Here is a 72,089-nt window from a genome sequence, read left to right as displayed (position 1 = left end):
GCCCTCGTCAATCAACCCCAGGCCAGGAACGTCCCCTCTTGGCCACGTCCATGTGTCCAGTGCCAGCGCATGTGCCATGCTGTGTGACCACTCTGGGTCCACACCAGCCATGCACACCATGCCTGCGCAACTGCGACACATGCGCCTGTGAAACCGCGAGAGTCGGCTCTGATACCATTTTGTAACATCCCGCCTCTCCCAGGCCGGGCCCGCTTATATTTGGCAGCTTTTATAGGCCATAGAAACTATGACACCCATCTCAAAATTGCTCCAGGCTAAGCACGCTTAACCTCAGAGTTCTTTCGAGAACGGCTTCTGGAAAAGAAGTTGTAACTTGTTGATATGAGTATTCTATTAATCCTATCAAGCCCTAGGCCGGGATGTCACATCTTGCATCTATCCAATACCATAGTATTATGAGTTTGTTTGCATATTAAGCCAGACTATACAGTTGGTTATATTTGTTACTATTATATTTAAATTTATAGACTCATGTCGACTATATTTTCTTTTAGAAACCACACTATAGATTACACATATTAAAAGGAAGTGATGATCTATGATATGTTTTCATTAATTTATATGTAAGCATGTAACAACTTGCATATTGAACCAACTAAAAAGAGGACTAACTTGATGGCACAAATAAACCACATTTACTAATAATAGTAGTTCTTTAGGATTTTCTTAAAAAAGGCCACTAAACATTCAATTAAACAAGACAAACCATTTTACTTTTAATTTACGCTTAATTTGTTAGACACATTTTCCAAACAAACTAAATAAATACTTTTGAAACATGGCATGTGTTCATGCGTATCATACATAATTGTTTATACCGATGAATTAAATATTATATATTTTGAAGCTAACAAATAGCTTGGAAAAATTATCTAAGCAATGCCGATGAAGAAAAATTACGGAGTAACAGTACTTTTGAAACATGGCAGGTGTCATCCGGTTGATATTCCGCCTATATAAGTTTTTCAAACACAATCTAAAATACATGCCCGTGCAATGCGCGGGCTACCTTCCTAGTTAAATAAAAATAACTAGGACCAACATGTTAGTGACATCAACCTCTCTTATTCCTCCTCTACCCCTGCTCTCTCCCCCATCTCACCCTCAGCTTTGTTTCCGACCACCGCCATTGGCGCGAGGCAGTGGTCTCATCTGGTGTATCTCTCATCAACCTCAGATGTGGGAAGTAGCAGTCGTCCTTGGTGGCGGCTGCAGTTTTGTTTGGTGCCATCAGGGATGACCACCTCAAGGCAGCATCCAGGTAACTTGTGGTCAAGGTGGAGTTGCAGATGAGTCAGAGAAAAGGAAGCGTTGCGTAATGACTCCGCCAAGAGAATGGCACAGAGCACAAATGGATCAAGTGACGAAGGTGCATAGCGGGTAGATCGATCTTACCCGGTGCCATCGCATCTCGATCTGCTTAGCTGGCCTCTCAATCGCCATGCTCATCTCATCGACCATCGACACAGCCATCGATGAGGACACAACTAGCTCGGATATAACCATGACTACCTTATGTATTAATCAAATAAAGGTGCATATGTTCTACATTAGATTTACTTATTATATATTTGAACAACATTGCTACACAATGATTTTTGTGTGTTTTTGTTTACAGAGGTACTTGCTTGGGCGAAGGAAAAGAGACCGAGCATAACTAATGCATGGATGATTAAAGACGTTGATTGGGTACCAAATCAAGACCTTCTACAAGTCTACTTCTACCTCAACATGTCACTTTTGGCCCATAGAAGACAAGAGATCAAGTTGTACACGTTTTGGATTCGGATTCAGGCCTCCTGATAGCATCAACTTCAAACAGACCTAGCCGCTGTTCTAGAAGGAATTTCAGGGCCCATGAGTACTTGTTGGAAAGCTTATGGAGTCTACTTTCAGATGGATTTGGTTCCACATTAAAATTCCTTCTAAGTTGCCGGGAAACTGCAAAACAAGCCACGTATCTCATCCAGTCCGAATCTGATTTGTGTTTTGGGCCTTGTAATTGTGTCGTGGGCTTAGCTCAAGGGGGTGTACGCCCTAGGGCAACCCTAGGACGTCCTTAATCATATTTATTCAGTAGCCATCACCATTTAGAGTCGCTTTTGCTTAGATTATTCTGTCAAGAACAGTTTCGCCGCTAGATCGGTTTGTGGAACCCCAAATTCGAGTGCTTAATCATTCATATGCAATTTGGTTGCAATCTATCTTGTTCTTGCTTGTGTTCTTCGATTCGCATGCAGGGATTAGCCTTCTCGGTGAGGTTAACCGGGTTTCGACATGGTTGATAACTAGAGGAGACGTGGTGCTGCGATTGTGGGGCTCAGTAGCGTGTTCGTTCAGAAGCCGGATCGAGTTGTGTCACGACTCCGCCCAACTCAACTGTTTATCAATACCTATCGAAAGATCGGGACCTTAACTCCTCATCAGCCATCGTCGTCCCATGACGACCACCTCTGTCATCGTGCTGCCCTCCTTCCCCCTGCTTAGTTGTCAGACCACCAGAACATGCTTCCTGGAAGTGGAACTCTTGCACAGCGAGGCAGGTGGCCCTGGAGATTGATGTGGAGGTAGTGAAGCTTGCCATGGCGCTGCTGTGGATGAGATTGGGATGGACGGTAGGGTGCACTTGTGTGGATGATATAGATACCGAGTACCCATACAACCTATATATTTCATTAGGAGGTAGACTAGATCCATGTATTATGTATATATATAGAGTAAAACATGGTCATCATGTTGTCTTAATTAGCTAGGTATAGATAAATAGATAGATAGATATAGATGTGTTGGGGATTTAGGGCCTAATCAAAGCATGGATGAGCTTCGCTCATAAAGATCTGATCCCTCGTTTAGTGTTGAGCTCATATTTATGACCTTAAGCCAACAGCTCCTATCCCTGTCAAGTCCTACGTTTTCTTTTACAGCCCTATATACCAAGAAGGAATAAATCATCAGCTATATATTGTGACACAGTTGGACATATCAGAGTTTTTACATATTATGTGGAGAGTTTAAATAAATACCATATCGTGTGTGGTTCCTACAAGTTCCTCCTTTTCTCTCTTCCAGTGTGATCCCACTCTCTGCACCTCCTTTCCTATCCTACCTACCAACAAGTCAGACCGTGGTGCTCCTGAATCATTGCGAGCGACCTGGTTCTTACCCACCAAGCCACCGGAGACGGATCTGACATGTGGGCCCTAGAATCAGCCAGCCCACATATCAGCATTTAATTTGACAATTTGACGCTTTCCGAAAACTAATTTCGCAAATGAACCGCAGCCAAAACTTATTTAAAAATGACCCTTTTGTTCAACGTCAAGTATGGTATTGAACTTAGATATACCGGCATCAAATAGCACGGCGTTGAATGCACGTTGGCACGCCGACTTAGCCTCCCATCTGCGGTGGTACAGCATTCAGCACCAGTTGACGTGGCGCTGAGGTGTCTAAGTTCAGCGCTATACAATTTTGGCGCTGAACAAAAGGGTCATTTTTAAAAAAAGTTTTGGCCATGATTCATTTGCGAGATTAGTTTGCGGAAAGGGTTAAATTGTCAAATTAAATGCACGTATCAGTACCTCATGTAAGAGAACAGTACTACATCTTAAGCCACTACAATTCTTATCAGGATTTGCTTAGGAAATATAAATTGTAATGAGAGCCACAAATAAATAGAAGCAAGATTTACTGTGCAAGTTACAATGGATTTGATGTGGAAAAGGTGATCCATACGATTTGGCATACCTCTAGTGAAGTAACGATCTTTAACACCAGTTGAAAACCCTCCTTTAGTAATGGTTATTTCAATCGGTTTAATACTGACTAAAAATGTTTTCAGTGACTTGGATTTTTAGAACTAGTAATATACTAAAGCATCTTTAGTATCGGTTTTTAATCTAACTGACATATTTGTGATTTTGGGTACCACGACGAAAGATCAGTTCTCCAGTAGCGTAGACAAAAGAAAGATGTGGGGAGCTAATGGAAATTGGTTTTCAAAATTTCATGCATGTCACTAGATATTGTATAGTCTTATCATTTGTCGTCACTATGTTGTCATTTTACCAAAGCTAACTGTAGGATCGAACAACAAGAACTAAGTCAACCAGAGGCGGGGTGAATGGTTGTAATATCCAAAAACCAAAACTTTTAGCGGAATTAAAAGTTACCCTCGAATCAATGAAACGTGGTATGATCGGAGAAGTTGCGCCTAGAAGCCGCCGGTCTGACCGCCGAAATCTGCTGTCGTCGCCTGTAGTTGCCGCCGGTCTGATCGGTGCGACGCCGTCGGTCTGATCGCCGGTGTCCCACCGGTTGAACCGCCGAACCCGAGCAAACACAAATCGAAAAACTCTCAAAGTAGACGATAACTTTATTACTTCTCTATGTGTGTTACAATGTGCAACAACAGCACTCCTCACAAAAATCTCGACTAAACTCGAAACCCTAACTATTCTCTCGACTCAATGCTCTATAATGCTCTATACCGGGAGGCCACACCCTCCCTCTCTATTTATACATAAGATAGGCAGCCTAAAGCTACGAACAAAACTCATACACGAAGTCCTAATATCTCTAGGAAACCTTCCCGTACAAGAAACCAACTTTACAAACTCCAATTGTACCAAATTTGGACTTCTTACAAATTCAACTCTGCATCCCATACGTACACAATATCTCCATCATATGCCATATGGAATCTTCTCCAACCACGCACATCAATCTTTAGCCTAAGTGTCCCGCATGATATCTGACCGTTCGGACGTCACCTTATCTCCAAGTTGACTCCCGATCCATCACCGGCAATACTCTCCCGCGGCGTCAAGATTACCTACACATGAATTAACCAAAAAACTATATTCCAAGGACAAGCTATCTCCAACTTGACTCATTGTTAGAAAAAAAAACAGTATTACATACGTATAGTATCCATATAGAAGTCATAAACACAAATTACCCACAGATATCCAACGAAACAACCCGAAACCAAAACCAACAAAAAGTCGGCCGGTCAGACTACGGGCTAGCCGGTCTAACCGCTCGCACACCTTCGGTTTGACCGGCAGCACTTGCCAGGTCTAACCGGTTCCTATAATACAACAGTCTCTGTTCATCACCTGCAAATCCAATCATCTCCAAAACCACTTCACCAATAATCTCCAAATATCAAAACCAATAATCTCATATGTCAATTGTTCATCACAAAAATTCCTATGGAATGCCTCTTCCCATGCAAGTTTTGGAGGAAATTTAGCATGAGGTTCTACCTCATGTTAAGAATCCTTTGAGTCTTTATCTGTCCTCAAATTCCTGTGTTTTTCCTACAGCTCAATCAAACGGTCATTCCTATATTTTTCCTGTGTTTTGTAATCCTCTATTTTACACTTGTATTCCTATGAGAATCCTATGTTTTTTCTATTCCTCCGTTTTTTCATTCCTGTTATTCAAAGGGGGCCTAAAATTCAAACACACTTTATTCTACACTAACATGTGTCCCAACCTTAATCAAACTTCACCCTACATAAAACTGTGACCTGCCATAATAGACTTCTTGCTGTAAATTAGACAGATAGCCAACTTTTGTCTCTTCGTTTCCAATTCTTGTACAACCGCGCATGACTAGTTTATATGTTCCTTATTTCTGTAAATTCTTTGCATACTTCAACTGTTACTCTGTTAGCAATTATTGCATTCCGATCGTGCTATAGTGGTCGAACTGTTTTTATAGTTGACTTACTAGAAGGAAAAGAAAATCTAAGAGAACTACACCACTATCCTAATAGTCCCACCTATTTTCACTGTCTGACAGTGCTAGTTTACAAATAGGCATGCCTGGGGCATCTTAAAATCTATGCAGGTTGCTTCCAAAAGAAAACTGTAACAACTGTTAGAGCAAGCAATCCAAGCATTTTCTACAATGTTAATGCTTGGTGCCCTTTGATTTCATCCTGTTGGTTGGCTAAGCCCACTTGAAGGTCGGTGAGTTCGTGATATACCGCATTCTTAAGTGGGCTACGGTAAGGATTTATCAGAAAACGCTGAATTATCATAACAGGAGAATGGAATCATGCGGTTGGTCTAGCTAGGTCACTTCAAGTTATTTTGGCAACAACCAATTTCCAACTAAAAGCAGCACCTTGGATCTACGGCTAGAACAAAATTCTAACCTTTGTCCAATAGATGCTCGAAACAACATGGATATACCTGTTGGGTGCTCTACATTTTCGGCTGCAAGTGTTAAAAGGGGACAACATTCTTCCCCACTAAAATCTTGGGAGATGTCAATTTTTTGAAGCTAATCATAGGGTCATGGTGGACTCTGGAGGGACTGTCTCATCATGGGTCATGATCATCAATTCATCATACTTGGTGGGTTTCTTGTGCATTTTTTGTTTTTGTTTTCCCATTTTAGATATAAATAAAAGAACTGCAGGAGCTCCTTCTTTTTCATTTATCGCTGCAACCGAGTATCCTGTTATTAATGCTTAACTTAGGAATATTGAATACTTTGGAGTCAGCCAAACACTTGGTTTATTAGACCCATGGAAGAAGATTCTCTGACTTGTTTTCCTCTAACTTTGAGTCACCATTATATAGGCCCGTTGAACCCATATGTCAATGACCCACATAGAGGACAGTATATTAGAGGATCTCAATCCGACCTAGAATCCTGTGTACACATGATGGAGCAAAGTGGTAGAGCCTGTTGTTGCTTTTGTGGTCAACTGCAAGGTGCGCGTAATGCGATGTAGAGGTGCAGAATAAAGGCATAGCAGGGTACAGCCAGCCTACGGTGCGTATGCTTTTGTGGTCAACTTGCTTATGCCTCCCTGAATCGTCTCACTGCACTATCGTTGCTATTAGCCCGTGTTGCTACACATCTTTTTCTACTTGTGCTGTTTATTACATAGTCGAATGAGATACTTGCTATCTTAAACAGCCTTGTATATATTGCTATTGGTGCCTCCTTCGTTGGTCTACCACATGCTTTGTGCTATGTGTGTCTGTGGCAGCTCTCACTCTGTGTCTGAGTTTTATACACATCAATACATGCATTGTTTGATAATCCTTCTATTTCAGATTATAAGTTGTTTTGACTTTGGTCAAAGTTAAATTACTTTAAAATTAACCAAGTTTATAGAAAAAAAGAGTAATATTTTAAATTCAAGATAAATATATTAGGAAAATATATTCAATTATCAATTTAATGAAGCTAACTTCGTGTTGTAAATAATACTATATTTATCTACAAACGTAGTCAAACTTCAAGTAGTTTGACTTTGACAAAGCCAAAACAACTTATAATCTGAAATGGAAGGAGTATATATGATGCATATGCATCTTTCGGGGAAAAAGAAAATAACCCTTGAACGCGTGGCTAAACTTGATTGTGTCAGTGAAAACGAATCCTTTTCCTTGTTTCTTAGGGGGTATTTAGATCCAGGGGTGTAAAGTTTTGGCGTGTCACATCGGGTATTATATAGGGTGTCGTATATGGTGTTTGAGCACTAATAAAAAAACTAATTACAGAATCAGCCAGTAAACCGCGAGATGAATTTATTAAGCCTAAGTAATCTGTCATTAGCATATTACTGTAACACCACATTGTCAAATCATGGAGCAATTAGGCTTACAATATTAATCTCTCAAATTAGTCGCAATCTATGTAATTAGTTATTTTTGTAGTCTATATTTAATACTTCTTGTGGGTGTTCAAACATTCGATGTGAGAGGGTGTAAAATTTTTGTATGGGAACTAAGCAGGGCCTTATTTAAGAAATGTGCCAAACACATTTGATTTCTGCATGACATACGCATGGTTAACAAATAACAATAATGCCATATGTATGTGGCTCTGAGAGTCTGAGATCCACCACCATGTCATGAGACGATCTCAACAAGAAAAAGAAAACAGAGAGAGAGGGGGATGTCATGGGACATGAAAGACATAGCATGCACGAGAAGAATCTCAAGATTTGGTGGCATATATCATGATTGGCAATTGATCCACGATGGCACAACACAATCACTAAGCTAGTAAGTCGTGTCAAATCATTGTAGAGCCAAGAGTTGACTCCCTGCAGGAGCAAGATCAGCAAACAGCAATTCCTCCTTGCATGCTCCATGTACAATTCAAGTGGAGGCTCTAGCTACACGAACGTCCATACATGAAATCCAATATCGTATATAATGGCAGCTATGGAGAGATCCTCAAGAGTCATATGTAGGGTATACATTTACAAGGAGGCCGGTAGCTTGAACCTAGAAAGTATGTATCACAGCTGGGGTAGCAATGGCAGTGGCAGTGGCAGTGGCAGTAGCACCTCCTCGTCTTCCTCATCTCGTCCATTCAATAGTGTCAGGATGGATGGTGCCGTCTTACCAGTCTCGTCTCGTCAACCGCCGCCGTCCAGCGACCACTCACCGACGGAGGAGGAGCTTCCGAGGGTGACGGCGGCGGTGGGAAGGTACAGTGCGGAGGAGCGGCAGGAGCGCATTGAGAAGTACCGGAGCAAGCGAAACCACCGCAACTTCGAAAGGAAGATCACCGTACGTGGATTACATATTCAGTTTCCTTATAAGAATATAATACACAATCTCGCATAAAAGCCCACTTGCTAATTAATTTATCTTTTACACACTTATTTATGTTTGTATTGTGTTTCGCAACAAAAGTTAGATACAAAAGTATATAACAACAATCGTGATTTAGAGTTTGTATCGTGTATCGGTAAAAAAAATGTAATTTTTTGAATCATGTATTGGGTGTGTGGAGTATATATATTTTTGTTATTTTTTATGCCAAATTGGTTGGATAGAGTCTGTGTGATTTTCTTAACAAATTTTGCCAAAAAAATTATCTATCCACGGTAGAATTCCGATAATTCCAATTATCTTGTTTACCACTACCCTCCAATACTTTTTTGCTACCGATAATGAAAACCCTAAGAGGGTCTCAAAACCCACAAGCCCATATTGTCTGCATTGCTATTTTCTTTTTTTTAAGTACCTCTCTATCTAACTACTACACACATATACTAATATTGGATATTATTGGATTGCATATGCATGCAGTATGCTTGCCGGAAGACGCTCGCCGACAGCCGGCCTAGGGTGAAGGGCCGTTTCGCCCGCAACTCCACCACCGGCGATGCTGCCGACGGCAGTCAATCGACGGGATTAGCAGAAGTAGTGTCCTCACCGCTGGCAACGACCAATGCAATGTGCAATGACGACGACGACGGTGGCAGCGGTGACTTACCCGAGTGGTGGCCAGCAATGAAGGAGGCGCTGGCGAGGCAGGAGGACGATGACGAGGACCTACTCGCCGCCTACCTCGGTGTCTCCTCCATCAACCTCTACTCTCCGCGCGGTCATTCATCATGAGATGAGATTATTAATTGCGTCATCGCAAGCCCGACACACTCATTACATACATGGGTGTTATACTTACTACAGCTTTCTTGTTTCACTCTATGGCTTTTACGACAAGTTACTTAGATTATGTTTTGCCTAATTTCAACAAGGTGAAAGTTTGATTAGCCTATTTAACATGGTCTGTCCAAACCATTTTTATCTAGCATTGCGATCGAAAAACAATTAAAATTCAGAATAATAAATACTTCATCCGTCTCAAAATATAAGAGATTTTAGAGGGATATAACATATGTCCTAGTACTATGACTCTGGATAGGTTTTCTGTATAGATTCGTAGTACGTGCTAGGATCTGTCACATCCCTCTAAAATCCTCTATATTATGGGATGAAGGGAATAACTACTCCAAAATATTTCAGGACGGAGATGCTTCAAATCATGCATTCAAAGTAAGGTAAAATATCAAAAGCATCATCCCACACATTTCTTCACCACACTACCTCCTACCTTATTCTGTAGAGCTTACCTTGCTTTCTCTTTCCCCGGTCATTATCTCCTCTCTCTCCCCTATATCATCCATGACAGTGGCGGCCTTTCATCGGTCAAACTTGACTTTCCTCAATGGCAGCATGGCACGATGGCAATGGACTGCAGGCCGTTGGTGGCAATGAACAGCGCCTAGTGCCAAGCCCAACAATGACTGGCCACTAGAGAGGACGAAGTAGATATGGATTTTTTCTAAAACTAGGAAGGTGGCCCGCGCATGCGCGCACTTATATTATTAAAAGGTAAGATTTTTATTGTTTGTTCAAAAATTTTGTCTCATAAATTAAGGGAAAACTAAAGTTCAGATACTGTTATTTTGCAATATTAAACTAAAGTTCGGATACTATTATTTTGCAATATTTTTTTAATAATTTAAGGGTTCTATTTTTTTAAGGTATCTTAAAAATCCATTCACAAACTTTTGAGTAGAAGATGGATTAAGTACTTACGACTTTTGAATCATGTTTTCTTTCTCGAGTAAATAATAAATTATTGCTTGTAGTATGGTTACAAATGAAAAATACGGGAGCAAGATACTCAAAATTCTTATGATTAAATCATCTCATGAAGACGCATGACATAATAAGAAAGGGAGGGAAGCATATACATGGAGAAAAAAATAAAGGGAAAAATGAAAATGTGGAGGGGAAGAGTAGGTACCCACGTACGTAGGTGCGTACCGAAGGTGAGAGGTGGGACCTCGTAGTATTTAGTTTGTTCTAAGATCAATTTAATCTAATGGTTTTGTTAACAACCAAATTTGGTAATATCGGCATCCGAAAAGAAGATTAGATCGAAGTGAAGTCAAAGGCGGAGATCGAATTCGAGAACAGAGCAGGAATCGGCTGGAGTCCAGATCGGCTACGATTAGGATTGGCTGGGTCTGAGTCGGACTAGGTAAGCCGATGCAGCCGATTCCGACAATACAACTTGGTGTATGACATCGGGTTGAATTAAGGTGCTTCAAGATGATTGCCGCACATGGATAGAGTCCTGAGAAGGCAATTGTATCTATTAATTAGGATATTTTATGTAATTTCCTTAGAGATATGCTTGGACAAAAGTCTGCCGCAAAGACTTATGGTATCTTAGAGTTTGTTAGAGATAATAGTCGTGTCCGGTATGGATATATCTTGTAATTCTTGGGTATAAATAGACCCGAGCCCTATGTAATTTGGAATCTACACACGTTCAATACAATCTCAGCGAATCGCCACCTTTTTGCTTTAGTTTTATTTCGACGAGTTCTTGCTTTCGGGTTGAGCTGCATCGGTTTCGATCTTCAACAAGAGGTAAAACTTGTTATGATGGATTGTGTTCTCGGGATTAGTGCTTCCATCTTTACGACACTCTAATCTTGTCTATGTAATTCATCGAGTTATCATATATCTTACATAATCTTCGACAATATCATCATCTAACCTACAATCGGCTAACATCTATCGATAGAAGGCAGCCGATTAGGTTAAATAGCGATGTTGACCCAGATTATATAAGATATCTACCACTTTATGAAACATTCAGCTGCTTGATTGTCTAGATATTGTTCTTCTTTTCATACTTAATGCTGCATCAGTTGAGTTTGATCTATTAAGTGGTGCTTAGAATTTCAATCTCTAGCTTGCCTTCTGGTTGCCGATTAGAGTAGTATCGGAGTTTTAGCCAATCTTATCTGATTTAACCATATTCGTTCTATATGCTTCATTGACATGTTAAATCCGCCCTTTACGTCAAGATCTTATTGCATTTAAGTATATTAGGCTTTTGTTTGATATATTATACTTGTTTTGATATCTTGATATAGAGTAGTATCGGAGTATTAGCCGATACATGCTAGATTTATCTGATCGGCTATGCTATAAACATATATAATGCTGTTATTAATATATATTTCGATCTAAGTGATTTATACTGTCTCAGCATGGCGACCGATCTATCCCAGTCACTTGATTTAAATATATATCGATATAAGAACTATACATTGTTAATATCTACAGCCAATCGAATAGATTTAGTTCTTTATTGTCTATTTACAACCACCGATAGATTCACATATGACATCGGCTCAAAGATAAATGATATGTCATCGGCACCTAGCCGATCGGCTATCATTTATAGATTTAATCGCGGTCTCTTTGTTTCTATTTCTTGTTGATTGCAGGATCAAATCAACTGGCACACTAACACACCCGAAGGCGAGCTTTGGACCTGCACTAGAGTTAAGCAGATCTCCCAGGCCTCGTGTTTTCTGTCAACACGCTTTTGGCACGCCCAGTGGGACCGATAAGAAGTCAGCAAGCAATTCTTCCTCATGGCCGAGAAACCACCGCTGTCGCCATCCTCGGCTAGTCCAGGCACCGTTAAGGAAAAGATCCAGAAGTTGGGATTGACTGACGTCAATGAAGGAAACGTCGTGCCCATCGATCCGAAAAAATTCACACCTGAGCAGAAGAAAGATTTTGAAGCAATGTTGCAGCAAGCACGGGTTCAGTTCTTGAACTCATTCATGCAGACCCGCAAGGGGACACTTGTTTAGAAGTACAAAATAAAAGTGGTTGCTGATGATCCTGGGACCAGTTCTTCTAAGGATGGAGATGGGAAACAAGCTCCAGACGGCTCGGCTCAACCGAGTGACAAAGGTGCTACCGATGGTTCTCTAGGAAATCAAGGTGACAATTCTCAAGGAGTCCATGCAGTTCAAGGTGACGGAGTGCATGGAGTTCAAGGTGATAGTGCTCAGGGGTAGCAAGGAGGAAATCTTAATCAGAATAGTGATCCGGCACAAGATTTTTTCAATAATTTCCAAGACCGGGTTGACTACGCTGTGCATCATGCTTTGATCAATCAGTCTGGGGTGTTAGTCAATACCTTATCAAACATGATGAAGTCAATAGCCGATGGTTCAATAGCTGAGCATCAGGCTGCAGGCCCAGTTTATTTGCAAGGAGGTGTCTTTCCAAATTATCGGTCTTTGATCACTGATGTTCAGCCATCTATTCAGGCGGTTCCCTCCATTGCACCATCAGCTCAGCCGACGGCGCCGGCATCGACTCCCTTGCCTGCTCCGTCAGCGATGGCACCAGGCCAGCTGGTGAACCCTCGGTTGTTAATGAGAGAGCAGCCATAGCATAGCGGGCAGGTTGCGAATCGGCTGACCCAAGATCAGGTTGCTGCCACGTTTATGCAACCTCAACCTGCTGTCGATCCAATACAACAGCAACCGATTCAACAGACACTCCCAGTTCAACAGGTTGTACAACCAATCCAGCAACAGGTTATGCAACCAGTTCAGCAAACACCACCAAGGCAGCAGCCTATGCAGCCGATTCAGTAGACGCCGTTAAGACAGCAAATCGATCAGCCGATTCAGCACCAAGGTTCAATAAGCGCATTGGCCGGGTTTGCAACGCCTGGTGGTCAGCCTGTACAACAATTTTTAAATCAAGTTGTCTCAGAACACTTGGTTCACCACGTACAGCCGGATGGCACAGTAATGCCTCAAGTTGTTCCTTAGCACTTAGCACATAATATCTAGCCGAACCTTCATAATTACTAAGAGGGCAACTTGAATTATCAATATCAGCCTCCTTCCCCGCAAGCCCAATATCAGCCAGGGGGACTGGCTCAACCCCAGTTTGCGTCTCAATATGGTCAGTTTGAGCCCATGCAACAACAGTCACAGGGAGCAGCTCAGCAACGACCGTGGGCCGATGTGATTGCTGACATAATAAGGGAACAGTTTGGGCTTAAACCAAAAGAGACTGGAAGCTTGTATCGGCAGCCTTACCCTGAGTGGTTTGAGAGAGTTCCTCTTCCCAATCGGTTCAAAGTTCCAGACTTCTCCAAATTTTCAGGACAAGATGGTGTGTCAACTTATGAGCACATTAGCCAATTTTTATCTCAGTGTGGTGAAGCATGGGCTGTAGACACTTTGAAGGTTTGGTTATTCCGGTTATCTTTGTCTGGATCGGCTTTTACTTGGTTTTCCTCTTTACCGTATGGGTCGATCAATAGTTGGGCTGATTTGGAGAAGCAATTCCACAGTGGGGTTCATGAGATGAAATTATCTGACTTGACGGCGATTAAGCAGCGGCATGATGAACCTGTGCACTAGTATATTCAGAGATTCAGGGAGATGAGGAGCAAATGCTTCAGCTTGAGTTTAACTGATGCCCAGTTAGCCGATCTGGCCTTTCAGGGTATGATTGCTCCGATTAGGGAGAAATTCTCGTTTGAAGACTTTGATAACTTGTCACATCTGATACAGAAGGTAACCTTTGCATGAGCATAGGTCTGCGGAAGTTAGGAAAAGCTCTAAGAAGGTTAATCATGTTTGTCCTTACATGTATGGGTCGGATGACGATGAGGACAATTCTGAAATAGCTACAGCCGAATGGGTGAGGAGTAAAAAGGTCATACCATGCCAATGGGTAAAGAGTTCTGGAAAAGAAGAGAAGTATGATTTTGATATTACTAAAGTTGACAAGATCTTTGATCTGCTACTCCGAGAGAAGCAAATTCAACTCCCTCCTGGTCATACAATTCCATCGGCTGAGGAATTAGGCAAAAAGAGGTATTGCAAATGGCATAATTCTGGATCCCACTCTACTAACGATTGCAAGGTTTTTAGACAGCAGATTCAGGTGGCCATTGAGGGAGGCAAGATTAGGTTTGATGATTCCAAAACGCCAATGAAGGTCAATGGTAACCATTTTCCTGTTAATATGGTGCATACAGCTGGCCAAACCGCCGATAGGGTCCGTGCAAGGGGTTTTCAGGTGAATTTAGCTAAGGTTATTAACAAATATCAGAGGAAGTATGACAAGCAGCAGGAGAAGCATCATGAAGAATACGATGATGGTTTTGATTCTCATTGGGGTTGTGAGTTCTTTAGATTCTGTTGGAATGAAGGTATGAGGCTGCCATCTATTGAAAACTGCCCTGGGTGCAGTGACATCATCGAGAGCTCAAGCCGATCATATAATAAGGGCAATCGGCTATGGCAGACAAGAGTTTCTGTTCATCAAAGATTGGGTCCAGTGAATCAAGATCATGGCCAAGAAGACAATGTAATCAGAAAGAATCAATGGTGTCCTTCTGGTATTTTCACGAAGAATCAGAAGAGAAGGGTTCAAAGATTGAGGAACAGAGAGCGCCTTCAGGAGGTCGAACAAGAAATTAATCATCGGCTGAAGAAAGCAAAGCTGAGGCAGGAGTGGCGTGTTAAGAATCAGGTTCCTGTAGCCGATGATGTTGAAGCCGATGAGGCAAAGAGGTTGGCAAAGGGGAAGAGTGTTGTGACGGCACCGGTTAACATGGTCTTTACCTTGCCAGCCGAATTCGGGATCGATCAAGCCGATATCGACGAGGTGGAAGAGGAATCAGCTAAGTTGGTTCTATCACCAGGACAGGCAGTGTTCGAGAAACCTGAGGGGACAGAGAATCGGCATCTTAAACCATTGTATATAAACGGCTATGTCAATGGGAAGTCGATGTCTAAAATGATGGTTGATGGTGGGGCCGCGGTAAATTTGATGCCTTTTGCTACGTTCAAGAAGTTGGGTAGAAATGCCGAGGATCTCATCAAGACAAATATGGTGCTCAAAGACTTTGGTGGTAATCCTTCGGAAACCAAAGGTGTTCTAAATGTGGAGCTGACAGTCGGCAGTAAGACTATTCCTACCACGTTTTTTTGTCATCGATGGGAAGGGTTCTTACAGCTTGTTGCTTGGAAGGGATTGGATTCACGCCAATTGTTGCATTCCTTCAACTATGCATCAATGTTTGATTCAGTGGCAAGGCGACAAGATAGAGATCGTGCCAGCCGACAGGTCAGTTAATGTTGCCAGTGCCGATTTAGCTCTTTGGGAGATGGATGGCCTTGATTGTTTATCTGGAAAAGTTTGGGATGGAGATTTTCTAAAAGTGTCCGATTCTGATATACAGCCAATTGAAGATGGAGAACCCAAGCTATTATTTTGAGGGCGTCGTGGAGGGTTCAAATGTCTACACTTAGGACACGGTAGATGATCTCGATGACAAGCAAGGTCAAGGTTTCATGTCGGCTGATGATTTGGAAGAAATAGATATAGGTCCAGGCGATCGGCCAAGGCCGACATTTATTAGTAAGAACTTATCTCCAGAATTTAGAAACAAGCTGATAGAGCTCTTGAAAGAGTTTAGAGATTGATTCGCTTGGGAGTATTACGAGATGCCAGGACTCAGCCGATCGATTGTAGAACATCGGCTACCTATCAAACCAGGGGTTAGGCCACACCAGCAACCTCCGAGGAGTTGTAAAGCCGATATGCTTGAACCTGTCAAAGCCAAAATTAAACGATTGTATGATGCTAGTTTTATTCGTCCTTGCCGATACGCTGAATGGGTTTCTAGTATAGGTCAGGGTGTGTATTGATTTCCGTGATCTGAATAAAGCCACACCGAAGGATGAATACCCAATGCCAGTAGCCGATCAGCTGGTTGATGCTACGTCAGGGAACAAAATTTTGAGTTTTATGGATGGAAACGCAGGATATAATCAAATCTTTATGGCTGAAGAAGATATCCATAAGACAGCTTTTAGATGCCCTGGTGCAATCGGCTTGAAGAGTGCTGGAGCTACATATCAAAGAGCCATGAATTACATATATCATGATCTAATCGGCTGGTTGGTTGAAGTCTACATCGATGATGTGGTTGTTAAGTCTAAGGAAATAGAGGACCATATAGCCGATTTGAGGAAGGTTTTCGAGAGAACCAGAGAAAAATATGGCCTGAAGATGAATCCGACAAAATGTGCTTTTGGTGTATCGGCTGGTCAGCTTTTGGGATTTCTTGTTCAAGAGAGGGGGATTGAGGTGACTCAAAAGAGTGTTAATGCGATCAAGAAGATTCAGCCCCCGGAAAACAAGACCGAATTGCAGGAGATGATCGGCAAGATTAATTTTGTTCGAAGGTTTATTTCTAATTTGTCTGGAAAGTTAGAACCTTTTACACCATTGTTGAGATTGAAGGCCGATCAGCAATTTACTTGGGGGCAGAGCAACAAAAAGCTTTAGATAATATCAAAGAATATCTTAGCTCTCCTCCTGTTTTGATTCCTCCACAGAAAGGGATACCTTTTAGATTGTATCTGTCGGCCGGTGAGAAGTCAATTGGCTCAGTCTTGATTCAGGAGTTGGATGGAAAAGAACGAGTTGTATTTTATCTCAGTCGTCGGCTCTTGGATGCTGAAACTAGATATTCCCCTATGGAGAAGTTATGCTTGTGTCTGTATTTTTCGTGTACAAGGTTGAGGCATTATCTACTATCCAACGAGTGTACTGTTATATGCAAGGCCGACGTTGTCAAATACATGTTATCGGCTCCAATATTGAAAGGAAGGGTTGGAAAGTGGATATTTTCCTTAACCGAGTTTGATCTTCGATATGAGTCGCCGAAGGCGATTAAGGGACAAGCTATAGCCGATTTTACTGTGGAACATCGTGATGATTCAATCGGCTCGGTTGAAATAGTGCCATGGACTTTATTCTTTGATGGATCGGTGTGTACTCATGGTTGTGGTATCGGCCTAGTTATAATTTCCCCTAGGGGGGCATATTTCGAGTTGGCTTATACTATTAAACCGTATGCAACTAATAATCAAGCTGAGTATGAGGCAGTGCTCAAAGGGTTGCAATTACTCAAGGAAGTTGAAGCCGATGCTATTGAAATCATGGGGGATTCTGTGCTGGTAATCAGTCAATTGGCAGGAGAATATGAATGTAAGAATGATACGTTAATGGTTTATAATGAGAAATGCCAAGAATTGATGAATGAATTTCGGCTGGTTACTTTGAAGCATGTGTCTCGAGAACAAAATATTGAAGCTAATGATTTGGCCCAAGGGGCATCGGGGTATAAGTTGATGATCAAAGATGTTAAGGTTGAAATTGCAGCAATGACAGCCGATGATTGGAGGTATGATGTGCATCAATATTTGCATAATCCATCTCAATCGGCTTCTAGGAAATTGAGATATAAGGCATTAAAGTATACACTGTGGGATGATGAGCTTTATTATCAGACGATTGTTGGAGTGTTACTTAAGTGTTTGAATGCCGATCAGGCTAAAGTTGCAATCGGCGAAGTTCATGAAGGAATTTGTGGCACTCATCAATCGGCTCATAAGATGAAGTGGTTACTTCGGCGTGCAGGGTATTTTTGGCCGACAATGCTGGAGGATTATTTCAGATATTATAAGGGGTGTCAAGATTGTCAGAAGTTTGGGGCAATTCAGCGAGCGCCGGCGTCGGCTATGAATTCTATTATTAAGCCATGGCCATTCAGAGGTTGGGGAATTGATATGATCAGTATGATAAACCCACCATCAAGTAAAGGACACAAGTTTATATTGGTGGCGACTGATTATTTCACCTAGTGGGTGGAGGCGATTCCTTTGAAAAAAGTTGATTCTGGGGATGCAATTCAATTTGTTCAAGAACATATAATCTACCGATTTGGTATTCCTCAAACTATTACAACTGATCGGGGTTCAATTTTCGTGTCCGACGAGTTTGTTCAGTTTGCCGATAGTATGGGTATCAAATTATTGAACTCTTCACCTTATTATGCACAAGCTAATAGGCAAGCCGAGGCATCTAATAAAACTTTGACCAAATTGATTAAGCAGAAAATTTCTGATTATCCTCGGCAATGGCATACTCGGTTGGCTGAAGCGTTGTGGTCCTATAGGATGGCTTGTCATGGATCGATCCAAGTCCCTCCTTACAAACTTGTTTATGGGCATAAGGCTGTTTTGCCGTGGGAAGTTAGAATCGGCTCCCGAAGAACGGAATTACAAAATGATTTAACAGCTGATGAATATTACAACCTTATGGCCGATGAGAGGGAGGATCTGGTTCAGTTACGATTGCGAGCCCTTGCAAAGGTTACCAAGGATAAGGAACGTGTTGCTCGGCATTACAATAAGAAAGTGGTACCCAAAGATTTTTCGGAAGGTGAACTTGTATGGAAATTGATTTTGCCGATTGGGACTCGTGATAGTAAATTCGGCAAGTGGTCGCCGAATTGGGAAGGACCGTTCCAAATTTATAAGGTTGTGTCTAAGGGAGCATATATGTTGCAAGGGCTTGATGGTGAAGTCTATGGACGAGCGCTCAATGGCAAGTACTTGAAGAAATATTACCCAAGTGTTTGGGTTAATGCATGATCGGCTAGTGTTGCCGATGCATGACAGCCGATGTGTTTACATCGCCTTGAGATGGCCAATATGGTTATATCGCCCTTAGTTGTTTTTTCATGTTGTAATCGGTTGTGGTTTGCCGATGTACAATGGCCGATATTGTTTTTATAATTTTATCAATGCTTTTGACATTGTAAAATTAGGGGGCACATATATATCAAAATGCAAAAAAATTTTGAGCGAATTTCAAAGTCATATTAATCGGCACAAAGGATTGTCAAGACAGTAAAGTATTAGAGTATCTTAGCCGATTACAAAGATTTCTAAGTCCTATTACACAAAAGTTATTGAGACAAGTATCGCTGGATAGCCAAAATAGCCCTTTGCCTAATTTGTTCTACTTCTTCAATAGCTTGGGCATCTTGAGCATCAGTTCCAGAGATGACCTTCAGGGACTTGGTTAGGTCAGCAACATTCTTGATAGCCGATTTGAGCCTTACCTTTTGTTCTTCAATAGATTTTGAGAGATCGGCTAGCTTTTTGTGCTCCTTATCTAGTTCAGCATTGCATTCTTCAAGCTGTGCCAAGAGATCGATCTTGCGAGCTTCGAGCCGATCAATATTGGATTTGATCGGACCTTCAGATAGCTGATCAAGTTTGGTCTTCTCTTCATGCACAAGCTGCCGATTAGCTTGGATTGTGGCCTCAATCTCTTTGCGCTCACGACGTTCGGCTAGTCTTAGCTTGGCTTTTTCCAGCTTGAACTGATGTTGCTCGAGATAAGCGACTGGAGTTAGGACATCGGCCAAATCTTTGGGAATCAGAGCTTGAACTTCATGCAGCCGTGTCCTAATTGATCCACAGTCAACTACCAAACTATCTAAAGAAGAGGCTTCTAGCCGATGAGAGATATCTTCAAGTGTTCTTCTCACATCGTCAGATAGGGGAGCTAGAGCTTTGCTTGAAGTGTCTTCTTCTGCCTCATCAAGATAATCTCTGATGTCAAAAGAGGAAAGATCGGCTAGAACCTGCAGAGACAATTTCGGAAAGAGTAAGAGCTGGGTAAAATGTAGCCGATCTAATTGTTGAGACAAAGGAAAACTTACTGGGATAGCAAGAGCAGTTGGTTGTTGTTCTTCCTCGATGTGATGACTCCCCACAACCGATGGAGTCTGGTCACTTGACGGTTGTTGTACAGGATGAGGAGGCTGTAGAATAGACAAGTGTTATATAGAGCCAGTTGAGATTGATTAAGCAAAAGAATTAAAGACATCTTACTGGTGGAGCCGAGTTGACAATTGTTGCTGCTGGTTTTTTCTTCACAGCAGTTTTCTTCTTCTGCAACCACAAAGTCTATGAGTAATTAGCCGAAGAGGGAGGTAATTTCAGAAGAAGTCAAAGAGAGATACTTACTCTTGTAAAATGAACGGGGGCAGAAGGAGTTGGAGGCGTTTTCTTGGGTGAAGCCGATGGTGTTCTTTCTATGTCACTCATTTCGGCTACAGCCTAGTCAACATCTTCACCAATTTCCTCTTCATCTAAAGCTTGTTCAATAGATGGATCCAAGGCGGGCAGATCATCAGTCGGCTTATCAGTCGGTTTAGTTTTCTTGAATTTGGCCTTTTTCTTTGGAGCTAAGGCCAAGGTACTCATGGCCGATGATCTGGTTTTCCTTTTCTTGCCTGCATCGGCTGGTTCCCTGGTTAGGTCGTGAAGGAGAGTTGAAGTCTTGGGGGCATGGTAGCCGATAACGCGGGGAGATAGTCCACCTCCATTCGGAATTAGACCTGGAGCATATTCAATGTTCCTGCCACTGTTACTTTGATGTGGAGGGGAGGACTCTGTTGTCTGCAGAACAGGAGCAAAAGATTAGTCAAGGAATGAATCGGTTAACCGTTATGCAATTTAGTAATGACAAAGTTTACCTAGGGTATGACATCAGGGAATAGATCTGTCATGTACATTGAGGCCGATTGATGAAATAGATGTAGCTTCCATACACCCCACCATCTGTCAAAGTTTTTGCTTCTAAATCCTGCCAACTCAATATTATCAATGCTGCCCAGAGGGGGTCCTGGTAGGTCAAGTAGCCGATCCATCATTAGAGTGGATGTGATTTTTCCTCGGCACTGAATCTTGTTGGCAAATAATAAGCCAATTGGGAGTTGGCCCAATCCAAGTTGTCTGGCCGAGCTCATTGGGTGATAAAACTCGTAGGAGACTTCGATGTTTCTCCCTTGGTGAATGCCGATAGGAAGGATGCATGGGCTGATTGCAGCTTTAAGAACTTCTCTAGATTTTTGGAATTTTTCATGATTAATGTCTTCAAATCTAAAGTCTGATGGAAGTTCAAGATCTACTAAGTCTTCATAAGGAAACCAGATCCGTGCATCTTTCTTAAAACCTTCGTAGAAGCTGCAGAACCAGTCCTTGAGCAGCTAAGCCGATAGCTTCGCTCCAGCATCGGTTGGTGTGGATGCATATTCTCCGTATGATGTGCATCTACGAATGAGTGCGTTCTTCTCCATCGTCTCCAACAATCGGCTCTGGCAATGGGAATTCAGCTTTTGTCACAGAGGGCCGATTGACAACCTTCATGACTATCAGGTTTAACCAAGTCTGCAGCAGCCACCATGATCCACCTGCTCCAACTATTGAGCCTACGGCTATTTTAGCCGATGCATTGTTCAACATTTGGTATAGATAGCCGAGAAGGATTTTGCCCAAGGGGAATTGTTTCTTTGATTCTAAGGCTTGGCTACAAATTGCCAATTGGTTGTGGGACCACAGCTGGATCAACAGAAGAGAAACTTTTCTAGCCACATTAGCAAGAAAGCTACGTGCTCCCGAGGAGTGACAGGCCCTTTGCCCATGTATGCCGCTACTTAACCAGACCACCCTCCTATGCTTTTGGTCTTGAAGTCAAATTGGTTCTTAGTGTTCATACTCATAGGGTTAGCCGATGAAGTTACATCTAATCCAGTAATCATGATAATGTCGATTAAAGTTGGAGTCATCGGCCCTTGGTTGAATAAGAAGGCATTGATGGTGTTGGACCAGAAATAGGTGGTGGCAGCCATCAGAGGTTCATCCTTAGCAGAATTGACTATGGTGAGAGCAAGCGCTTGGCCGATCCCAATCTCATTCCAGTGAACTTTCTTACTAGCCGATACGCGTAGGTACCAGGTGGTCCAGCTCTTATCAAGGGTAAGTTTTTCGAGAGATGGCCAAGACTTGAAGGTATTCTTCTAGTGACCCAGGTTAGGGTTGGCTAGTCTAAAGGGGATTCTGTTGGTTTCACCGATGATGAAATCAGTGGGGTCAAGATTGCCGATTGGGCCAAGAAAATAGTGGTTTTTGTGCGATAGGCTAGGAATCGCGACTAGGTTGGAAAGGTGCTGCAAATCCAAAGGAATCGGGAAGCAGAAAACATGATGAGAAAAGGAGAAATCGATTTCATGCGAGGAAAAGGGATCTAGCCGGTGAGAACTTACCTCAGCGTACTTAGCTGATGGCGCAGTAGACGGGCTGGTGGAAGACGACATCGCCGCAGGCGGAGATCTGATCAGAAACGAAATCACCTGGGGATCGCCTTGTGCGTCGGGGAGATCGCCGGAGAGAGTGAGAACAAAGTTGGTTTCAGCGGTGAAAACGGAGGAGGACGGTGTGAGACTTCTCGAGGGTGACGGTTAGTATTTAAAGCACGGCAGTAACGGTCGGAAAACAGCAAAGTGCGAAACTTGCTCGGAGTCGATTTACAGCAAATCTGAAACATTACCAAATATTCCGGACTTGGGGGGCATGTGTTAACAACAAAATTTGGTAATATCGGCATCGGGAAAGAAGATTAGATCGAAGTGAAGTCAAAGGCGGAGATCGAATTCAAGAACAGAGCAGGAATCGGCTGGAGTCCAGATCGGCTACGATTAGGATTGGCTGGGTCTGAGTCGGACTAGGTAAGCCGATGCAGTCAATTCCGACAATACAACTTGGTGTATGACATCGAGTTGAATTGAGGTGCTTCAAGATGATTGCCGCACATGGATAGAGTCCTGAGAAGGCAATTGTATCTATTAATTATGATATTTTATGTAATTTCCTTAGAGATATGCTTGGGCAAAAGTCTGCCGCAAAGACTTATGGTATCTTAAAGTTTGTTAGAGATAATAGTCGTGTCCGGTACGGACATATCTTATAATTCTCGAGTATAAATAGACCCGAGCCCTATGTAATTTGGAATCTACACACGTTCAATACAATCTTAGCGCATCGCCACCTTTTTGCTTTAGTTTTATTTCGACGAGTTCTTGCTTTCGGGTTGAGCTACATCGGTTTCTATCTTCACCAAGAGGTAAAACTTGTTATGATGGATTGTGTTCTCGGGATTAGTGCTTTCATCTTTACGACACTCTAATCTTGTCTATGTAATTCGTCAAGTTATCATATATCTTACATAATCTTCGACAATATCGTCATCTAACCTACAATCGGCTAACATCTGTCAACAGAAGGCAGCCGATTAGGTTAAATAGCGATGTTGACCTAGATTATATAAGATATCTACCACTTTATGAAACATCCAGCGGCTTGATTGTCTAGATATTGTTCTTCTTTTCATACTTAATGCTGCATCAGTTGAGTTTGATCTATTAAGTCGTGCTTAGAATTTCAATCTCTAGCCTGCTTTCTGGTTGCCGATTAGAGTAGTATCGGAGTTTTAGCTGATCTTATCTGATTTAACCATATTCGTTCTATATGCTTCATTGACATGTTAAATCCGCCCTTTACGTCAAGATCTTATTGCATTTAAGTATATTAGGCTTTTATTTGATATATTATACTTGTTTTGATATCTTGATATCGAGTAGTATCGGAGTATTAGCCGATACATGCTAGATCTATCTGATCGGCTATGCTATAAACATATATAATGCTGTTATTAATATATATTTCAATCTAAGTGATTTATACTGTCTCGGCATGGCGACCGATCTATCCCAGTCACTTGATTTAAATATATATCGATATAAGAACTATACATTGTTAATATCTACAGCCGATCGAATAGATTTAGTTCTTTATTGTCTATTTACAACCGCCGATCGATTCACATATGACATCGGCTCAAAGATAAATGATATGTCATCGGCAGCTAGCTGATCGGCTATCATTTATAGATTTAACCGCGGTCTCTTTGTTTCTATTTCTTGTTGATTGCAGGATCAAATCAACTGGCACGCTAACACACCCGAAGGCGAGCTTTGGACCTGCAGGAGTTAAGCAGATCTCCCAGGCCTCGTGTTTTCTGTCAACAGGTTTATAATATTGGACCCACCGATTTAAGTGAAAATCAAGTAATAGATACTTTGCTTTTTTTTTCTCATTAGAATTTCTAATATTTTCTATAATTTATTATAGCAACACGTGGTAGCTTGGGGGCATTTTAAGAAATTTTAATGGACTTACCACATGTGATTAAAATATTAACCATGTAATATATATGTTTGGGATATATGTTAATATTCGTTCCAGCTTCGTCCATGTTTATATACAATGCTAGCAAGCCATTGGAAGTCTAATTAATAGTAGTACATATTTTGACACCTATTTACAATTGTTCATAGTAGCTCTTACAGATTCATCTTAGGCTCTTGATTATGCGTTGATCACCAATTTACTGATCACCAAGACTCGCATGAAAAAAAATACTAGTTAGGGTTTAGGACAACTGACATTGATGAATTATCTGATTTATGTGATAGCCATTAGAAGTAGTACATATTTTGACACCTATTTACAATTGTTCATAGTAGCTCTCACAGATTCATCTTACAATCTTGATTATGCGTTGATCACCAATTTACTGATCACCAAGACTTGCATGAAAAAAATATGTACTACTTAGGGTTTAGGACAACTAAAATTGATGAATTATCTGATTTATGTGATAGCTATTTGAGATTATAAACTAATGAATTAACTTCTAAAAAGATAAAAAGTTTAGGATCTTGGAAAGCGTGTAGCGTGCAAACAAAAATCCCTTAAACTCCCTTATACTGGAAAGCATGGAGCGTGGAGCGTGCAAACAAAAATCCAAAAGATGGAATAGGAAAAAAATACGGCCTTAAACTCCCTTATAACACTCTTTTCCTAGTAAGAGTTCTATTGATATTCACTAATATTGTGCTTATATTTATAACATAATGATTTCTTTCAACTGTAAGAACAAATAGAAAATCCAAATACGATATAACACAATACATTATAATAATTATGTAATCAACTCTTGGTTTCAGGTTAAATAGAGTTAAGTGCTAGAAAAACTCAACCCACGATGCTTAATTCTTCTCTCGCTGCATTACACCTTTAATTTTCTTTTCATGTTATTAACAAAATAATGTGGCAAAGCGGTAGCGCTGCAGCAGTCGTGATCACCTTAGATGCCTCAGACACGATGCTTTGTCACAAAGTGCGAAAGGCAAAAGTGCAAACGTGCATTGTGCAGCATGCCAAAAAAAAAAGAAAACTTTGGACACTTTATTTATTAACAATAGATCCGATGATTTAAATAATGGGTCCACCAGTTCCAATATAAATGTAAATTAGTTAATATAGATTTTAAATTATTAATTTAATGGGTGCACACTATAATGGTGTAGACTTTATTTTAAAACAGTGCATTATTTGAGAATAATAATACAAAGTAATGAGTACACTGGTTTAAGTAAAAACTATCTTATATTATTGATTTAATGGGTAAACATATAATGGTGTAAATTTTATTTTCAAAGATTGTAGAGCTAATTTAGTTACCTATGTTTATAAAGAGTTATATGATGGTATATTCTTTGTTTGTAAAATTATGATTATTTAATATATATATATATATATATATCAATTGTATAAATGGAAAAAAGAAAAAAAATGGAGGGAGCCGTACGTACTACATACCCACATGTACGTACGTGACCACGGGAGAAAGTTGAGAGGTGGGACCCATAGTATTTTGTTTGTTTTATGATCAATTTTATCTAACTGTGTATAATATTGGACCCACCAATTTAAATGAAAATTTTTAAATGAAAATTAAGGGCTACTGAGTAACCAAACGGCAATGGACAAAAGAAAGGGGGAAACACTTAAGATGGCATTTTCTAGGTACAAATCAAGTGCCATAACCTATTATTCATTTTAACAAAATTTAGCAGTAGAAAATAATCATTACAAATTTCTCTGCTTCTTGACAAAAAAAACAGATCATGCATTCTTGAGCAATATCCATTACCAGTATCTACTGCCATTACCAGCGAAAACATCGTTCATTTAGTAGATAAGTACCTACTGAGTTAATTGTTGATTCCTCTGGAGAATTATGCCTAATTCCTGGTTATGACTCTCTTGCCTCCTGATCTCACCTCGGAACCCATGATCTACATGTTGAAGGCTGTAAGATAATCATTGGAGCTTCACACAATTTCTACAAAAACTCAGGCGACAGCATGCAACACCATTCCCACAAACTTGATAATATTAAATCTATAACTTGACAATATTAAATCTATATGATTTGAAAAAGGGAGGAAAAATATATGGTGGTGGCAGAAAAGGACAAGGACACTTGTACTGATATTTTGAAGAACTTCGATGACAATTCGTATAAGGGATCGTTCGTTCCTCGATGGAAAACTCAGAAGCTTTTGCATTTCTATACTAGAGTCTACAGATCACTAGATTGTAAGGTCGCAAAAATCAATTGTCTCATTCTTAAGAAGTGTCCAATCAGTGGTGATGGATCTGATGTTATAGATAGTAGTTTCGAAATTTATTTCATGATTTTTTATGTCCACCACGAGTAATTCTTGATATTGTACCAAACGTTCAACAAATGTTCAGTGGCAAAACTAGAACTTAAACCTCGAAACTGAGGTGGAAAAGGTACTATCCATCTGGCCTTGTAGGACAAGACAGACACAGGTTATGTGGTATGTCTAAATTGCTAATGTCTCCGTAACCTAAAGTAGGGACATGGAAAGATGTCAGTAGTAAGGGAAACAGCATTGCAAAACAAAAAGGAAATGGTACATGTTCTAGGCTTCTAGCTTCTACCAACATGAAACCCGGTCTCCTATTTATTTGGTTCCCAGAATCTTCCATGACATGAATAATTGCAATCTTTTAATTAATGTGGCAAGATTTTGATCAACGTACTTGGTTCATTCAAGTTTGTCAAATACATACCAGTATGTACTCTTTAGGTTCGCAGCAATGCATTCACAACAATTCACTTACCAAACGTTCTATGCGTTTTTCAACGGTGTACATGCACTTCACAAAAAGCCATCTAATTTTCTGTCATGAAATGCATGCTCCCTTGTTCTGTAATGCATGCCACTGTGTTAAACCAAGTAACAGTCTCGTATTACCTACCACCAGTGATGGAACCAGATGGATTTCCATGGAAATCTATGGCTTTCAATGTGATAAACTGCTCCGATTTTGTGGGGACCAAATTAACCTCAATGATACTTGGACTGCCCCTAAAATTGGAACTGAAGTCACGGAAGCTAGAAAACTTGAGTTATATGCAGAGAATGCATTTACTATCACCTCGAAGATCAGTAGAAGACTCAGCATTTACCATGCAGTTCTCAAGTAACTAAAGCCCATAACGATGTCTTCATTTAACTAATCAGATAGATAGATACAAAGAGCAGAACACTGGAACCATAGGAGGTAAAACACATTGGATTGCTTCGTTACATATCAAGGCATACCACACTAGCAAACTCAGCATTCACCATTCTATCCTGTTCTCGAGTAGCAGCATTTTCAAAATCTTTCAGGCACATGATTGCCTCTAAAATGTCCGGTGCTAGACATGATTTTTGATCTTCAACTACTCTTCCGTTGATGTTGAATGCATCTGCAGAAGAGACTGTCGACACAGGAGACGCAAGGACATCCCTTGCTAGTTGAGCTAACACAACATGAAACAGTTTGTTGTCCTTCCACCACATGATAATATTGGGATCAGGTCCACGAGAATTAAGACGCAATGAGCATGGAGTCTCGATGTATTTCTTGTTGAACTCGTTTTTGGCTTTTCGTTGGTGTACTGATGAAGAGGGCGAGGAATCCTTTTGAAGCTCCAACTCCTTCAGCTCCAACTCCTTCAGTCTAGCAGCGAATAATCTAAAGACCAGTGAAGAGGGCGGTGATGGTGGTGGACGGAGTGTGCTGCCAAACTTCTCTTCATACATGGAAAGGACTTCAAGAAATTCATCAGCAATTTGTGTGAAAGTGCTTGAATAATCAATGTTTAAGGCTTCACCTAACATCTTCAAGGCCACTTCCAGGCCATGTAATTTTAGCCGAGGATCTAAAATCAAAGCATAGCAATAGAGGCGTGGAATTCTTTGAAAATATTTGACAAACACTGCTTCCATTGGTTTCAGAATGGCAGAGAAAACAGGGTCTGTCCTATAAGACCGAAACAATACTGCCATGTCACAGATGTAAATCAAAGTTAAGGAAGATGTCTGACTGTAAACAACAGACAACTTGGTAGCAGCCTTATAAAACTTAGTGAGGAACTTATGAAATATACTGAGAAGGGACCAATTGTGCTCGGAAAGAAACTCTTGCTGCATACTGCCATTGACAAAGTCAGTCAGAACTTCTTTGTAGGGAAGCACTTCCTTGAGCATGTCATATGTGGAATCCCACCTTACTTTGGAATCAGGCCATAGTTTCCTAGCCTTCTGGCCTCGCTCGACGCAGCACTTCTCAAACTCGGCGAAATTCGCCTCCGAACTGGAAACGTACGCAGTCGCGGAACGAATAGCATCCAAAGGCCCAGCCATCTCAGCCAAACCAGCTCGAACGATGTCATTGAGGATGCTGAAAATGCACCTCTGCAGGAACACAAATCCGCCGGTGTACCACCCAAGAAGAGGAGCCAATGCATCCATGGTTTCAGCATCTGCTAAACCATCCCCAAGAGTAACAGAAACAATCCGATTCTCAATGCCGTATTCCATGGCAACATCAAGAATGCGCCGCGCCATCGCCTCCGCGGTCGGCGCGCCGTCGATAAGCTTGAAGCCAATCACCCTCTTGTTCAGAATGTGATCCCCATCGACATAGTGAGCGGCCACGCAGAGATAGCTCATCCTATGATACGAAGTCCCCCAGATTTCACATGACAACGCGAAGGAGAGATCGCCACCGGTGAACTCCTCCTTCAATCCCGCCACATGGTCTTCGTGGAACACCAAGATGTCTCTGATGGTGACAGCATTGTCGATTCGCTCGAACTGGGGGCAGAACGCTTGCCGCACCATGGCCTCGAAGGACGCACTGCCCGCGATCCCGACGGGCAGATCCTGGGAGACGATGAGCGTCACGAGCTCGTCCCTGGCTGCGCTCTCGTCGTAGGGCCAGGCGCCCACCGACTCGCCGCCGCCGCCGCCGCCGTCGCCGCTGCCGCTGCCGCTGCCGCTGCCGCCGGCGGAGCAGTCGTCGACGGTCGTGGATTCGTCTGCTGCGGCGGTCAGGCGCGAGCGCTTCCGGGGCCTGCTGTTGGCGGAGGGCGCGGAAGACGTCGGGTGGGTCTCGTGCTCGCCGCTGCCGTCGTCCTCGTCGCCGGCGGATTCGCCGCTGGCAACGGCGCCGGCGTGGGGATCCATCCGTGGGAGGAGGAGAGAGTTGGGGAATTTCTTCTTCTTGTTTTTTTTTCTGGGAATGGCGATGTGGCGGCGGCGAGGGTTTGGAGATGGGCGTGATGACCGTTGGGCACTTTGGGCTTGGGTTTGGGTCTCGGTTTGGGCTTGGGTGGGCCTATCAGCGAGGGGAATTGGCGTTTACGGGCTTGGGACATCGTGAGTTTCCAAGACAAATTTAGTACTAAGGTGAAAAGGCGAAAATGCCCCCATTAACTACATCCGGTTATCAGCACTGTCGTTTCTCTGCAGCAATTAATTACACGCAAGAGGCATCTAGAACAGAATAAACAACGCCAAAAAAAAATCACTGATCTCTACAATATGAGGAAAAAATTGTTGTTCGTTCACCTATATCAGACTACTACTGCAATAGGAAGAACCCAGAATAGAGAAAAAAGAAAGATAGAAAAAGAATATAGAGAAAAAAAAGAAAATGGCGGCTCATGCATCAAGCGCCAACATCAGATCTACCGCAGATTGAAGACACACAAGCTCCATCGCCGACTGCATCGCAACGCCACCCCTGCCTACAACGTGCCCCGGTGCATCCGAGCTGCATCCATCAGACTCCATGGGATCTTCTTCCTCGCCACCACATCAAGGTGGATGCGGAAGGTTGTGGGTAGGGAGAGGGATGTGGAGCAGGGCCTGCAGGAGAGAGGGGGAGGGAGGTGCGGAAAAGAGTGCAAGAAGTTAGAGCGGGAGAGGGAGAAGCAGAGTGGTGAAGGGTTGAAGGCTAGCTGCTTGCCTGCTCGTAGAGGAAAGAAATGGGTAGAGTAGGAGATAAGGCAGAGGAGAGAGATGAGATAGAGATAAGATTCCTGGTGTTAAAGCGTGAGTGATAGAAGAGAGAGGACAAGGTCATTTATTGCTTCTAGTGTTTTGTGCAGGGATCAATTTTTTAGGGATAAACTCTCTCCACTAGAAATCAATTTTTGGTGGGAAAAAGGGAGTATGTCCTATTATATCATTTGGGGTGTGATATATCTTGCAATACAGAATGTTTTAGTAGCCATATAAGACATCAAGTAACTACATACTGCCTAATTGTAGTTACATACCGCCACACACCCTGTAGTGATGTACAGGGTTCCATAATATTTTCAGCTAATCTCCAGGTGAAAGGGATTGAAAGAAATTTATTCCATAGGTTTGAAATTATTTTTTCTGGATCCCCTCCAGTCCCCATTAAACTGAACTGAGTATCACAAGGATTGTTGTTCTACATATAAGTATATTGTGCTATCATCTAAGTAATGAGTCATAATCCGCTGGCCCTTTCTGCCTAACTTTGCTCAAATACGTCCACTTAAAGTCTTTTATAATTTAGCCAAACTCTTAGAATTTGTTAAAAGTTTACTAAAAGTTTTAGCCTATTACATGGCTAGTATCATTAAGTATCATTGGAGTACCATCAGAAGTACAATTGCGAATATTTAAGTTTTGTTATGGTCCAAGTATATATCAGCTCGGCAAACGGGCATCGTTTAATGGGCTGGCGCTTGATTATTTTGCTGCATTTTGCTTCATAAAAATCAATTTTAATTTGTACAATCAGACTATATTGTATAGAAGCACAAAACTTAGATGAGATGTCATCAATGAGTAGTATATTGTAGGATCAAAACAAGCCATTATCCATAAATTTTATTTTCTTCTATGAAGAAAAAGATGATAAAAAAAAGATCACAGAATTGTAAATTGTCGAACAATATTGACTACCAGCATATAACTCCAGGCCCAGCGAGAAAAGAAAATCATTCATTAGTAGTAGATACTAGTGCCAACTGAATTCACGGTTGATTCCTTTGGAGCATTGTGCCTAATTCCTACTCCCTCCGTCGCAAAAAAAAAAAAGACAAACCCTGATTTTCGTGTCCAACGTTTTCACCGTCTGTCTTATTTGAAAAAATTATAAAAAAAATTAAAAAGATAAGTCACATATAAAGTATTAATCATGTTTTATCATCTAACAACAATGAAAATACTAATTATAAAAAAATTTCATATAAAACGGACAGTCAAACGTTGGCACGGAAACCCAGGGTTTGTCTTTTTTTTGGACGGAGGGAGTACGTGACTATCCACCCTATTCTTGGCTCCAAATTCATGGGCTTCACACCATTTCTACATACCCGTACATCATTTCTACCCATACTGGAAGCAGCAGCTTGCCACAGCATTTTATTCAAACAAACATGAGGAAGAAACGCACATATCGAACACATTTCATTGTAATGTGTTATCCTGATGCCTCTCAATCCTATTATATATGTGGACTAACTGGATATGTGAATTTCTATGTGGTAATGGTGGTACCATTCAACTTCATTTCATGGTCTCAACTTAACATGTAGTGTAATGTTTTATACTTATCTGAAACTTTTGGTACCTCTACCGATTTAAGTGACTTGACGTCTTGACCTACTAGTATTTGATACTCCATCCGTCCCATTTTAAACGCAGTAATAAGTATTCGTGTCCAACTTTGATTGTTTAGCTTATTTTAAATTTTATGATTAAAATTTTTGTTGTTGTTAGATTATAAAATATGAATAGTATTTATGCATAACTTCTGTTTTTTTAGCTTTTTTTTAAAAAAAAAATCAAATAAGACCGAGGGAATACTCGATGGCTACGCTTAAAATGGGACGGAGGGAGTACTTGCTGCTCCAAAGTAAGCAGGAGTAGTGTAATAAATCTCTGTGTCTTTAACTTGTGTGATAACTAGATGATACCCCGTGCATTGCTGTGTGATTTCAAAGGATTCAATCAAAAAAACTTCAAACGTTTTGCAATTCAATGAACTATAACCATGGAAGAGAAAAAAAAGGGAAGATAGGTATACACACATCACAGTATCTTGTATTCTTTTGATGCGCAATACAGAAGTATGGACAAAATAAACTGTGACATAAACAATCCATTTTGCTAGAAAGCAAAATTTTATATCATAGAAAAATATCCAAATTGTACAGTTATTAAGAATTGGGAATAAAATAATGGCTGTATGAGCATCATTGAACACCGTAAGAAGGCTTCTGTTATAAGACATGGTAGCAACAAATAAAACATTGCCAGAGGTAGAAAGGGAAAATACTCAATAAATAAATCAACAGACGAACAGCAACCACATGCTTGCTTGCTTTGTTGCTTGCCAAAATGAATGCAATGTGCACAAATGTAGCTCGCCACTCACGTACTCTTAAAATCAATGAAATACTTCTTGGTTGTCTCCAGTATAAGGTAACAAAGCAACACATGCGAGAGAGAAAGGGCAAATGGGACCTGGAAAAGAGGAAAGAATTGCTGCCGCAATGGAGGAGAGGGAGGGTACTGCTTATTTCTGAGTAGTGATTACATGGTCATAGGCGTATAAATCCAGGAAGTTTGGCTTATCATCAGTTACACTATTTAAAAAGAAAGATTATTGCAATGAAATACCAAATAAGTTGCCATTACTCACCAGGGAGGTGAAGGGTGAGAGTTTGGCGCCCAGGGTTTCCGTTTTTCGTAGCACCCAGGGAAGATGAGCAAAACAGGTGCGACGGAAGCGGAAGAGGCATAGGGGGGGGGGGTGAGATTATGGTGCTGGCTTGCTGCGTGAGGAAGGACGGCAAGCGGCGGAGGAGCTGGCGTGTGGTGCGCCGCTTCAACGCGGGGAAGGAGAGCGAATAGTTGGGGCAGGGCAATGGGATGGGCCTTGCTCATCAGTTGGGCTTTTTGCAATGATTTGGCTATGCTCATCAGGATAACTCGACATCTCACTAGGGACCTTCTCATCCAATGGTTTATACGCGATCTCATCCACCGATTGAACGACTGAGAATTAGTGATATCGTGGCACGCTGAGGTTTCAGCTTTGGGTCGTAACTTTATAGAAAGAAGGGATGTCACCATGCTTATTTACTACTCTCTCCATCCCTTAAAATGCCTTATTTCTAATTCTAGCTATGCACCTGCTCCTCCCATTTCAATATTTATTCGAGGTTTTATCACTAGTGAGTTCTCTCCCTTTGTAATATCTATTTGAGGTTTCACCACTAGTGAGCAGGGTTTGCAAAACCGTCAGCAACCATGCGGTTACCGTGCTTACCACGGGGTACGGTAAAAGGAAAACAACGGCAACCTCCTTAAATTCAAATAAATTTAAAAGATAATTTGAAATTTTGATAAATTTTACATGGTTTCGTACAGTTTGCCACGGTTACCATGTTTACCGTGCTTACCGTCGGGGCGTGTAACCCTGGCCCCGACGGTTTGGGAAACCCTACTAGTGAGTTCTTTTTCTTTTGTGTAGACCGTGAGCATGAAACTACTAGTACAATTAAGTTAAACTCAAACCTATTCAAGGGATAAGGATTTCTTATATGCAGTAAATTCTAATAATATCCCAGTTATTTCTTTCTCATATAAGCATATGCATTGCACATTGAATTATTTGCCTTAAAACGCAATCTATTCTAAATAATCTTCCAAAATGAGCACTATACCCTGACCATACGATGGAAACAATGAGTCACTGGTGGAGAAACTGTCTTTACTCCTGGTTTATAACCCCATATAGTCCCGGTTTCCTAACCGGGACTACGAATCTGGGACTAAAGATCGCTATCTTTAGTTCCGGGCGAAATAACCGGGAGTAAAGATCTATCTTTAGTCCTAGTTGATAACACCAACCGGGACTAAAGAGAGGGATCTTTAGTCCCGGTTGGTGTTACCAACCAAGACTAAAGAGAGGATAGGGACAATCCCGGATGGTCCTTTTTTTTTGTTACTTTTTTATTTTCTCCCGAATCAGATGGCATGCACATCCCAAATCAAACCACAAATCCCAAATAAAGTAACATCTCAAATCCACATCACAAATCCCAAATCCACGTCACAAATCTTAAAGTTACTTATACACACAAATCTAAAACATCACAAATCCTAAAAAATTTACGCACAAATCAAATACATCACAGATTATACATCTCAAATCCATACAATGAATCACAAAATTACATCTCAGTGAATCACAAAATATCAAAAAAAAAAGAGACGGTCGTCTGCGCCGCATGCCTACGCGGACGCGGCGCGTCCGTCCGTCCATCGCGTCCACGCGGCGCGGCCTCATCAGCGGCCTCATCCGTCTCCAAGGGAGGGAGGAGGAAGGGGAAGGAAGGAGGAGCGGCCTCATCCGTCTCCAGGGGAGGGAGGAGGAAGGGAAGGGGAAGGAAGGAGGAAGGGGAGGAGAGGGGAGGGGGGAGAAGAGAGGAGGATCGATCTGTGGGTGAGGAAGTGGTTGTGATTGTGGAGGAGAGGATAAGGAATAGGGATTATATACTATGTTGAATTTTAGTCCCAGTTGATACTACCAACCGAACTAAAGATCTTTAGTCCTGGTTGGTAGTACCAACCGGGAGTAAAGATCCTCGGCCCCCTGACATGCCTCTGACAGAGGATGAACCGGGACTAAAAATCATCTTTAGTCCCGGTTGGTGTTACCAACCGGGACTAAAGATCAAAATTTTTTTAACCGGGACTAAAAGTCGTTTTTAATCCCGGTTTTTAATGAAATCGGGACTATTATGGAATTTAGTCGACCGACTAAAGATAGTTTCTCCACCATGAGTGTACTTGTCTATGTTAAAAAGGCATTATCCGTGCATTTCATTTTTCCTTTTTGAAGAATAAGATCGATGCGAAACAGAACGGATCATCATAAACTATTCATTTTTTTTAAAAAAAAGAAAAATCCAACGGTAGAAATTGAGCATTCATAAATTACTCTGCTTCTTGATGAATAACAATGCAGATCATAGCATTATTGAGCAACATTCTTTACCGGTATGAAGTTTCAACCTGCTAGCTGCTTGCGGTACCAGCAAAAAAAAATCATTCATTGGTACATATATCTACGATGTCGTTTTTTAGATTCCAAGAAGAGTACTTCAAAAAATTGTTTATTAGATTATTTTGACAAAGCGATGAATATAAGAAAAAGAATATACCAATGAGATGGAATATTATTTGTCAAATAAAAGGACAGGGTGGACTAGGAATTCTTAAGATAGATGTGCAAAATCAATATATTCTAAGTAAATGGTTATTTAAGTTGATTAATGAGGATGGTGTTTTGCAAGATTTACTAAGGAGAAAAAAATATTTAAGAATCAAACGATCACTGAGGTAGTCAGATTAACCGGGTGACTCCCTTTTTTGTCGGGCTTAATGAAAGATAAAGATAAATTTTGAGCCTTGGATTTTTCATAGTAAACAGTGGAAAACAAATTAGATTATGGGAAGATGGATGCAATGAGAATTCCTCCTTTAAGGAACACTTCCATCTCTATACAACATTGTTTGTAGAAAAAATGCATCAATTATAACTGTTATGAGTACAGTTTCACTTAATGTTTACTTTAGAAGGAATTTAGTGGGACAAATTTTGAAAATTGGAATAATGTGGTTGCGAAAATTGTGCATATTCAACTTAATGGTGATAAGGATATGTTTATATGGAATTTTCACCAGAATGGATTGTTTTATGTTCACTCTATGTAGCTCTAATTGCTAATGGTTACGCAGAGAGTAAACAAGTTTTATAAAGATTGAAGATGTCTCGTAAAATTAAAATTAAGACCTTTATGTACTACTTGCTTAAAGGGGTGGTTTTAACCCTGGAAAATTTAGCAAAAATGAATTGAAATGGTAATACAAAATATTGTTTTTTATGCATGATGAGAATATCCAACATGTATTCTTTGATTGTTATTTTGCTAAATTTCTTTGGAGAACAGTTCTTGTATCCTTTGGTTTAAAATTTTCTCATAATTTTGCCCATATGTTTGGTAATTGGCTTGTTGGCATAGACTCAACATCAAAACTATAACTAAATCTTATATGCATATACTCTTCATAGTAACATATTGGCTTCGGTTTTGAGCAAACCTACAAAGGTGTAATGAGGAGGAAGAATCCATTAATCTTGCTTGCTGTACTGTAGAGATTACGGTTATACAAATTTTTGCCAACTTTCAATGGAGATTTTCTAATAGCATTTTTGTATGAATAAGATGTATCACTTCTTTTGCTTGTGGAGTGATTACTTATATTCTGTTTCACTTTATGGTAGCTACTTTTTTAGGGTTTAAGCCAAAAATATGTAATAGTTGGCTGTTGTTTCCTTTGGAGCATAAATTCTGCCTAATTCCTGATTATGACTGATCTCCTCGTCTCGGCTCGGAAGTCGGAACCTATGCATGATCCACGTGTACAAGTTTAGGATAATCATTGGAAATCCACATAATTTCTGTACCCAACTCGGTGTGACAGGATGCCGCAGAATTCCCACAAACTTCATGAACATTTATTTTTCGAGGGGATCAAACTTCATGAACATGAAGTGCCCTTGGATCGAAATTGGGAGAAGAAACGTACATGTTTTGAACACATTTCACTCATGATGCCTCTACTTCCTATAATATTATGTATGTGCAAACTAACGAAATTACTCTTTCCATCCCATAATACAGCAACATAGAACCGGAGGGAACACTTTCTGATGCTATGAATATCAATCTGGACATGCATGTCTCGATTTATAATTGCTAATCGTTCAACTTCATTGGATGACTCAACAATAAATGCAATGCTTTATACCTCTCTGAAACAAATTTTGGTACCGGATTTAAGTGTGACATGACGTCTTCATTTACTTGTATTTTATACTTGATGCTTCAAATTAAGTACTCTCTCCATTAAAAAAAAGAATTTATGGTTATGAACCTCAACAAAATTCAAATTTATAGTTAGAAGCTAACTTTTTTCTAGATGGAGGGAGTAGTTAATAACTCGCTGTCTTAACTCGTCAGAAAACGTCCACCATGCTTTTTACTACTTCCACCACCCATAAAAACCCTTGTTTCTAGCTATAGACCTGCCCTTCTCTTATTAATATTTATCCAAGTTTTAATCTAGCGAGTGTTTTTTATAGACCATGAGGATGAAACTGCTAGTAGAATAGTTAAACTCAAACCTATTGGAGAGATAAGGATTTCTTATGCAGGGCCTGTTTAGTAGGGCTCCAACTCCTAAATTTAGCTAAAGGAGTTGGGTCTGGAGTGGAGTTGTGGAGCTGCCTAAATCCAGCTCCACCTCTCTAGATCATTTCGTGAGAGAGCTCCACCCAGCTTCACTCTTATTTTAAGTGGAGCTGAAACTGTTTGGTTGAGCTTCAGATCCAGGAGAAGTGGAGCTGGAGTTAGAGCTGTGACAATATTCTATTTAATTATTTGTCATAGAACCATATGTGTTGCACATTTAATTATTTGCCTAAAAAATGAACTTTCTATTCCCAATAATCTTCCAAAATTATCAACCACCCCTACCGTACCACGGGGACACATGGGACAAATATTCTGGGAACTCCACTCAAAGATATTGCACTGGACTTATTGCTTGTTCGTGGTGAAATTAACAGTCACACCAGAAACTACTGCCCAGGATCGATTTGTCACTAGGCCAAGTTGGATTAACACATTACTCATGTTAAAATCTGGAGATAACGCCGTGAGTGATATCAGGTGAACCCGGCCCAATGCTTGATCACTTGTGTCGTGTTGGTTCAAACAAAGGCTGTAGTACATTTTTTCCCATGGAGCAAAACAATACGGCTAGGCCATATTGTTACACCATCACATCTTGCAGTAGGTTGTTGTCTGTCGGTAAAACATTTTCCTGTCGTTGGTGGCCGTTGTAATATCAGGTGCAAGGGTAAGCATTTCACAAGCAAATGTTTGTGTGTACAGAGATTCAGAGATGATGCTCGCGTAGAGTCACCACCACAACCCACACTTAAGATCACAGTGGCATCAACGATTGTTTGTTCTTCTCAGGTTGATGTCAGTGTGCGGTGTCGACTCGGTGAGGATTGTGTGCACTCAGCTATCACAAAAACTGTAGCTGTATGCCTGTATCTGAAATAGAAACTGATGTCCCCGAGGCCATCCAATCCAGTACTCAAACATCGGTTTTCTGATAATTTCAAAATGGAGCGAGGGCATGTAAAAAAAGTTGCTTGGGGAAAAACCTTCATGTCAGCTAGCATTGTACTATTGTTTTATTGGGTCTACAACACACTCCTTTTTTATATCTGTAGCGAAGCAAGATGAACCTCTTCTTTGCCAACATTATTGTTATGTGAATTCAATTTTTCACTTGCCTTACATAATTACAGGCACAATAAAAACGAGCCCATGTGCATGTTGCACTACTAGAAACGAGGCCCATATCACAACTATATCAATCTATCTTCGCAGACTTTTAGTTGCAGGCGGAACCTGTGGCCACCTGCATATATAGAGCCATTTTGGCCACCTGTGAAAACATTTTTTTTCTAGTAGTGTAGTACATCAAGAAGCCAAGTGCAAATTAAAATTCGTGGTATATATGGTTTTGGTTTAACGGTTCTAGTAGTTATGGTGGTTTTGTCATATAAAAAGTGAGACCATAGTGGAAGAATCAACTCTTGGTCTCTGATATTGAAATGAAAATATGCACAATTTTAATGCAAAGTTTCTGGAGGGGACTAAAAAATTAAGATGCATCAAACCTATATAACATAATTGAAATGTGTTCAAGCTGCACAATGCCAAATGGAAATTTTCCATCCATACCAGTTTAAAGCTCCATAGCTAACCTTTTCCAAAAATCAGCTAATTGCTCTGGTGCTGTGTTAGTATCCTTCCAAAGTTCGTCTAAGTTAACATTTGTATATAGTTCCCACATAGTAATAGTGGTATGTGCTCCTCTCACGCACAACTCTTGAAACAAAATCCTTGGATGACATGGAAGGCAAGATGAAGGAATAAAGCAAGAGAAAGATCACCCTAACTGGTATTGGTGGATTTCATGATCAAAGAGAGCGACACATGCTGGGCGCTTCCGCTTTAATGGGAATGACTTCATCGCAGTTGGAGGTGATCGATGATGAGCGCAATTGCTGAACAGGAGATTCAACTCTCAAGTCTCCTTCCTAGCAGCCAAGAAAACCAATTTCCAGATGCCTCCCTTGCCCATGCTTAAAAAATGAGTGAAAGCCAGTGCTACATAAATGATCGATCTTTGCAGATGGTCAAAACCCATTTTGATAAGTGGTTGAGTGACCCGCCCCCCTCTTGGTGTCTATGGAACTAGAGGTTATCGTAGCTGGACTGCCCAACTATGATAATTTCTATACACATTTTGAATTTGAGTAGGCGTCTATACACATTTATACACCAAGTCACAAGCCACATTATTTTCTTTATTTCTCTATGTACGCACATGTGTGGTGTTAAGGACTCGAACTCAAGACCCATAGTCCACACACATCCATTCTTACCATCACACTATTTTTTAAAACATTACATCTACAAGACTTGAAACGCTTATTTGGTCCTCTAAACGATCTTAAATAAAAAGGTCATTAGTACCAAAGTTGTAGATCTGATCGAGCCCTATAACTTTGATGTTTGAAAGATATATATGATATTTTATAAAAATATATATGAGATCTTGTAATGAATGTTTCGGCCTCTTCTCAAATGAAAAGGTTATCAACTACAAAGTTGTAGGTCTCGTCAAGATCTAAAATTTTATTATAAAGTTAATCTTCATCCAATTTTATATGGAAAAGTTATGTATAGATATGTGTTATTTATTAAAATTTTATTTTCACAAGAAAGTGGCTTAAGCTGCTCGTGGCTCGCCTATGAAAACCAATTTTCAAATGTGCACGCTTAAGCCAACCATTTGTTTTCAACATAGGCATATGACTGAAAACACTCAGAGGCCTTAGTTTACAAATTAAGGTTTAGAGAGAGCAAGTAGTTCGATAGCAAGATAAGTACACACTGTGTATCCAAAGAAACAAAATAGGGACTATTTTCCTACTAAACTAGATGGTACCCCGCGCGTTGCTGCGGAACATTGTGGAATAGCATATTGTAGGATTATGAAATAGCTTTTTTTTAAAGAAAAAAAGAAAAGCATATATGTTGATGGGGATATAATATGCGACATAAGCAATCTAACAGACTCACCTATAAGTTGACAGGGGATTTCTATTGTTTACAGACTAAACGACATGTGCAGGAAGGGAAAAAAAGGAAAATTGTGCAGTTGATTGTAATCATAGATTAAACAAAAAAATGTGTAGACAACACATGGCTAGGTAAAGCCATAATAACTTGAATTGTTCTTGGATAACCAGATGCTAATCGATACAGTGAGTGAGCTTCATGAAACCAAATGGTGCTGTGCTATGCAGTGGTTGTAAACATTGAGAAAACACATACTACTATATTTATATGCTGAACTCAAGTTTACGTACCAGTGAGATCATGTAAGATGAAGCCCTTCAATATTTCCACCAATGTAAGCTTGAAGAGGAAGAGACCGGATTCGGTTTATTCCTTCCATCCAATTGTCTGGTGATGAGCTGAGACCATTCATGTTTTAGTGTTTTACCAGGAAAAAACAACCGTGCACATAGTAGTTTGTGGCGATGGAAGGTTCACGTTACAAAATATGTCAAGTATCAAAGACATAAGAAATTCGCCTACAAAATCTCTAGCTATATGAGTATATATAATAAAACAATGATGGACAGCTTTGCAAATCATACATACATAAGGTTGACACCCCTAAAAGTAACGAATTACTTGATCGATTGCTCCAGAACAGCAAAATACCTTTAATTGGTATGATTCTCTCACCTGCAGTAAAATTGGGCATCAGGATTTACCTTTACCTCCCCCACAACCCCGATAGGTAGCCGAATCAGAATGTACATACACAGAAAAAAGAGAGAAAATGTTAAGAAAATTGCACATGTAAAGGCGTACAGCACATTGTGAAGGAAAGTTTAGAGAAAGCAAGAGGCAATTCTGCAGGAAGGACAGGTGAAGGAGACAAACAAATAAGAAAGTGTATAGCAAGGAAGGAGGATGGGTGGAACAAAAATGGCACCTTGCTGCAGGTCGCCAATGCAACGGAAAAGAGACTGCTGATTCCGGCGTGTGACTATGAAAAATGCAAGGCAATCAACTTTTGTAGACGGGCGTTACCATCGACTAACATTCATATTTCAATGAAGGGCAACGGTGATTTGGCTGTTACGCTACAGCTACAGGAAGTAATTGTTTTCATGGAAAACATGAAAAGCTGCTCGTTGGTGGTTGTCGGCGGTAGGCAGGGAAGACCCAAAGACGAAGCGGACTGAGGCGGAGGCCGTCGATTCCCCTGCCTGTCGCCGGGGAGGGGAAAGGGATGAGACGCGGGGCGTTTCCCTTGGATGCGCCGCAGGGGATCGGGGATTGCTAGGTGGTGCGAGCGGAGCGCAGACGACACGAGAGAAATGCAGGTGGCGGCGTGTGCGCGGTGTGGAACTCTGAACGCGCGCGCTAGGGTTGGGAGGAGATGGGAGGGCGCCAGAGCGGAAGACGGAGAAGAAGCGATGGCTGTGGTGATCGGAGAAAATTTTGGGAGAGGCGGCTGGTGCAAATGCAATGGGCCGTAATGGAAGCGGCGGTTGGGATGGGCCAAATAAATGGACATGTACCAGTATGCTATCTGAGCTTTTGATCTTTTGATCTGACGGTTGCTATTGTTGATAGATGCTCATCTAACGGCTGAAACAATTTAGGTGACGTGGCTGCACCTCATGGCAGCAAATTCATACTAGTGGGGATGATTTGTATAGGTATATAGGATGAGGCCCTTGTTGTAGCATAAAAGTGGGGAATGTCTTGTTAGCTGCCTGAACAGACAACCAGAGGGGAATTCATTGTGAATTGGCATGAGAAATCTCTAGTTCGGTGGAAAGAACTAGCACGAGGAATCTGAAGCATGATACCAGACATTCTGATGCCTCATGTGTAGCAGCTCAAATTTTGAAAGTGTAATCGATTTGCCTTAATTGCTTGGTTGCCATATGGGAGCCCAGCATGGGTCTCTTTACTGGCATGAGGTTATTTTGTATACAATTTCTTTATTTGTTTAAATTAGTAAATTTGGAAAAATTACACATATCCTATCAGAAGGGCATTATCAAAAGTCAAAACCATTGTCAAGAATAGAATTGTATCTTTATATTATTAGTTTATATATAGATATTTGAAATGTGATGGAAGGCACATAATCTTTATTCTGTTCTAAGTATGTTAACATAAATGTTGTTGTTGTTGAAGGTTTACTCTTAAAATGGTTTGTTTTAGTCTTCAGGCTTAATCAACCTTCAATTCAGTCATAAGTCTAATTCGACAACTCTAATAATGTTATTTTTTTGCTTATTCATGTAATGAACTGAAAAGTAATGGTTTTGTAGCTGGAGGGAGAAGATAGGCAGGCACAACGCATTAAATGGTTGGACGTGGCACAACTGGTTCGGCTCATACCTAAGCAGCAGCATGGGTGAGAGGGCCTCAAGACACCAGCTCACCTGGATGACTGCTGGGCCCAACGGTGGAATAGAAAGAGAGGGACCGGTTAGGCTGGAGGTTAAGATAATAGAGGAAGGGAGGGAACCTTGTAATGATTTGACCAAACAAGATATCATATTTGTTTCAGCAATAACATATTCCCAAGCTTGGGTCATAGACTCTTCATAATTATTTTGTTGCTGGAACATGTTCTCATAGCCAAAATTATTTTTCCTTATCGTATTTAACCATTAACTTGTTCATTGTGCAATACTTTGGCATAAAATAACTGTGATAGCTCATATTAGCACCACATAGAGTAAAACAGTTCAATTACATGCATTTTGATGATGGTCCAAACCGTTAATGATATGAATATGAGGCAAAGTTTATTTGATAAAAAAAAATAGGACCTGCATAAAAATAACAGGTGTACTCACCCATGTCAAAGCAGCTTATAGTCTATTTATTTTCCTCATGTTCCTGTATTACCAAGAACGCTTCTTTTCTAGCATCTTTCAATCTATTTTTGCAGTAGAGAAAGGCGGAAGAAAAGGGTGGGACACTTCTGCTTGGGCTAATCGTCGTCCATTGGTCTTGTTACAACTTCACATGCCTTAGCGAGAGATTATGAGTTTATAGGATTGAAGAAGCTCTCTTTAACATCGATTAGGATAGCAAAGATGGTTTAATCCTCCAACCAGGCAGTAGATCCATCTGTCATCTTCTCAAATCTGAATAGACAACTAAATTAGTGGAAATCATGATTGCATACTGAAGAAGTGCAAGTTCCTGCTTTTAAATTTCCATGGAACTTTTTAATATACTGCCGTATAGATGAGGGACTCCTGGATGCCTCCTATACCTAAGGTCGAATGCAACAATGGAAAAACAATACAAAATGGATAGTCGTCCATGAAAATCATGCATGAGAAAAATGAAAAGCTACAAGTAGCATAAGCCAGCACTCTACCCCCATCTATTTTTATTGGCCAGCATTAACTACAGTTTGTACAAAGAGGTTGCACATTCTTTCCCACAGCAAAGGAAAGCCCCACCTAAAACATGGCTTTTAAGGCTTCTGTAGTAAGCTTATATGCTTGAGAAGGTAACAGAACATTAGAAATTCATCCAATCCAATTTGTTTTAATTGTGAATTCAGAATAAATACATGCATGTTTTATTGACTATCATGATATAGGCCATCTTCCAATGTATTATTACACAAAAATTTGTTCTTCTATGTGTAGCTGTACTCACTGGGCTCAACTTTTTGTTCTGTTTTTTGAACCAAAATATGCTGCTGTAGTTGGGAAGTAGCAGGTACATAAGTGCTGAATAGAAATGCCCCTTCAAAAATGTGACATGAGGGCCGTTGAGCAAGCAAGAAATCAATGATATGGTAAACCTTGTACCATCAATGTCACGAGAGGCTTGAAGTCAGTGTACTGAAATTCAGTCAGCAAAGTATCCTTGTTCGAGGCTTGGAGAGAATGAACCCCTAAATAGGATATGTTAGCAAATATGATAGTAGAAAGGGACTAATGCATGTTACACCGCACTAGTAGTGAATGTAGTATGCAGAAAGAATTGAAACTGCCAAAATCACTTTGTTAATACTTTTATGATTTCGAAGAGTTTGACTAAGTTGCATGAATTAATGCACCGGAGGAGGGTGAAATACCGAAGAAAGCAAAGGTATCCCTCATCATGTCTAGAGGCCTCGAACAAAAGAAACAATTGGACAAGAAACTCCGGCTCCTCATGCCCCTAAAGTAACTGGAGACGTCTGGTGAAAACAGGGCAAGAGGGACTATCATACTCAAAGTCACAAAAAGTACCCCATCGAATAGAAGGGGGGCTAGTTGAGATCTAGCAAACGGCACGAAACCTCAAAATAGGTGTACCGCACCTTCCCATCAAGGAAGAAAACCAACTGCTGGAGTGCACACTAACATTGATACATGCCCACATCAAGAGGCATTAAGCAATAAGAAGAAGAAGAAGCATATGAAAATCATCTCCTTGTATATCCATGGATACTCGCATAGAGCCTCATGCAACCAATAGAAGTTGGCAATGAGACCTATTATGGGTAATGTCTCTTTTAGACAACAAAACTCATTAGCAGTCAACCAGGATTTGAATGGAATTAATGAACTAGAAGTTGAAAAGAAGAAATCAACCTGAATGTTGGTAAGCATTGAAGATAGAATCAATGAATGTATTTCAGGAGCTTGGATCGAACACTTGCATAATAGTACATGAAGAAGTACTAGGTCCCGAACCAACACATAAAGAATAGAATAAACTAGAAAATAATTGAAGAAACAAACTCGTTCGTTTTGAATTTATGTTTAATTTGAAATATTTGGCCAAATCCAAATCATACTTACGCTTGCAACTAAAGGCATACGACAGATGGAAGTCTAGTACATCAGTCCAACCAGATATAGAAATGTTCATGGTGCATGGCTTTAGAATAATTAATTACCGCCAAATTGGGACGAAATTCCCAAACACGAGTGTGTTGTAGCAGCACATGAATACTTGGCCAGTTGAACTAAACCGAACTAAGCATCGTTGAATTATTCAAAGTCTAGGTATGGTTTTGAGAGATGGTTACCCACAACAGCAATCGCAGTTTGAAAACTATCTCAACCCCCCACCATTTATGAAACTAAAGCAGTATATGTCATATATATGCAAATGAGTTACTTGAGGAGCAAACTCACTAAGCACATGAACCACAAGCTCTTCTATGTGCATCAATTGCATAGAAGCAACGAACTAAGTAATGCATAAGTCCTGCAGATTTGTCCACTAACTCATTATTGACATCTTTTGAATAGGTGTGTCCAAGAAATCGGAATAATGAGACTTAGAGAAATGCAAAATTTAGGGGGAGAATTTCGCCGACTCATTCTAGAATCTTGATATAGAAATCAAGTACCCAAAATCAATCTAGAATGATTGAACAAAGAATTGGGTGCATTGTACTCTTTTTTCCTTAGATAAGTTTTCCCAGTAGTTTCTTATCCAGGTTTTTAAAGAGGCAATCCGTGCGACATTGCAAGCGTACGCTATGTACTCTTTCTTCAATTTTTTTCCAACTGGGTTTTCTGGAGTTTTGATGAGACATAGATATCACACGGTGAGTACCCAAGGGAGGAGTGTCAAGAAACCTTCCATATATGCAACATGGAAACCTTCTATATATACACTAATTGGGCCCACATCTAAACCTTCCATATGTGCATTATAGCTACATAAAGAGGAGGGGGGCTGCTCATTGTTGGACTTGTGCTTGAGGATGATAGAATGAAGAATGAGAAGAGAGTCCCACCCTATATCTTGTATCTTCACTTTTATAGACATTACACAACCCCTCTGGACTACGGATGTAGCACAGGGGTTGAATAATAGATTGGACTATGACGAGGCATGGCACCACTACCATAGCCTTGGATATGGACAACGGCTGAGAAAGTGGCGCCACATCAGCGAGTGGCTTGCAGAAATTCCACCTCCAACCACGTGGCCGACAGAGACGGCGTCGTCGTCATCATCGTTGTTTCTCCCCGCACCTTCTTTGCCTCAAACCCCGCGCGGAGGGCCAATACCGATTTTGTCACTTTGTCGAGCCCATCCTTGATCTCCGTGATGGCGTTCTGCATGGCCATGGATGAATGACGAAGGCCATGGAGGTCGTCATGATGGCAGCCACGGTGAAAGCTAGGAAAGGATCGCTTGAATCTGATACCAAGATATTGTGTGCGTAGATTGAATTGGGGTGCTCGACGGGAGGGCGAAGGGCGAGGCCTGCAGCCTCCCTGTCCCAGAGCTTGAATGAGGATGGACATAGAAGGGAGGACTAGATATAGATTTAACTTTCTTGATTGATTGATTCTAACTGACTAACAACCCTATCTAACAAAGCCTAACAAACTAACTGAATACTTCAGATGGGCTGAGTTCCGTCCGAAGTCCTGGATAAATTTATTAGACGAGTACATCAGAATTGGTGTCTCTGATTATCCAACTTGTTTTAAAATCAGTGCATACAAAATACCCGAATTATGTAATAGTTGTTTCACCCCTAACATAGGTGAGCAAGTACTGAATGTGCAGTAGGTTGATGCAGATCCTTGGCCTCTTCACCTCTTCAGATAGGTTTTATCTACGGTTCCAAGAGGATATTATACGAACTGCCAATAAAGCTCAACAGTTTGTTGTAAAGTTCAACTTGAAAGTTTTTGAAATAGATGGGACAATTGACAAGATAGATAAGTTTCAGCACACATACAGATTACAGAGACAGTTTTCAGGGATTGTACGGTGACAGTTTCCAGGGATTACTGCCAACAGTCTGCAGATCAGCATACGATCGTGTTGATAGTCTGTCTACTCAATCAGCTGGTCTCCATTGATGGAGCGGGTGTAGTTTGTGCCTGCCTCTTCTTCTCCAGAAGCTCCTGTGCTTCTTTCACGAGGGAAGCGAGAATGTTGGCAGGATTCGTGCTTTCGGTACGATCGCTGCTAGAGAAAATCATGAAGCCCTCCAGTTCCAACATCTTTTCTGAAGCTTTTAACAGAGAATGCATCAAGCTCTCCAGGTCTGCTCCGACTTTGGCTCCATTGAGATTTATCAATGATATGATCATCCTGGTAGTAATCTTCAGCATTCTCAGGCAATTGGCTGTTGCTTGTTCACTGTTTCCTTCTACCATCTCCTTGAGCTTTCCGGCGAAGCTAAATGCAGTGCCTCCTCCTGGGGCAATTTTATCAGTCAGTTCAGCCAAATCTTTATCATCATTGACCAATCTTTGAAATATTGCCTCACTAAGTGACAGTAAAGCTGCATAAAGTTTCATATCCACAGTTTGCTCTTTAACCTTTTCATCTTGCTCTTTAACTTTTTCATTTTCCTCTTTAACCTTTTCGTTTTCCTCTTTAACCTTTTCATGTTGACAAGCAACGGGATCTTGACTTTCAATGTCAGCTTTTTGTGCCGAGAAATTAACTCCCTCTGTTCCTTTTTCTGTCATTCCTGGTTGCTTTTCTTTATGCGTCCATGACACAAGAAAATTTCTCCGAGCACCTGAAACGAACAGCAAGATATATATATATATATATATTGTTACAGACATTGCTCTTATTAGTTAATCAACATGAAACAAACTAAATAATATATTCATTTATTCGATATTGATCACCTTTGGCAACACATCTTTCATGGCTTCCGTCAGATTGTTGAGATAGCCATCTTGCTCGGTGTATCGAATGTACAGATGCTCCAGGATTTCAGCTGCACATATTCTGTATCCTCTGTTGCTATTTACATCCAAGAGCATTGCGGTGAGGTCCTTGAGAGTGCTGTCACTTGCTTTCAAGATGATGGTGGCGTCGCTCTTGCTTCGTTCGGACAGCATTGCCAATGCTTCACCTGCCATTTGTCTCATAAAGGCGTCCTTCTCTTCGTCGGTATAGATGAGTAGAAGTAGCTTGGTGAATTTCCTTCTGCTCTCGACGCTCATGCTCGAAGCCTCGTCCACCACCTTGTTCTTCGCCGCCATGGGAAGCTGCGTGACGATGTTAATGGCGAGAATATAGAGCCTCTTCTCGTTGCATCCGTCGCAGTTGAGGATCCTCTCCATGGTGCCGATGGCGTCCTTGTCGTTCAGCACCTGGGAACGCAGCTTGTCGCCGGTCTCGCCGGGGGCGGTGACGAGCCGGCACATGAGCTGCAGCGAGCAGGCGACGATGTCGTTCCACGCTTCGTGGTCGATGCGGTGGAGCAGGTCGGCGCTGACGGGCGCCATGGCCATGGAGAGCAGCTGCCGTCCCTGGGTGCTGTTGATGATGATCCGCCGGTTGTGCTCCGCGGCGGCTAGCTTGTGGAGGATGACGAGGCCCTGCACCATGAGCTTCTTGTAGTGATCGGAGGACTGGGCGCTGTCGTCGTCGTCGTCGTCGTTGTCGTCGTCTTGCTGCTGGTTTCTCGGGGTGGTGGTGGTCACGTCGAGCAGCGAGTATATGCAGTTATGCACCGGATCCCTTGCGGGAACCTGGCGAGCGTGATCTCGCCGGCGAGGTGCGCCACGATCCTAGCGGCGTGCTCCCGAACGCCCCGGTCGCGGGTGCCCGTGCACCGAAGCGTCTGCAGCAGCTTCTCCATCAGCTCGGTGGACGACCCGACGAGCTGCCTGATGAGCTCGTGCTGCTCCCGCAGCCAGGCCTGCGACAGCAGCTTGTCGAGGATCCTAGCCCCCGAGGAGTAGTCGCCGGACGACAGCGATGACGACGACGACTCCTTCATCATCGTCACGGCGAACGTGACGATGTTCCTCCCTCTCACCGACGACGGGTCCTTCTCGCATCCGTTCCTCGTCTGCCGCATGTAGTCCACCACCGACGCGCGCCCGCCGTCATCCTCCTCCTCCCCCTCGCCGCCGAAGCTGTAAACTCCGGCGACCAAGTTAGCCAGCCGCCTCCCGAGGAGGCGCGAGGTGAAGTAGTAGAAGAAGAGGGCGCCCTGGATGAGCGCCAGCGAGTAGAGCACGTTGAGCGCCGGCGCAAGGTTGGCCGCCTCCTCGCCGGCGCCGTAGTCGCGCTGCAGCAAGCGCCACAGCGAGAGGCCGGCGGTGACGAGGAGGCCGAACAGGTAGAACACCGCGAGAGGGGAGAGGATCACCACCAGCACCACCAGCTGGAGAACCAGCAAAACGCGCGCCAGCATTAGCCGTACCCCTTCCATCCTGCAGAAGGAGCCTTTCTCCACCTTCACTAGCATCGCTGATATGGTACCAACCAGGCCGAAGAAGGATTTCCGAAAGTAGGTCAGCTTTTCGTTCAGGAAAACATCGAACACCCTGTGGACATATAGTATATTGCAGACGAATGTAATAAGGAGGCCGAAAATTTGACAATTTTTTTCACTTTGAAAACTTATTTCGAAACACTGCGTTAGAAAACTTCAATAAAAAGGGACCGCGAGCTTAGCGCCAGCCCTGTTGGTGCTGATGTCATACGGGTCCGTGCCAATCTCCTTGGCGCTGACCCCCGCAGACTATAACACCTCGAATTCCATGCAATCGACAAAACTATTTTAACACAAACTCTACTATGTCAAAAAACTAGATTCTCTGAGCGTAGCTACGTTTGCGTGCCAAAGATCTCAATTAAATCACCCTTTGTAAACTATTTGTAAACTATTAAGCATGCCCTATTTTTTGGTCCGTTAATAACTATTTTAATAAAAGGAGTGAATTACATATTGGACCACTAATATTTATCTTGGTTGCACATTGGACTAGAGGTAAATCTATATTTTCACATTGGGCCTGCTAACTGTACAATAGTTGCACATTGAACCGGTGTTCGTCTCCAACTCTCTTCTCCATTGAGTTGTATTGTACCCAATCTGTAAAGGTGCACCTGCCATCTAGCTGAAGGTCGCTACCATAGATGACCAAGGCTCTGGGAGACCAGGACCTTGAGTGAGCTGCCGCTGGCCGGTGATCAAGCCCCTGCCCTACGCTGCATCGAGCTCGACCTTGCACTGGAGCTGCATTGAGCGTTGCCCCGCACTCGAGCTCACCATCGGCGGTGAGCAGACCATCAAGATCGTGCCACCAATCTAGCTTGACCTCCTCCAATCCCTACCTGTGCATTGGAGCTCAAGTTTGAGCTCGACCTTCGTCAGCTCAGGCCACTCGGTCGATCTCGCCCGCACCCGTCCCTGCATCAAGCTCAACCCTCCTGGTCCTGCAATCTCTCAAGCTAAACCTCCATCCAACAAGCTGCTTCAGGGGAGAAGTTGATGATGAGTAGCTATGATTAGGTTGAGTATCTGTTAATTGTTGGCCACCAGTGTTCGAGAGAGATAAGGGTTACGGACATTGACTGACATATGGGCCACTAGTGTTAAGTGAATTTTTGGTAATAATACCTAGCCCAAAGTGAAAAGTTATGCTACCACCTAGTCCATCATGCAACGAAGGTAATAAAAACTGATCCATTATGAAACTTACTCTAATAAAAACCCAAATGCCAAGGTCTCATCAAGTTTGTCCTTGAAGCCTCATCCTGATCAATGCGCCCCCCCACCAAATATCTCCTATTCAAATTTCAAATTTTCAAATCCAAACCTCCTTGAATTTTCCATTTTTTTTCTATCCTTTTGTTCTTCAATTTATACTGAAGATCAAGACCTTTTCTCAAAAATATTCTAAATCCCAGTCAAAAGCCTCTTGAATGAAATCCAAAACTTTTTGTGAGCTCAAATATCAAATTTTGATTCAAATCACAATTTAAATCATTCAACTACCCTTCATATATATTCTCTCGAAATTATGAAGTGCTAATGTTCCCTACAGAGCCGTCCCCTCCTTTCCTTCTTCGGCCCAGCTTGATCCCTCACACCGCCACCGCCCCACGGCCACAGGCCAGCCCAGGAGCGCACATCGTACCCCCGCACACACCCGCTCACCCATGTCAGCATGAACGTCCGCCGCACAGCCAATCCCATGGGCCCACTAGCCAGCCGCACTAATCCGCGCCACGCACCCCTCCATTCTTACTTGTCGCCTAGCACCACCTTATGGCTATGAACCTGTGGACCCTCTCCTCTTCTCTTCCCCCAGCGTGCTCACTAGCTGGCCTCCCCATGCTAGCTGGAAGAGCTCAAGCTCAAGTCAACGAGAGTGGTGCCGCCTTCTCTTATGCTCCCTCTCCTTCGATAAGCCCCATTTAGCCTCTTTTCTTCCTTTTCCTCTCTCTCTCTGTGTGCACCGCTTCCACCCGAACCATAGCCCACCCACCTCTGCCACCTCTTTGGTTGCCGCCAGTGACATTACGTCGCACGGTTGGAGTAGACCGTCACTGATGTCTACACCTGCCATTTGTCACCGTTGTCCACCCCCATCCACATCTAAGCCCGCATAAGGACTCCCTACTCCCACTTATTCTCATGGTGGTCGCCACTGCTCGCGGACCGCCGTCATTCGTCGGCAAAACTTGGACTGCCGCCCCATCGTCAGATCCCACTAACACCGCTCATCCATGCTAATCCCTCCTCGTACCTCATTGACATGTGGGCTAGAGACCATTTAAAGATGATTTCAAATAAAGTGTCGATGACACTAGGCCCCACCTCCGTAACCTCCCTCCCCCATGCTGCAGCATCTCTCCGCTTGAGCTGGTGAGGCCGACCCACTAAGCCTGATCCACATTGCAAAGTCCATTATGCCTCCCTCCTCTTTGGGCCGAGCCCATTACCCCCTTCCGTATACGTAAGTCCACATTACCTCCCTCCCTCTCTCCCTATCATTGACATGTGGACCCCACATGCCAGTCTGACAAAAAGAATATTCTTGAGAATACTCTTTTCCAAAATTCATTAATCTTTTCCAAAAATTCCAGAAAATCAATATCTTTTTATCCATATCTCCGCTTGACCCCGTTCAAGTCTCCAAATTTTTGTAAAAAATGAGATCTACCAATGGCACTATTAGTTGGTAAGTATAGTATTTTCTTTGTAGGATTTTGTGTTATTTTCTCCATCTTGCATGCAGTCTTCGATGATGGAAATTATTTTTGGAGCGGGTTCTCGAGATTTTGAAGATGAAGATAGAGGCAAGTCACCCTTGACCATATATGGTCCCCATTTTACAAAATGTTTTATTTGCAAATTACATTACTAGTGTGCACACTAAATTGACTGGCCTTGGTTTTTGTGACAAACCGATGGACCTACCTGATAGTTGCATCAATCCTATAGGTTGATTGATACCAGTACGCCTTGTCACTCCACCCCATGGTACCTCGGTAACTGTGCTCTCGGTCATATTGCCGATGGTCCCACTCACAAAAGCATTGCTTGTCGACATGTAAAACTAGATTGCAAACCTTTAAAATCCCAACACGTGGTGTTGCAATGTTTGTGAAAATAGAAGTTATTTTCGAAAACACACGATGCAAAGCGGCCTTATTGTAGGCAATCCTCTATATTTGCATATAAGGACCGATTCCTTGTGGAATTACACTGATCATAAATACAGTACGATCACATGAGTGGTATAGGACATGGCTGGCTATGTAATTAGCCAGAACAATATACCTCATTTGCCAATAGGTGAGAAATGTCGGGATGTGCAGTGAGGTGACATCCCCGAATTCTGGAGAAGGGTGAGGATGCAGAAGGTTTGCATACTACTTGTTTGAGAGTGGATTGACTATCGTGCATGAGGTATCACTAGAATTGTTTTGGAAAGGCCTTGTCATGAACCTTCCCTATCGACAGGTGTGGGAAGTAAGCTTGAGTCATGTGGGTAAAGCGTGCACCTCTGTAGGATGAAACTGTTCGGACAATTGCGCCCATGGTCATGGGTGTATGTGCAATGGTTCCTCTTGTGTAGATTTCTTTGCCTATGCTTTGTAAAAATGGATTGTGGGAATGAGAACCATTTACTAGAATCAGCCAGAGGAGAGAAGAGATAAGAGTTGCCTGATGGTAGGCTATGAGCCATTTTCTTTGGTTAGACAACCGGTAGAGCAATAGACTTCACTAGTAATTTCAATCAACTAAACCTTGCTTCGTCTGCTTTAGTTGTTGCAAATCAATTCGTGAATAGGGTTGAAGCGAAAGCCTCTTTACAGTCATGTTATAAAAGCAACCCACGCTTAGTGTTTTAAAAAAATGTATTTTGAAGAAAGATTTATGAAATAAACCCAACCCTCCTTGGAAGCTTGCATACTCACATTTTTCATGACTTGCTGGGTACATACGAACTCAATCTTTAGGGCCCCTTTGATTTGTAGGAAAAATGCAGGAATTTTGGAGGATTTCAATCCTATGAAAAAAAATCCTATGAAGGCCTTTGAAACAAAGGATTGAATCCTATCCAATCCTTTAAAATTCCTATGGAATGGGTAATCCTATGCACATTTTGGAGGAAAGTTAGCAAGAGGTCTAACCTCTTGGAACATTTCCTCTGAGTCTATCTCTCTCATCTGATTCCTGCGTTTTTCCTGTGGTCCAATCAAACGGCCATTCCTGTATTTTTCCTATGTTTTGTAATCCTCTGTTTTACAATTGTATTCCTGTCAGAATCATGTGTTTTTCCTATTCCTCTGTTTTTTCATTCCTACAATTCAAAGGGGCCCTTATTTTCCTCTCCCTAGAAAGAAGTGAAGTTGAAGAGTTGGGTTTCATATCTAATCCCAACCAGTTGCTTGTAATTGGGTTCTAGCTACACTAAGTTCCGTTGCTACTTCTCTGTTTACTGTTTACTTTTTCGGAGTTATTCTGAAGGTGTGACCTACTATATGATATCAACTATTTATATTATATGATGTACCTCAATTAACCACATGTACTAGCATGTTGTTCCTGGGACTAGTACCGGCATCGCGCAGTTCACGTTCATTTTCTGCTGCATACTTTCTTTGGTGTCACTGTAGATGGTGCTAGAGCAAGGAGTGACAGAGTTGTGGTGATACAGACGCGCTAAGACAAGGTGGCAGTTGGATAAACTTGAGAGGCAAAGGTTGGGACAGGGAAAGTGAGGTGTGCCGGTGACCATGGTGATGTCTCCTCATCAATGCCAGATGAAGCATGTATGTAGCAAGAACTTATTTTTTGGGGTTCAAAACCATCAACCATCATCCGTGTCGGGTTTTGTCAAACCAGCACTGATAAGAGGGTACTAATGTGCTCTTTTGTGGTGGTGCCAGTGTTTTGAGCTGTGCAAGGTTTGACAACAGCGAGAGCAGCAGGAAAACATTTTTGGGTTGCAAGCGGTAAACTACATTAGGGTTGTAGATGTGACGAGTGAAGATGGAAGGTCAACGTCGTGTGTAGTTCAGTGATCTCTGTTCAGGAGGAGGGGTTGGGAACTCATCCTCCCCGACACACGAAACAGAGCGATGGATTAACGCATGCACTACTGGAGAAACCATCCTTGGTCGGTTGCCAAAAACCACAATAGTCCCGATTGCTTAAAAATCCGAGACTAAAGAATATTTTTAGTCCTGGTTTAAAAGCACAATGGGACTATGTGATCTTTAGTCCCAGTTGATTCCATGTCAAGCCGTGTCACGGTGACCAGGATCTTTAGTCCCGGTTAGTAACACCAATTACTAACCGGGAATAAAAATCAAAATGCAGTATATAATCATCCATAGCACTTATCCTCTTCTCCCGTCCACACAAACTCCTCTCTCTATATTTCTTTTTTCCTTATCTCTTTCCTTCGCTGAGAGCTGAGCCTTATTGGCTAGGAGCGAGCGCTGGAGAAGGAGTGCTGGAGCGGGAAGACCGGGCGGCGCAGGGCGCGGTAGAGGGCCGGTCGTCCGGGCGACGGGCAGCAGCCTGCGTGACGACACGGAGGGCAGCGCGGAGGGGAGGCGGGAGGTGGCAGCGGCCGGCGCGGACGGGAGGAGGGGAGGCGGTAGCGGCCGGCCGGCGCCTCTGCTGGAGAGGAGGCGGGAGGCGGCAGCAGCATTTTTTTAAAGAATTTGTGATTCATTGCATGATCCTGCGATGTATTTTATTTATGTGTGATGTGAATAAGTGATGTATTTGTGATGAAATTTTTAGAACTTATGATGTAATTTTTTTAGGAATTTGTGATGTATTTGGAGATGATCGATTTGAGGATTTGGAGATGATCCTTTTGTTCTGTGATCTGTGATAACTTAGGATGTACTTGGAGATGATCGATTTGAGGATTTGGAATTTCAGGATTTAGGGATGATTTGAGGATGGAGTGAAATCAATATTTAATGTTAAAAACAATGAAAAAGGAAAAAAAGAGCAAATGGATCTGGCATGGCTCCATTTTAGTCCTGGTTAGTGTTACCAACCGGGACTATAAAATAAATTTTTACTCCAGTTATTTCACCCGGGACTAAAGATGAGCATCTTTAATTCTGGATTCGTAGTCCCGGTTGCATAATCAGGACTATAGGGGGTTACCAACCGGGAGTAAAGCTATCCAGTAGTGATGATTAATTAAGTATTACCTACATTTTATTTGAAAATATATTAATATAATTTTTAAAGCAACTTTTCTAAAGATATGTGTGAAAACACATAATTTAGAATGCGTGCACATGAAAAACTTGAGAGTAAAATTTAGAAGAGAGGAAGAAAGAACAGATCCTAAAGAATTTTGGGCCCTATTTAGTTCCAAAGTTTTTTTCTAAACTTTCAACTTTCTATCACATTAAACCTTTTATACACACACAATTTTTCTATCACATCGTACTAATTTCAACCAAACTTCCAAACTTCAGTGTGAACTAAACACAGTCCTGTAGCCAGTCAACCACGCCCATTACTTCATCTTTATTATTCTGTCCCTCCCTGTCTCTCTTTGACGTCACAGCTGTCCTGGAATCTCTGACATCAGTGCTGTCATCATGGAAATTATTGGAGCAGATCATTGATCAGCTATCTGGACAAGGAGGAGCAAAACATCTATCGCCATTCGCCAACGGTGTACATGTTCCTCAATCAGCACTATTTTCGCGCTGATTTTATTATTGACTCCCGTCAAGCAATTAACCTGTGCTCTTTCTAATTACTGACAACGTGTTTCTATAGGACTGCTAGTGTTAATTCCTATGTAATTCCTTTGCATCACAAATTCTTATATATTCCGGATAAAACTACATGAACATCAGAAATGATGCGGAGGAGTGAGTCAAGGAGCTTTTTTTCGAAGTTCCAAGCTCCAAAAGCCTTTTCTCCTTTCTCAAATTTATTACCAGAAACAAAAAAAAAAGGAGACAACGAATTAATAAGCAGCAAATGAAGCTTGAGGAGCAAGTTAAATATAGATCACTAACCCAGTTGTTTGTGCGAGGGTGATGACGGTGAGACTCCAGAAGTCCTTCTTCTCGAGCATGGAGACGAAGCCACCGAGGAGGATGACGGTAGTCCACAAAACCACCAGGAAGCCCATCCCTCTGATGGCCATGGACAAGTACCCCATAAATAGGGCATAACTATTGATCATCACCACTTCCACCCATTGAGAGTCATCATCGACATTGTCAGCCATTGTGCATCACTTCTTTGTCTTTCCCAGGAGATCAGTGAGGTCTCCTTTTGCAACATAAACGGTATGCCGGCTGATATATAAGCTACTGCTGTCCTAATATAGTAGAAAAAAACAGACCGAGCCGGCGGTTAAACTAATATAGTAGAAAAAACCAGACCGAACCGGCAGTTAAACTAGAACCAAAGCCTGGCGCAGTACGGTTTGTAGAAAATTCCGTTCATGCATGTGAACTAGTGGATGGTTCTCTAGCGAAATGTTGCAAAAGTGGGGATTTGAACCCATGACCTCATGCATGGCATGATGACATACGGTAAGCCTACCGTGCGTTTCCACGTAACCAGCAGTGCAAGTGAAATTTACTAGATATCAAAGGGTGAAGTATTATATTTCGCACTGTTAAAATTAATTAAGGTGAAAGAATAATTATGCCATCTAACTGGTGAACTGGTGGACCGGTGAACCGACGACCTATTGAAATTTCGGTTCGAAATTTCAGAAATTTCCCCACCGGCAAGCAAAAATCTCATCCAAAATTTTCATCTTTTTCCAATTTCCTGTGAATTTGATAAAACTTTATTTAAATTCGTTATATTTTAAAATAAATTCGGCCATCAATTTTCAGATGTTTCAGAAATTTCAGTTCTACCCTCGCCCGAAAAAACATAATTTCGAGATCGCTAACCCTGCACAAGGTTAATCCCCGATCCGACTTTTTTCGCTATGATCCAAAAGTAGGTAGACGTTAATTGTCGATGCACAGGAAATGTACTAGTCCGCCCACTGGCTAGCCGACGATGAAGAAGTCGGTAGATCTTTGATGGACTCCAGAAACATCTGGTCCATCATGTGAAGTTTTCAATTCTACTGATCTCTAATTTATAGTTTCTGTTTTAGGGCATATTCATATTATAGTTAAAATAAATCTTACTCCCTCCGTCTCACGATATAAGGGATTTTGAGTTTTTCTTATAACGTTTGACCACTCGTTTTATTCAAATTTTTTTATAAATATAAAAAACGAAAAGTTGTGCTTAAAATACTGTAGATAATAAAGTAAGTCACAAATAAAATAAATAATAATTTCAAAAATTTTTTAAATAAGACGAATGGTCAAACGTTGCAAGCAAAAACTCAAAATCCCTTATATTATGGGACGGAGGGAGTATCAAATTTTGGCAGTAACAAAATTTTGGTAAGATGATAATATTATTAAAATTTTGGTAGGATTTCTTATGTATTTACCAATTTTGGCAACAAGCTAAACGTAGATATTTTTTTAGCAACTTTACCAAAAATAATATGGTTAAAAATGACATCAAAAGTGAATAGGCCCTTAATGTATATTGGCAAGATCTTGACTCGGAGCAATTGGCAGATCGCAGAAGGTGACCCACTATTTCATATAAATGTACTAAGGTGCAGACTGCAGACCAAATGTGTGACACAATAGATGTAGTGAATTCTCAGTTAAATAGGATGAAACCACTGTTCAACGATGAAATTTCTGCGCAAAACATAGGTATTACTGTCCTGTGGTGATATTGTTACAGTATTGATTTCATACATGCACAACCTGTGACGATCCATGGACCTGAAGATGAAACAAGATTTGGAAAAGCAGTTTCGTGCACGTAAAAAAATCACTCTACACTGAATTAGGACCTGTTTGTTTCGGCTTAATATTATTGTAATGTAGATTGTTGTGCCAGATTACTGTAAGCTGAATTATAATAAGCCAACATTTATTCTGAATAAGTTATAAGCTGCTTGTTTCTCTGGATTATAAGCTATTTGTTAGCTGTTAGCAACCCAATAATCTAAAAAAAAGAACATTTAGAGTAGATTACTAGATTAAAGTAATCTGGCTTATAGATTATAATAATCCATCATAATAGGCTATCTGCTTGTTTCAGTTTATTCCTAATAATTAAAATTATAATAATCCTAATCTAAATCAAACAAGGCCTTATTCTATTTTGTTTCCGATGTGTTGTCATATGATTTCACACGTCCTAACAAAAAAAAATTGCGTTAGATAAAGCTTGTAGCCATATGTGTGGTACTGACTAGTAGCAAAACAATTAATATGCTTGTGCTTAATGGAAGTAACATAATCCTCCACCTGAACAATTGCTCAACCTTAATTAGTTTCCAATTTCTACCCTTCTAGCCGTGTTCATACAAGATCTGCCATTGTAAATTTTATAATGAATACGTGCATACATCTTCTTGGCAAAGGCAAAATTCTATTCATTTGTTACTTCATGTCCCTGTTGGTGATTTGCCCTAAAGAAAATCATAAAGACGATTGTATCACATACTATGTTTACATATTTATCCAACATTGTTCTTTGAAATAGATAACTCATTATTGGTTAATGAATATGTGATTCTTTCATGAGACTCTTTGCGTTGTATGTTGCTATTTCTAAAGGATCCCTGATGAAATATTGTTGGCGGCTGGCATGAGGCCCTTTGACTAAATCTGCCGAAACCCGTGGCGAAGGCTATGGAGCAAGAACGGCTTGAGGCGAAGGGTCGTACGAGTGCCTTCCCAGGACAGAGGCGTCTCAGGCGAAGGGTGCAAGGCGAAGACTATCTGTCGAAGGAAGACGACTTCGCCATGGCAAGTTCGGCCCTGCGAGGGCCGAGGAAGCCTTTCCGGCCCATCAAGTCTAAGGGCTACAGGGCCGGTGATCGCCAGACGGCCCATCAGGGGCCCATGAGCCCCTATAACACTATTTACCCCTGTAAATGTCCCTTTCGTAAGGGTAATCATGTAAATTCCCCTGTACAACCTAAACCCTAGTAGTAAGAACCTGTAATGGGGCTATAAATAGCCCCCTAGGGCCATGTAATGGGGGATCCCCGAAGAGGAAGTTCAAAATTCAATACACTTCGTTTCCTTCCAACCACTGTTGAGTAACCACGTCCTTCGACGTATGCAGTTGTCATTTCGACAATAGCTGGCACCGACCGTGGGGACCTCCGAGCGAAACCACTGAGAGCGAATGCCACCGAAAAAAAGGATCGTGAAGGAGAAGGTTGCCAGGCGGAAGGAAAGCGACGCCGGACCGGACATGGCCGCCGAGGAAGGAGCAGAGCCTTCGGCGCCTGTGGCCGAAGATGGAGGACAAGCGCCATCACAACCGTCTTCGGCCCCTGCAACCTCCGTGCAAGGGCCGAACGCGGCCGACGTGGCGAAGGCGGCTGCGGTGGCAAGGGCACTCCAGACCAGGGCGGAGATCCTTTCGACAAGCCAACTGGTGGTGCCCCAAGCTGCTCCATCGCAGCCGGCAGCGGCCCCAACTGCGCTCGCCGTTGTGCAGGCCCAAGTTAGCCCTGACCCCGAAGCACAAGCCGAAGCCGACATGAAAGCCATGCGGCAGAACATGACACGGCTCCAAGACATGCTTCGCCAAATGCAAGAACAACAACAAGCATACGAGGCGGCAAGGCGGACCAAGGCCATGTCGGCTCCAATCCTTCAGTATTCGGCAGGTTATGTCCCATCTCAAGTCCATCCGCAAGTGACGACCCAGCCCTTTCTGCCACAAGCCGCACAGGCGCTGATGTACTTCACCGGTCAGCAATCGGCCGCAGCAGTGCATTCGGCCCCTCACGTGCAACTGCAAGCTCAACCAGTTGCTACCCAAGTACACCATCAACCACCTGGCCAAGTGCCACAGATAGTGGCGGAAGGGGCTTCGGCTCTGCAGGCGCAACTCCAAGCTTTCCTTCAGCAACTCAACCAACCCCACTGCATTTCAAGTACAACCCTATCGGCCCACCCGGAGGGGAATACAAGTCAAGGTGCGTCTAATTGGTTGCCACCGATTCAGCCGGGCTTGGGAGTTTCGCCATAGAATGAAGGACCGCGGTTCGATTTCGTCAATGCTGCTCAGGCACCAACCGTTCGGTAGCAAGCTCCAACTCCAGGCTTCGGAACAAACCAAGCACCAATCCAAGCTGCCACGACGTAGTCGCAGCCAATTTCTGACCCATCCATGGCGGCTCAACAAGTACCTCCAGTTGGAGCCGGGCAGTCGAATGCCATGGCACAACCTCACGCACAAGCTGCGATTTTGCCCTTCGCCACACCGTACCCGCAGCAAAGTGCAGTAAACAGGCGGGAGGCGAAAAGGGGCTACCGCTGAGTGGGGGAATCAAGACTCGTCCAATACCACCGCAGTTCAAGTTCCCACCCATCCCGCGCTATTCAGGCGAAACTGACCCGAAGGAGTTCCTCTCCATCTACGAGTCAGCGATCGAAGCGGCTCATGGTGACGAAAATACCAAAGCAAAGGTAATACATCTCGCTTTAAACAGCATCGCCCGCTCTTGGTATTTCAATTTACCAGCCAATAGCATTTACTCATGGGAGCAATTGCACGATGTTTTTGTCCTTAACTTTCGAGGCACCTACGAGGAGCCCAAGACGCAGCAACACCTCCTCGGCATTCGCCAAAGGCCGGGGGAGTCGATAAGGGAGTACATGCGTGGCTTCTCGCAAGCCCGGTGCCAAGTTCAAGACATAACCGAGGCGTCGGTTATAAACGCCGCTTCGGCCGGTCTGCTCGAGGCTGAACTCACAAGAAAAATCGCCAACAAGGAGCCACAGACGCTCGAGCACCTACTTCGCATCATTGACGGATTCGCAAGGGGTGAGGAGGATTCCAAGCGACGGTAAGCTATACAAGCTGAGTACGACAAAGCCTCCGTCGCCGCTGCTCAAGCTCAAGCACAAGTTCAAGTTGCCGAACCACCTCCCCTCTTCGTTCGCCAGTCTCAGCTGGCGATCCAAGGACTGCCGCCAAGGCAAGGCCAAGCCCCCATAACTTGGAGAAAGTTCAAAACAGACCGTGCGAGCAAAGCTGTGATGGCGGTCGAAGAAGTGCAAGCCCTCTGCAAGGAGTTCGATACCTAGCAAGCGAGCAACTATCAGCAGCCAGCCCGCAAGAAGGTCCGAAAAGACCTCTACTGCGCCTTTCACGGACGCTCTTCGCACACCACGGAGCAATGCCGAAACATTAGGCAACGTGGCAACGCGCAAGACCCAAGGCCGCAGCAGGGAACAACTGTCGAAACACCCCGCGAAGTAGTTCAGGAGCAAACACCCCCAGCCAAACAACACCAAGATGTACAGCGAAGGGTAATCCAAGTGATTACAAGGGCTGATCCGCCAAGCCAGTTGTCCAAACGGCAGAAGAAGATGCAGATCCGTATGGTCCACAGCCTCACTTCGGCGGGTGAAGGGGCGCCGCAGTATCGGAACCAGCTAATTTCTTTTGGACCGGAAGACGCAGAAGGAGTTATGTTCCCGCATCAAGATCCCTGGCAATGTCAGCTGACATAGCTGGTTTCGAAGTCCGATGAATCCTGGTCGACGGAGGGAGTTCGGCCGATGTTATCTTCATCGAAGCATATGCCAAGATGGGTTGCCTACCCAAGCCCTTACCCCAGCACCAGCATCGCTCCGCGGTTTCGGCGGAGAAGCAGTTCAAGTTCTCGGCCAAGCACTTTTGCTGATAGCCTTTGGCTCGTGGGAGAATAGACGCGAAGAGCAAATACTGTTCGACGTCGTCGACATCCCGTACAACTACAACGCCATCTTCGGGCATGCAACCCTGAACAAGTTCGAAGCCATTTCCCACCACAATTATCTCAAGCTCAAGATGCCCGGCCCAACAGGGGTGATAGTAGTCAAGGGGCTTCAGCCTTCGGCCGCTTCAAAAGGTGATCTAGCCATAATCAACAGAGTAGTGCGCAGTGTTGAGACCGAACCGCATGAACGGCCGAAGCACACGCCAAAGCCCACCCCTCACGGCAAGATAACAAAAGTGCAGATCGATGACGCCGACCCCACAAAGCTCGTATCACTTGGGGGCGACATGGGCGAAGAAGAAGTTGAGAGTATCCTAGAGGTGCTCAAAAGGAACATCGATATCTTCGCCTGGAGTCCTGACGAGGTGGGGGGTGTCCCGGCGGATCTCATCATGCATCACCTAGCAGTCAAGCTGGACATTAAGCCGAGAAAACAAAAGTTGCGCAAGATGTCTGCCGATCGCCAAGAAGCGGCGAAAGCCGAAGTACAAAAATTGCTCAGGGCAGGGGTTATCCAAGAGATTGACCATCCGGAGTGGTTGGCGAATCCAGTGCTGGTGCGGAAGTCAAACGTCAAATGGCGCATGTGTGTCGATTTCACAGACCTGAACAAAACATGTCCGAAAGACGACTTCCCCATGCCGCGAATCAACCAGCTCATGAATTCAACAGCTGGATGCGAGCTCATGAGTTTCCTGGATGCATATTCCGGTTACCACCAGATTCACATGAACCCGCTCGACATCCCCAAAACATCCTTCATTACTCCATTCGGCACATTTTGTCACCTCAGGATGCCTTTCGGCTTAAGTAACGCAGGAGCAACTTTCGCCAGGCTGGTGTACAAAGTCCTTGGCAAGCAGTTGAGGCGGAATGTGGAAGCTTACATCGACAACATCATCGTAAAAAGCCGCAAGGCTTTCGACCATGCGATCGACCTGTAGGAGACATTCGACAGCCTGCGCACAGCAGGCATAAGGCTGAATCCGGAGTAGTGCGTTTTCAGCGTCCGTGCAGGCAAGTTGTTGGGTTTCCTTGTTTCCGAAAGAGGCATCGAGGCGAATCCCGAGAAAATTGATGCCATCCAGCAAATGAAGCCTCCGTCAAGTGTACATGAAGTACAAAAGCTTGCAGGCCGAATTGCGGCACTCAGTCGATTCCTCTCAAAGGCAGCCGAAAGAGGTTTGCCCTTTTTCAAGACCCTCCGGGGCGCAGGAAAGTTTAATTGGACACCAGAGTGCCAAGCAGCGTTCGACAAGCTAAAGCAATACTTGCAAAGCCCGCCAGCTCTGATAAGCCCATCCCTAGGAAGCGAACTACTATTATACTTAGCAGCTTCGCCGGTGGCCGTCAGTGCTGCCCTCGTCCAAGAAACAGAGTTCGGACAAAAACCAGTCTACTTCGTCTCTGAAGCGCTGCAAGGAGTGAAGACAAGGTACATTGAAATGGAAAAGCTCGCTTACGCCCTAGTGATGGCTTCGTGCAAGCTTAAGCACTACTTCCAGGCCTACAAAGTCATAGTGCCATCATAGTACCCGTTGGGCGAAATACTCCAAGGCAAGGAAGTCACTGGCCGGCTCAGCAAGTGGGCAGCAGAGCTATCCCCGTTCGACTTACATTTTGTTGCACGCTATGCTATCAAGTCTCAAGTGCTAGCCGACTTCGTAGCTGAATGGACACCGGTACTTGCCCCCGACCCTGAGCCCGCCGAACAATTCTGGGTGATGTACTCTGACGGCTCGTGGTCGCACAAGGGAGCAGGCATTGCGGCAATCCTATTTTCGCCGAATGGTGTGCCGATTCGGTACGCAGCAAGACTGCAGTTCGACACAACCAACAATGCAGCAGAATACGAAGCCGTTCTCCTGGGCCTAAGAAAGGCGAAAGCACTGGGAATCCGGCGCCTGCTAATTCGAACTGACTCCAAGTTGGTAGCAGGCCATGTTGACAAATCCTTCGAGGCAAAAGAAGAGGGAATGAAGAGGTATCTGGAGACTGTTCGTCCATGGAAAAATGCTTCACCGGCATAACGGTCGAACACTTGCCTAGAGACCAGAACGAGGAAGCAGACGCCTTGGCGAAATCCGCTGCTTGTGGTGGCCCACATTCGCCTGGCATCTTTTTCGAAGTCCTACATGCTCCAAGTGTGCCCATGGACAGCTCGGAAGTCATGGCAATCGACCAGGAGAAACTGTGCGATGACCCACATGACTAGCGAACCCCATTTGTGAAACACCTTGAAACTGGCTGGCTTCCGGTACACGAAGCAGAAGCGAAGCGTTTGCAACTCAGAGCCACGAAGTATAAGATGGTCTCGGGTCAGCTTTACCGCTCCGGGGTACTTCAACCCTTACTTCGTTGCATCTCTTTTGCCGAAGGCGAAGAAATGGCAAAGGAGATACACCAGGGGCTATGTGGCGTGCACCAGATTGCAAGAACAGTGGCCTCCAAAGTATTTAGACAAGGAGTTTATTGGCCCATTGTGTTGAAAGTTTGTGTTGAGCAAATAAAGAAGTGCGAAAGTTGCCAGCGTCATGGCCGAAGCCAAGCCGCGCCCCAGTATGATCTGCAGCCCATTGCGCCAATATGGCCCTTCGCCAGATAGGGACTGGACATCGTCGGGCCGTTCCCGGTGGCGCGAAACGGGTATAAATTTGCAATTGTAGCTGTGGAATATTTTTCTCGATGGATTGAAGCCAAACCCCTTGGGGCAATCACTTTGGCAGCAGTACAGAAGTTTGTATGGAAAAACATTTTTTGCCGTTTCGGAGTGCCAAAAAAGTTCATTACTGACAACGGCAAGCAGTTTGACTCTGATAAGTTCAGAGAAATGTGCGAAGGGCTTAACCTAGAAATCAGGTTCGCGTCGGTCGCACACCCGCAGTCAAATGGGGCGGCCGAACGTACAAATGACAAGATCCTAGAAGCACTAAAGAAAAGACTCGAGGGGGCAGCGAAAGGCAAATGGCCAGAGGAATTGCTATCGGTTCTCTGGGCCCTTCGGACGACCCCCACAAGACCAACCAAGTTTAGTCCGTTTATGCTTCTTTATGGCGATGAGGCAATGACCCCAGCAGAGCTAGGGGCTAACTCACCAAGAGTGATGTTCTCTGGGGGCGAAGAGGGACGCGAAGTATCGCTCGAACTCTTGGAAGGAGTAAGAGTCGAGGCGCTTGAGCACATGCACAAGTACGCCACAAGCACTTCGGCAACTTACAACAAAAAAGTTCGACCCACGGAGCTGATGCCTGGTCATCTCGTCCTAAGGAAGAAGGTGAACCCAGTAGCGGTTGGCAAGCTTGAATCAAAGTGGGAAGGACCATACCTCATCAAACACAAGTCTAGGGCGGGATCTTTTCACCTAGCGACACTCGGAGGCGAGGAGTTCGACCATTCCTGGAACGCCGCCTCTCTCAAGCGCTTCTATGTCTAGAATGGGTGGCACCCAAATAGCCAAATTGTAAAAATGTACATACTGTCATGTAAGCCCTTCGGCACTATGTAAGCCCTTCGGCACTATGAAAGCTTTTCGGTAAGAAAAAAAAAAGAAGAAAGAGAGAAAAAAGAAAAAAAACTGGATGTAGGGCTATTATCCACCATGGAGGCCCGAACCAGTATAAAATCTCTGTGTCCTCCGCCTTCTTTTTATTTTTCGTGTGATTGATAATTTGTGGAAAAACCCCAAGGCAAATGCCTGATCAACGAAAAAGGCCAGGGGGGCGAAACGAATCGGCCGAAGCATTGCTCGCTGAACGTTGAAACCGCAACAGCTTGTCTCGGAAAATAAATAGCTGAACGACGTTACGTCCGATCAGCATAAAAGCAAAAGCGTTTCTCTCGACACAAAACGCTACAGATCGAAAACGAACGACGAAAAGCTGAAAAGTCAGTACACCTATTTCGCTAATATATGGAAAGGGGCCGGCATGTTCCGACCTAACAAAAGCACAAAATGTGACGATGCAAACAATAGCGAAAAGGAAATAAAACACGTTTTTATTAACTTCGAAAAAAAAATAATCGAAGAATAGAAGTTTCACAACACAATACAATTCACCTTACAAGTAAATTACATCTTCGTCCCCATAATCACTATCCCTCCCTAAGGAATGATCAGGCGAACTAGGTTCGTCATCACTACTAATATCATAGACAACCTTAAGAGGAGTAGGGGGCGAAACACAGACTAAACTGTAACGATGCTGAAAGATCGTTTCCTGACGTTCAGTCTTCTGATGGTTTCACCAAAAGCGAGCCATATTCTCCAAACATCTTGAATGTACAAGATCGTAATCTTCTAAGATTCGCCCGGGGTGCGCCCACAGCCAGCCGGCAACCTTAAAAACCTTATAGCTGCGACCGTTTATCTCCATTTCGCGATAAACAGGCCGAAATGGACATCGCACCTTTCGCAGACCCTTCACTGCCACAAATTTCTCGTTTTGACTTCGCCAGCTCCCGGAAGGAGGCCGGATGCACGACTTTCGGCGAACCCCCTGATGGGCAGTGCAGAAAAAGCAAAACACAGCTTACAGAGTAAGAATAGGCGGAAGAAGGGGGAGGTATGGCATAATGCGAGATAAGCGAATTAATAATATGCCAAAGACTTCTATCATCAAAAAGTAATTAAGATTGTCATATATTCCAAATGTACAAAAAAAAGCCTTTTTTAAGGTTTGGCGGCAGCCTGCCGAATGTACATCATTCACCTCTCCAGGCAAACGCAAAAGAGGGAGGAAAACTACAAAAATCTAAGGAAAGGGCGGAGGGCCTCACACCTCTGGGTGATCCTGGGCATCGCCTCCAACCTCTTCGCCTGCCGCGCCCTCTCCTTCGCCCCGATCTGCCGCCTCTGCCTTCGCCAGTTGCTCCAGAAGGCGCGCTTTGGCAGTGGACCGGCCATCCTTCTGCCAGAACTGTTTTTGCCACGCGCGAAGAGCGAGCGAAATGTTCTGCACACTAATCTCCCAGTCCCCCTTCGCATAGGTAGGGAACTCGGCGACGTGCTCGCAGCCGAACTGTTGCAAAAGGCCTAGGGTAAAGGATGCCGATATCCGTGCACAGCAATCGCCGTACGCGGTGGCACAGTCCGAAATCGATCCGCCAGCCTGCTGGGTCCACTCGGAGAAGTCGAAGGTGAGGCATCCTCGGCAGGGACCCCTCGCACCTTCGCGCCCATGTCGGTAAGGGCGAGGCGGAGCGTTTGGCAAGCCGTTCTTGCGGATTCGGTGGTCTTCGCCATCTCCCGCGAAAACCGCTGCGACTCCTCTGCGGCGCTCGCTTCGGCCCTGCTAGCCTTCTGGCGAAGAGCCTCCATCTTTGGCTCAGTAAGCTTGTAGTAATCGATGAGCACCGCCGAATGGGCCTTCTCCTTCTCCAGTTCGGCCTTGAGGCGATCAACCTCGGCCCAGGCCTCTTTCCCCTTGTCTAATTCGGACTGAAGGCATTTGACTTCAGTTTTTGCCTCCTTGAGGGTGTGGGCCAGGGACTCCACCTCCAAGTTCTTGCGGCTTATTTCATCATCCTTGGCCCGAAGACGGCTCTTAAAATCGTCAAAACGGGCCCGCACGGTTCGCTCCGTCGAACAGTGAGCCGCAAGAATCTACATGAAAGATAGGAGCGGGCGAAAAGAACAAAAGGTTAATTGCGAAACGTAAAAAAAAGAGGGAAGAGGAAAACGAAGAAGGAAGAAAAGGCATACCCGAACCGCCAAACTTTTAATGGTGGAACACCCCTCGTCGAACTCGTTAAGTTGGGTGAACAGGCTCGGGGTGCCGGCGGGCAAAACAAGATTGCTTACTCCCTCTACAAAGGGAATAAGGTCCGCCCAGGTCTCGAAGTCACCGGGGCGAAGTGGGGCGCCGCAAGGGAATACTCCGAGGCAGATGCTTCGGCGGCCGCACACTTCCCCTTCGCCTTGACCAGTGGCGAAATAGCTGGCTCGCGCACAGGGCTCCCGAAAACCCTCGCCGCAGCCGACACGATCAGTTCGGCGGAGGCGGAAGCCCCGGCGGCGGCGCTATCGCCTGCCCCAGCAATGCCGAGCGGAGCAAGGGGAGCAGTTGAAAGGTCCAAGCTGCGGCCAGCAGGTAAAGTCGGAGTCTCGTCAGAAGACTCGTCATCGCTGAAAACGCGAGCGATGTCGACGAGTCCCTTCTTTTTTGAGATCTTCTTGACCAGACCACCTTTCGCCGCCTTGCCCGACGAGAACGCAACTAGGGCCTTCGCCCCTTCCAAATCCTTTTGTCGAAGGGGGGAGCTGTTCGACTCCACCCCGGTCTCGTTGTGACCTGGACTTGGGGTAGGAGTGTAGCCGGGGGTGTCGACGCGGTCTTCGATCGCCTCGTTCGCGGCCTTATAAGCCATAGCCTCCACCTCCTCTTCTTCCTCTCCTTCCTCCTCGCCGTCCCGTTCTTCGGCATCATCCTCGTCATCGGCGTCGGAGTCCGACGAAGCAGGAGCCCTTCGCTTCCTGGGGGCAAGCTTCACTTGTCCACGCATCCACTTTCACGAAGGCCCCGCATCGTCGTCGGCTTTTTGGGGATTCACCCGGGGAGGCAGTTCGCCGTTATAAACCCGGTTCGCCCGCCCAGCCGCTTGTCATGTTAGCAGCTGGCTATACTCGACGACCGAAACGTCGCCAATCATCCTGCGGGCTTCGGCTTCAGCCTGGTCGAGGGTTGACACTGCAAAAGTAAAGGGTGTAGCTGCGTTAAAGGTCAGACAAGGCAAAATAACAAAGCACAGGAGTGTATAGCAAAAGAACGGTCTTACTGTTCGTCCCCTCAGGAAGAACCAAGTTCGGCAAACCGTCAACCTCTGTCACGACCGGAAATAACCCAACGGGCGTTCCTTACGTGCGTGTGTTATTCCTTGTCCCAGGAGGCAAGGTACACCAAAAGTTGATACAATTCAGAGTTTAACAAGCGGAAGCGTAAATAGTTAATTATTACATGGGTAGCGACGGCCCAGCACACTCAAAGACAACGAAAAACAGCGGAAGACTAAGGCGACGACCACAGGCGCTTGACGGCAGGCACGAGCTAGACACCAAAGCCTTCATCATCCAGGGGCTCCTCTTCTGGGTTTGGGAAAAATTGAGCAAGACTGAGTACAACCATCGTACTCAACAAGACACACCCACAAGTGCAGCATAAATGCAAAGGAGTACAATGGAGTTATAATATAGGGGTTAGGTTTTGCAATAAACAGCATTTAAAAGACCCTTAGTTGCTCAAAGCTATTTTGTAAACACGATTCTAGAGCTGTACAATATTATTAACCAAGGCCGTGAACCCACATGAACCTGCCTTAACCCAAGGCCTACGATGATTCAGACCGAACTGGCAACCCGACCCTGGGTCCCAGCTCGTCCCAAGCCAAACCCAGGCCAACCATTCCACATTTTAGTTGCTAAGCAGGTTTTAAGAATTAAAACACTAACTTGGGTACATTGCTCGGCTTGCCCATAACCGAGGGCGCGGCTATTCGAATAGATTATACTCTAATCAGAGGTGTACATCTTTACCCACAAGACACATCTTCCTCACGTGCAACCACGTGCCACATACCACCAGTTATGGCCCTTTGAAGTTTATATGCTCTTTAAATGAATATTTACGAATTTCTTCATTTAAATTTTAATTTAAAAATATATTTATTGCGTCAGCCGGGGGAGAGGGCGCGCGGACCGGGTCCACGGGAGTGGGACCCACGCGGCAGCCTCACGGTCCACGGTGGACCGGGTGCACCCGGCTCACACCGGCCGGCGCCGTGGGCCCCACGCGTCAGCCGCACCCGAGGGCGCGGGCGGCTGACGGCCGGGCCCCACGCGGCAGCCGCTAGGCGCGCCCGGAGGCGGCCACGTCGGCGCGGCCGGCGGGAGGCAGCGCCCGCGCCCCGATGGTCGCCGCCGGCGACCACCGGCACGGCGGAGCAGCGGCCGAGAGAGGGGAGGGAAGGGGGAAAGGAGGCGGCGGTCCACGGCTCACCCCGAGGGCGACGGCGGCGACGGAGGAGGCTGCCGGAGCGGAGGAAGGCGGTGGCGCGGCTCGGGTCGACGGGGTCGGCGGCGCTCCGGCGGTCGGCGACCGATACGGAGAGCTGGACGAGGTCGGCGAGGTTGCGGCGAAGCCGAAGGAGGCGGCCCCGAGGTGGGAGGTGGTCCGGGGCGACGACGGCGGCGGACCGGAGCTCGGCGGCGACGGCGGAGAGAGAGAGCGACGGCGCGAGCTCGATTCCGGCGAGGAGAGAGGGCGGTGAGTGGCGGAAACGGTGGTGGGGAGCTCGGGGAGGGTTTATATAGGGTTGGGAGTGAGAGAGGGCGGCCGGAGGGGAAGGAAACCGGCGCGGGAGGTCCGGCCGCCATCAATGGCGCCGGCGAGATTTGCGGGGGCAAATCCGCCCGTTTGAACGCGAGAGAGAGAGGGAAAAATGGGGGGAAAGGGAGAGGGGATCACGGGGAGTGATTCCCCCCACTTTATTGCTTGCGGGGATGGCGGGAGGCGGCGGGATTCGCGGCGGCGGCGGCGCTAGGGCGCGGGGAGGCGGCGGGAGCGGCGGGAGGAAGGGGATGACGGGTGGGCCCAAACATGAGAAAAAGGAAACATGAAGATAAAGTCCTCAAGTCATACCCAAACACTGTGAGAAGACATCTGTGGCCAGGAACCGGATGCAGGTTGAAGAAATCGATTTCTGAGAAAACTCAAGTGTGCTGATGGAATTGATAATTGATTTAATTGCCACAGTTGATGCCTTGCAGTTTCCTGGATTTGATGAGAGAGACTTGGTGGCGCTGCACCATGCTCGTGAGGAAGGATGCAATTATTCGGCTAGACATGCGGGAGAATCACAGGCAATAGGCATTATCGATTTGCGACGGAGAGTCATATGCTACTCATCTACACATCAGAGCTGCAAAACAGATAAATCACAGAACATATTAGTACCAAATATGCCAAGGACCGGCGCTGTAGCCCTCGTTCGCCGTGACCAACACTGCTGCCCTCGTCCGCGTCCACTGCCGCCCTCAAATGCTGCTGCCTCCCTCTTCCGCGTCTGCCGCTGCCCTCGATCGCCGCCGTCCTCGTCCGCGACCTTCGCCGCCGCTGCTGC

At 43.6% G+C, this 72,089-nt stretch overlaps 1 protein-coding gene, 1 long non-coding RNA gene and 1 pseudogene across 2 annotated transcripts; 1 reads left to right on the top strand and 2 right to left on the bottom strand.

The window, feature by feature from the left end:
- The first annotated feature begins 8,199 nt into the window (after positions 1 to 8,199).
- On the top strand, positions 8,200 to 9,705 carry LOC127757915 (zinc finger protein CONSTANS-LIKE 4-like). The gene is made up of 2 exons (XM_052283506.1): positions 8,200 to 8,574; positions 9,100 to 9,705. The coding sequence occupies exons 1-2, from the start codon at positions 8,215 to 8,217 to the stop codon at positions 9,409 to 9,411; spliced, it is 672 nt and encodes a 223-aa protein (XP_052139466.1). The 5' UTR covers positions 8,200 to 8,214; the 3' UTR covers positions 9,412 to 9,705.
- Positions 9,706 to 39,259: 29,554 nt separating this feature from the next.
- On the bottom strand, positions 39,260 to 41,833 carry LOC127757891 (uncharacterized). Its single transcript, XR_008013548.1, has 3 exons — positions 41,575 to 41,833; positions 41,214 to 41,321; positions 39,260 to 39,920 (listed from the first exon to the last, which is right to left on the bottom strand). It is a non-coding gene; the product is annotated as an uncharacterized LOC127757891 (long non-coding RNA).
- Positions 41,834 to 47,290: 5,457 nt separating this feature from the next.
- On the bottom strand, positions 47,291 to 57,426 carry LOC127756649 (uncharacterized; annotated as a pseudogene).
- Positions 57,427 to 72,089: the final 14,663 nt, after the last annotated feature.

Source organism: Oryza glaberrima, chromosome 12 (genome assembly GCF_000147395.1).
Source record: "Oryza glaberrima chromosome 12, OglaRS2, whole genome shotgun sequence".
NCBI classification, from domain to species: Eukaryota; Viridiplantae; Streptophyta; class Magnoliopsida; order Poales; family Poaceae; genus Oryza; species Oryza glaberrima.
This window is presented reverse-complemented; position numbering and strand designations above follow the sequence as displayed.

Coding starts and splice junctions, on each gene's coding strand:
- LOC127757915 (XM_052283506.1), top strand. CDS start 8,215: ATGGCAGCTATGGAGAGATCCTCAAGAGTCATATGTAGGGTATACATT. Junction 8,575..9,099: donor ACTTCGAAAGGAAGATCACC/GTACGTGGATTA, acceptor ATATGCATGCAG/TATGCTTGCCGGAAGACGCT.